The sequence below is a fragment of the Triturus cristatus genome, chromosome 5_2 (assembly GCF_964204655.1).
Source record: "Triturus cristatus chromosome 5_2, aTriCri1.1, whole genome shotgun sequence".
NCBI lineage: Eukaryota > Metazoa > Chordata > Amphibia > Caudata > Salamandridae > Triturus > Triturus cristatus.
In genome coordinates this window covers 461,970,202-462,042,290 of record NC_140588.1, presented here as the reverse complement: position 1 = coordinate 462,042,290, position 72,089 = coordinate 461,970,202, and positions in this window count along the sequence as shown.

Below are 72,089 nucleotides of genomic sequence, written 5' to 3'. Positions count from 1 at the left end.
TAAGGACCTTCAAATCCCTAATAGCGAGGCCCTAGTTTTTTCCCTTCTCGTCACGCCTAAAATTACCCTTTCAGGGGCACTGATTTACTATCCCTCAGTGCCTCCTAGTAATTGGTGTTCAGTGTTACCAGACTATCTGGCTCTACATATCTTACAGGCAGTAAATTTTACTTTGCTTGGAGGCATCAATTTGCATCTTGAGGACCCCAAAAATAAGCTAGCCTTAACCCTTATAGATGATTTACACTCACTTAATCTTTCCCTTCTTAACTTTGCCGCCACCCATATTGCGGGTCATCTCTTGGACCCCATCTTTTCTAATCTTTCCACCCTCTCTGTGGACCCTCCGCTCCAAGTCTGTTGGACTGATCATTATGTAGTACCTTTTAATATCACTGTCCCTTTTTCTCCCTTTACTCGGTCTGCACGGCAACTCATTGACAGGCATTGGTCTAAATTGGACATGATTTAACTAAACAAGCTACTTTTACACACTATCCAAACCCCCGTTTCCACACTTGACACTGATCAAATCACTTTACATCAATGGCTTAGAGCAGTGGTTCCCAAACTTTTGACTCCTGAGGACACCCATTGAGTCACCACTGGAAGCCGGGGACCCCCAAGCAATTTGTATGATTTAAATTCCAAACATTAAAACAGTAATTCTGAAACAATGAACACACATGTGCACACAAAACAAATACTCAAATTACTAGGGATTTTAGTGTTTTATATTGAAAGAATTTGCAAAAAATGGGAAGGTTAGTGCTGTATCTCCGTGACTAACTTTTAAATGGTTTGTTTTATTTCGCAGTACAAGGCTCCTGCCACGGCCAGACTGGAAACCCAAATCAGCCCTGGCAAATGTTTTCACACCAGTCCCCATACAGTGCACACCATCTGACCACTACAAAGGGGGCTTTGGGAGGCTCTCCTCCCAAGAAAAGCTAGGAAACAATGGTGCATTCTACAACAAATTTATCATTATTGTATCAGCTTTTAAAGAATAGTAAATGATGACCTTACTATGCACCAGTATACGACAATCTTTGTTGGGATTCTTCAATGATTCCCTTATTATCACCCTTCAACAGTGCCTCTCATCTCTCCATAGCCCCTCTGTCACATGTATTTCATTTGTTTTATAGCATCTATCATACCATTGTAGGATGTCAGAGCACTTAACATCACACACATATAGGGGCAGATTTACAAGCCCCTTGTGCCACGGGTGTGTCACAAAAAGTGACGCACCGGTGGCGTATTTTAGTTCCCCATATTTTCAAGGGCAGGAAAAGCCACCCTGCGTGACTTTTCCTGGTCTTGAAAATATGGCCCATTTGCACACAGCACTTTGCGTGAAAGGTGCGTTCCATGGGTGTTGCTGTGGGTGTTCCCACGCAACACCCATGAAACCATACACATTTCCAGATTCACTAGAAATCGTAAATCTGGAAATGTGTCTGAATGCTACGCCTCCCCAGCGGAGGCATAGCGAGGCGCAACAAGGAGAAATGTATTTATTTCTCCTCGTTTTTTTCCTCTTTCTATGCGTGTTGCGTTCTGCAACACACATAGAAAGAGGAAATCACCTTTGGTGATTGTTTATGTACAGGAAGGTGTCCCTTTCCTGCACATAAAAAATCAGTAAAACAATGACGTTTTGCAAGTTCTATGTGTGCTAATGCAGCACACTTAGAAGTTGAATAACGCCATTTCTGATTGTTTAGGGTTCCCTTCCTGCACATAAACAATCTCCCCACGAAGCAGGCATCCTTGCACCATGGTGCAAGGGTGCCTGTGCAGGCGCATGGCAGCAGCTTGTGCCCCAGCGCAGGGGGAAGCACAGAGATGCGACATATTGTTGTAAATATGTCGCATCCCTGTGCTTTGAAAGTGGCTCAGTGCGGTGCAGCCAAATGGCTTGCGGCACACACTGAGTCACTTTCCTTGTAAATCTGCCCCATAGAGACAATGATTCATACGTGTAAATCAGTGTATAGAAAATGTTACATAAGGCAAATGCGACTACAAGGTGTAGGATTCACATGTCATTCATACTGGTAGGCATTTTTAAGGAGTGCTTGGTCTGGAGAAGCACAAACTCAGGATTCAGAACATAACACAGTGGTTAGCATTGACTTTAACAATAAAAATGTATTTCCATCCAAATAAACCTTTTTAGCAGCATCAGGATAATGAAAGACTTAGAAAAAACATATGTTTCTAACTTGTATCATGCAGTTTGCAAGCAGCTCTGTGATGACAGTTAATAGGTCACTGTGCTAGATTACGATTGTCACTTATGGACTGCACAGTAACAAAATATTCTCTGACAAAAGCAATAACCAACTAACCTATGCACATGAAACACTTTTTTTAAATGCATGGTACACGTTCTTTGCAGTAGGCATATTAACCCTCTGTGCTACATTAGATGAGTCATAGCTTCCACTGAACAAAACGCTCATCTCTCTCCAGCAGGTACATCAATCACTGAGGTTATCTTGGCACTTTTATTGTTGCTGGAAAACTGCTAATTCTACAAGGAACTTTGTTGTGCTTTTAAAATTGCGGCCTGAGGACCCCCTGGGAATGTGTCACGGACCCCTGGGGGTCCGCGGACCACAGTTTGGGAAACCCTGGCTTAGAGTGTTTAAAGATTCAATTCTGCCTCAAAAATATAAGGCAGAATGCATCCCCTGCTCCCTGATGTAAAGAAACCCTCTGCTCTGAAATAAAGGCGGTAAACCCCTTGTTAGGGGTTGGAGGAAGCCCTATGCACCTGAGGCCAAGGCAGAATATGTAGCTACCTTGAAAAAATATCATGCCTCTTGCAAATCTGCTCTGGCAGGCTAATATATGGAGTTGAACACCAACGCCCAACACTGCCAAAAGACTCTGTTTAAAGTAGTGAATGATCTTTCTGCAGCTAGCACGTTCACACCGCCCCCCTCTCTCTCGCAACAACAGTGTGACGAGCTAGCCTCTTTTTTGTCTAAGCAAAGTAGAGCTAATTCATCAGCAATTAGAAGCAGATACTCTCATTTTAGTTTGTCTGCCAAATGCTGCCACCCAAACGCTCGGGCAATTGGACTATCAGCCCAAAGTTAAGTCAGATAATCCCTTTGAAATCAGGGTTTGCCACCCCCCTTGGACTTAGCATTACTGCAAACTTTACTGGTCACCATTAAGTCTGGCCCTCCGCTTGATCCCCTTACACCATCAAAACTTATATTGATGAATGAGGCCGCCCACAAAGTAATTCTTGATCTCCTTAACTCCTCCTTGAGCACGGGTGATATACCCCAGAACTGGAAGCATGCCTTGGTATTCCGTCTGCTCAAGAAGGATGACCTTGACCCTCATTGTTGGTCAAACATTAGGCCAATTTCCCTCCTCTCAGTTTTATCCAAAATTCTGGAAAAGCATGTAAACACTCAACTCTCTTTCTTCGCCACTACTCATAATCTGCTTCATCCATCTCAATCTGGGTTTAGGGCAGGCCACAGTACCGAATCCGCCCTACTAGGAGTCACAAACTCCTTAGGCAAGAACTCGATTCTGGTGCGATCTCCCCCTTGTACTTCTGGATTTAAGTGCAGCTTTTGACACGGTCTCACACTCTATCCTCCTGAACAGATTGGAGACATTAGGCATTGTTGACCTTGCCTTGAGTTGGTATGCGAGTGTTTTTAAACTGTGTTTTAATCTCATTTTGCTGCTAAATCCGTGATATTATATGTGCTTTTAATACTTTGGTGCTCATACTACTTACCGCATATTCAGAAGCTCCGCAGTGTGAACCGCTACTCTTGGGTTCCCGGGGCTGACCGGACTCCTCCTGGGGACATCCGCCATCTTAGGGCTACAAGGAGGAGGCGGTCTAGTGGTCAGAAAAATCGGTATAAAATGCCGAGCCAACAGCGCACGCGAAGGCGCCCCAAGGCAAGCCCGTCTGCGCCCGTCCGTGCCCTGTCCAGCCCCAGGCCCATAACCCCTGTCCAAATTGACACCCCCCCCCTTATGCCGCTACGCCGGAGCTACTCCTCTAAGGTTCTAAAGGAATATAGATTAGCTTATTCGGCACAGACTCCTTACAAAGCGGGCTGTCGGGAATCCTTCCCACACTACCTGGAAGGACCAGTCTCATGTAAAGAGTGTACCTATAGCAGTATTATTAACACCATAACCAGCCAAAAATCGGAGGTTACGCCACCTACAAGCTGCCAAAACCCAATGTTTATACTATGTAATACCAGGTCCTTAGCAAAACACCCCATTGAAATTTGGGATATGATTAATTCATACTCTCCCAATCTGTGTTTTCTCACGGAAACCAGGCTGAATCCATCTAATCATCCTCAGATTAGTCTAGCGATCCCAGACGGATATAAGTTCATCCATCCAGACAGGCAGGGGAAAACGGGGTGAGGAATCGCAATTGGGTTTAAAGAACACTTAAAAGTCCAGTGGACAGCCACACATCTTTCACCCACACTTGAAGCCGGCTTCTTCAAATTGAGCCTATCTCCTACGGAGACCTGGAATGGAGCCCTGATCTATCGCCCTCCAGGCCCTAGGACCAATTTTGTTAATGAACTAATTGAATTGATCGCGCTTCACACACTAGCAGCTAGTAATTTTATCCTGCTCGGAGATTTTAACTTTCATGGAGAGGCCTCAGATAACCCAGATACCGACAACCTCTTAACTAGTCTTAAACAAATTGGCCTCTCCCTCCTCTCAAACGCCCCCACACATAGAGAAGGACACGCTCTGGATCTGATCTTCTCTTCGGTGGAGGGCCTCTCTGCCTTTCGCCCCCTTCCCCTAACATGGTCTGACCCTTTTTTGGTCCCTTTTACCCTTGGACAACAGGGTCCCACTAACTCAATGAAACCGGAACCCCGCTCTTCTCAATGTCGAAGACCATGGAACAACCTATCGCTAGAAGCCTTTACAGCCGCTTATAACACCCTACCCTTGGTCTCCTCCACGCCAGAAGCAGACACGTCAGAGCTGTTGGAATCCTTTCTAACCAAACTTACCACAGTATTTGACACTTTAATCCCTATAAAAAAGTTCGGCCCGACCAAACAACGAAAATCTGCCCCATGGTACACCGAAGACCTTAGGCTAGAAAAGTCGAGGTGCAAAGGTTTGGAGAGTTCCTGGCGAATAAGTCACTCTTCTGCAGACCGCAGGGGGTATAAACTCTCGCTGGCAAATTATCACCAGAAGATAAAAGCAGCTAGAAAAGCATTTATTCTAAAACAAATTGACCTTGCGTCCAATTCCGCAAAAACCCTGTTTACAATTGTTAAAGACTTCGTTAATCCCCAGGCGTGTATATTGCCTCAAATAGAGTCACAATCCTTATGCGACTCGTTAGCAACTTATTTTGAGGAAAAAATTAACTTGATTTACACCAATTTTGTCCCTACACAATCTCACACCAACTCTTTTCGCACAAGCCATACTGAATCAGAACCTCAGCCTACGAGTAGACTCAGACAATTCACACCATTAACAGATTCAGAAGTCCACTCCCTTCTCGCATCGGCGAAGTCTGGTTCACCAGCTTATATTTGTCCTCCTAGGGTAATGGCCCTTATTGCACCTGGCTGTGCCTCGGAAGTCAGAGCGATTTTCAATAGCTCCATAGAATCAGGCACTATTCCTCCGAGTTGGAAGGAAGCCTTCGTCCGCCCTCTATTGAAGAAACCCACAGCAGACCCTCTTACGTTCGCTAATTACCGACCTGTATCCCTACTCCCACTGCTGGCAAAATCTCTAGAAGCAGCCATAAACAAACAGCTGAGCCATTACCTGGAAGTGAATGAACAACTGGACCCTTCGCAATCCGGTTTCAGACCAGGCTTCAGCACTGAAACCGCAATTCTTGCGGTTACAGATTCCTTGAGGCTAGAAATGGACGCGGGGAGATCAGCCATTCTGGTGCTCCTAGATCTCTCCGCGGCATTTGACATGGTGTCACATTCCAAGATGATAGAAAGACTGAGACACTGTGGCATTCAAGAACAAGCTTTGAAATGGCTTCAAAACTTCCTGGTAGAAAGAAACCAAACAACCATGCTTGTTCCTTTCAGATCAAGCAAACATGGGCTTGATAAGGGGGTTCCTCAGGGGTCTTGCTTAAGTCCAACGCTGTTTAATCTCTATATGTCTCCACTAGCCAAAATCGCCGAAACCTGTGGATTTGAGATTATTTCATACGCGGACGATACGCAACCTATTTTCAAAACCAATCCTAACGCCCCGGCCGAAAACCTATGCTTCACAGCAGGAATGTCGGCCATTTCTAAATGGATGACAGAGAACCTCCTTCAGCTAAACCCTAGTAAGATGGAGATACTGCTAGTAGGAAAAGCCTCACTCTCCTGGTCTACAGAATGGTGGCCTAAGGACCTGGGCACGGCCCCAACCCCGAGGGAAAGCGTGAAGAATTTGGGGTTCACACATGACAAAACACTTTCTATGAAAGACCATATAGCCACAATCGCCAGCTCCTGCTTTTACAGTCTGCGGCTGTTGAGAAAGATGCTTCCGTATATGCCCACCAAGCACCGAAAAACGTTAGTACAGGCCATGGTGATAAGCCGCCTCGATTATGGCAACGCAATGCTGGCTGAACTCGGCCCCTCCCTGTTAAGGAAGTTGCAAGTTATTCAGAACACGGCGGCTCGAATGATCCTTCATCGCCCGGCCGGCTCTTCTTCAGTCCCCATTTTAGCTGAACTACATTGGCTTCCTATTAGGAAGCGGTCCCAATTTAAGACCTGTTGCCTCACGTACAAAGCCCTAAACGGCCTGGGTCCCAAATACTTGGCAATAAATTAATCAATAAAACCTCGATCTTAAATCTACGCTCCAACGCCATGCAATTGTTGAAAACGCCTAGAATTCGGCGGGCCCGTACCGGGGCTAAGTCGTTCTCCTGCCTCGCGCCGCGGTATTGGAATTTGCTTCCAATCGACATCCGGAAATGCCCAACCTTTGCTACATTTAAGAAAAAACTGAAAACCTTTCTATTCCTTGCTCCATAATGATAAAGAGGATCCTCCTCCTTCTCCTGTTCTTTTCCGTCCTCAGAAACAATCAAAGCAAGCGCTGAGATGCCCCCGGGTGATTCACGCGCTATAGAAAATCTCATAACATAACATAACATAACAGAACTCCTTCGGCAAGAACTCGATTCTGGTGGGATCTCTTCTTGTACTTCTGGATTTAAGTGCAGCTTTTGACACAGTCTCACACTCTATCCTCCTGATCAGATTGGAGACATTAGGCATTGTTGACCTTGCCTTGAGTTGGCTATCTTCCTTTCTGAAAGATCGAACGTTTCAGGTCTCATCAGCAAACAATAAATCCATGACCCTAACACTGACCTCTGGGGTTTCGCAGGGATCTATTTCGAGTCCCCTGCTTTTCAATTTCCAGATTATGTTCGCACTTTCTGATGCTCATAATCAAGATCCTTCCCCACTCAGGCAAGGCCTGTCTAATGTCGCCCTTTGAATGAACAGATATGTTCTAAAGCTTAATGGAAAAAAAAAACTGAAGTCCTGATTCTGGGAAATAATCCCAAACTTTGGGTAGTTAACCACTGGCCCGTTAAACTGGGACCCTTACTCTTGACAGTTGATAATGTTAAGAATCTCAGCTTCATCATTGATAAGAAACTTTCCCTTACCCCTCTTGTTTTTCCATTCTTAAATGACTCATGAAAATCCTCTGGCTTATTCCTCTGAGTGCCCAGAGAATAGTGCTACAGGCCCTGGTAGCATCCAGATTGGACTATGGGAATGTACTGTATCTGGGCGCTGATAAATTCTTGATCCATTTCTTGCAGATCATTCAGAACGCGGCCATTTGCCTTCTCTCCCGGCTGCCTAGATATGCTTCTATCTCTCCTTCGCTCCACAAACTACATTGGATTAAGTTCCATCAATTATCATGAAAAATGTTCATCATTTCCATTTCTTCAAAAATTTCTTGATAACTCCAAATATTTGTTTACAGTCATCAATTCTTAACAGCCACAGCCTACGCGTTTCGTCCTTACAAAGGACTTCATCAGGGCTGTGAAAAAACAAAATAAAAATACACTTATCCATATGTTTTTCAAATAAACTTTTCGCAACAATGACACTTTGCCATAACTCTCTAATTGGCCTGCCTATCTCCATTCTACCACATGATTCATTTATTTTGACATACCAGGATGGCAACACTGCTACTAGAAAAACTGATCATTGTATCTATTAGTACCAATACATTCCTGAGGTTAAGCCCCTCCATAAGCTGAACTAAAATCACAAACTCAAATCTTAAGGAACCTCCCTGTATGTCAAATAATAATTTAAATAACCATATTTTAATCATGTCTGATTATACAAATGTCCTATGGAATTTCCTTGCAAATCTATTAATGCATATGTATATATAGTATATTATTATTACCTCTATTCTTCTCGCTGACTTCGATGTTATCAAGCCTCTGATTACCGCTATTTAATGATATGTTTGACTTTCTGTATTGTGCTTCCCAATCCTAATTCCAAGAAAAGGGGTAATTCCAAATCCAATGGATACTCTTCCCTTACTTGCTCAATTAGCTAAAGTAGAGTCAATCTACATACCGATTATTTATCCTGTTCAATATCTGTAGCCTGGTAGTCGAGCCTTTTTCATGATTTGATGGCAGGTGTAGTTTTTTGATCACTGAAATTAGACATTTTATCCCCTTAGTATGTTTCTAAACAATCCTATAATTACTCATAATCTCAGCAAACACTCAAAACTTTCCACTTAGAGGACTATTTCATATGTCAATTGGTATTCAACCCCTAGTTTCATCTATAATGACGATCATCTTATTTGCTATCTGTTGCTTCTGTCATCAGAAAAAACTTTTTATACCTATTAATTGAGTCGCTTTGGTTTATCTTATTTACCGACCTGATTAATTCAAACATTATATTTATAAAAAAAACATGTTTCAAGACTTTTGCTTCTGTTATCCCGACACAACTTTTGAACCCATTAAAAAAATATAGTTTAGGATTATGTCCTATTTATGTCTAACTAAGACTGTCCGGAGACACCCACATACCTTTTTACTTGTTGTCGTTGATTTCACCTTATTTTCACAATCTAACCACTGACTCGTTCATAGGTGATTATTTAACATCAATACATCCTCTAATTTCCGCTGTATACCCTAATTTAATACGATATAATATATATTAGGGACACCATGGATGTGTTAAATAAATTACAGGGTCTAGTGTGGGAAGAAAATATGAGCTTTGTAACATTAGACGTTGTAGGGCTATACACGTGCATTGACAATGACAAAGGAGAGATAGCTTTGTATCAGTTTTTGGGAACTAGAAGTGCTAGTCTTTTAGACCACTCAATAATGATTGCTGAAATGATTACTTTGATTTAAAAAAATATTTTTTTCTTATTTGAGGGAGAGTGGTACCATCAAATTAGGGGCACAGCGATTGGTTCCAGGTTTGCTCCCTCTTACGCCAATCTTTTTATGGGTTGGTTTGAGAGGGAGCATGCCTGGGGCAGGGGCTCGGCGAAATGGATTGACTCAATTTTGTTCTGGGGACGATTCATTGATGAAGTCCTAATGATTTGGAGGGGTTCGAATAGTGATTTATTAGAGTACTTTGAATACTTAAATGAAAATGACTGTAATGTGAAATTCTCTATGTGCCACAACAAAGAGATAATTGAATTTTTAGATGTTGAATTGTTTAGAATGGGTAATAAAATTCACAGTAGATTGTTTCGGAAACAGACAGCACTATCTCAATTTTGAGAGCAGACAGTTCGCATCCACCAGCAGTAATTAAGGGCATACCTTTTCGTGAAATGATTAGGATCAGAAGGAATTGTAGTTTGGATACTCATTTTGATGAAGAGCTACAACATTTAACACAGAAATTGATTGGAAGGGGCTTTTCACAGGATAGTTAGAAAAAGGCAACAAGCAGGGCACAGGCAGTTAAGAGGGAAACAACCCTAATTCAGAAAAAAATAAATCTTACCAGAGAGAGAGAGTGGCTTTTATCTCAACATATAATACACAGCATAATCATATATATAACATTCTGCAATAAAATTGGAGCTTATTGAAAGGTGTACCAGGACTCTTAGATTCTATCTCTGATAAACCTATGGTTACTTTTAGGAGATGTCCTACTATAGGAAATTTGATAACAAGGAACTATCTTGAATCCAGGACGGAAACTGGCTACCGTCAGCTCCTAAAGTATTTTTTACATGTGGTTTGTGTAACATGTGTGCATTAGGAATGAACCGAATGAAGGGATTCAGTTACAATTCTAAGAAAACATATGAGATCAAGGAATTCATAAACTGTAATAGCATTGGAGTAGTGTACATTATCCTGTGTGAATGTCACAAGATTTATATTGGGAGTACCAAAAGAACTTTAAAATTGAGAATTCAGGAACACAAGAAAGCAATAGTAAATAGGGATGTAAAATCTCCTATTTACCAACACATTAGAGAAAACCATGAAGAACAAACAGCGATTAAGTTTCATGGTATTCAAAGGATAATACCGAGCAGCAGGGGTGGAGACTGGGAACTCCATGTGCGGCAGCAAGAAGCAAGATGGATTGGCAAATGTAGAGCTGTAACTAACGGGTTAAACAGTGATAATGAGCTGCATTATTTTCTGTAAACTATGTTGAGGTAAGTCAGGGAAGCCAATGGATGTTACCTATGCTTAGTAAATATTATATGTGGTATATTGTCTGAACTAATCAATGAGATAAGGCCACTCGAGGATAACCATAGTGATTTTCTTGCAGTGAATAGTGTCATATAATAATACTTCAGTAGTATTGTTCAAATAAAGGGAAAATGAACGTAGTACTAACAGATATTGACGTAGTTCTAATAGAGTGCAAATGTTTTTTTATGGAAGAAGAGTGAGAAATATCTAAGTTGTGGCGCTGAGGAAATAGTTTAAAACAATCATGCAGAAGTACGGAAGAATTTTCAATAATCTGGAATATATTTGATCATTGGTCACAAGCATGGTCGCGTCGTATTGAACTAAGGGATTTATGCAGTTGAGAAAAATTGAGAGCGTAGTTTTGGTGATTTATTAACAACGGGAATAGCATAATGACAGGAATTATATCAGTAAGATAGCATTGCATTGGGCAATGAATTGATATCGCAGTTACTCCTTGTATTGTATATATATATATATATATCATAAATTGCGGCCATACAGCAGTTGACTGCGTAGAGTTGAGCGTTGAGGAGGGATTGAATTAAGTGATGAACACTGTACCTGTGCACGCATAGCTTTCAAGTCTTCACCGTTTGTAGGAAAGTGGCTCTGTATATACTGTTCCCAAATAGGTACAGTGTGTACAGAGTCCACAGTCCCCAGAGGTTTGGCAGAGGCAAAAGTTAGATATAACCTGACTCTCGAAAGTGGTAGCTTGGTCGAGCAGTAAGGCAGTATCAGAGGACAGTGTAAAGCATTTGTTGTACACACTAAGTCAGCAAATGGTCTGACACACTCAAGAACTGAACTCTAGGCCAATGGTTTGTATATAAAAAATATATGGTTGTTTTATTTTAGAACCAACAATAGGTATCAAAATATACTTTCTCAGAATGAGATACTTTAGTTAAATACTTTGCAAGAGGCAATTGACTTGAAATGCAATAGTTACAGTTTGTTGCAATAGGCAACACAATTTCAAACACAATAATACATTGAGCTCAATGGGTTTTTTAAAGTCATATGCAATTGATTAGTTTCAGGATTGCTTTTCTAACTACAGGACTGGATCCTAGTTTAAGTCCTGGGACAGTTCTTGGAAACAAGTGAGTAAATATGTTTTAGTTACTGTTGTGATTTTTAAGCAATATTTTGCTATTTTAAAAGTTGACACTTAGAAACTTTTTCTGATCAAATTACCAATGTTATCCTATGGAAGGAAATTCACTTAGCAGGTAAGTGGGGCTATGGTTACTTTTTCTAGGTCAGTGTTGGATCCTGGATCCAGCACTAGTGTTCCACCTGTAAACAGTTGAGAAACTGCGTTTAAGTTATAAAGGCGATTTTTAAGGAATATTTATAAGTTTGCAAAATCGACACAGAAGAAATTTCACAGAAAAACAGTCAATGGTTTCCTATGGAAGAAAATTTGAGTTACGGGTAAAGTATGTTCTTGTTACTTTTGTAATCCAGTGCTGGGCTCCTAGGCTCAGTACTGGGACATCTATATAAAACAGGTAAGTAACTATGTTTTCACAGTTGGTACGATTTCTAAAGAATATTTGTAGTTTGCAAAAATCGACACAGAAGAAATTTCACAGAAAAACAGTCAATTGTTTCCTATGGGAGAAAATTGAGTTAGTGGTAAGTACGGTCGTAAGTACTTTTCAGGGTCAGTGCTTTGCACCAAGATCCAGCACTGGGATCTCTCCTAATAGCAGGCGAGTATTTCTGGTATCGTTACTCAGTTGATTTTAGGTGAATATTTTAAAGTTTAGAAACTCCACACTTAGAAGAAATTTCAAGAGAAACCAGTCAATGTTACCCTAAGGAAGAAAAGTGAGTTATCGGCTTTTGTGTAAGTACTCGACTGGCAGAGTTAAGGTTCTGGGCATAGACTCAGGGGTCACCCAGGGTCAGGTAAGTACAGTTGGTACACCCTCAGCAGCACAGGGGCAGCCAGGTGCAGGGTGAGTTAGGCCCAATGTTATTCTCTGGGAGGCCGGGCGGCCCTTGGTTGGTGGCTGCTGACTAGCAGGCCACGCGGCTGTGGGAGCTGGGCTCCTGGTCACTTGCTCAGGGCAAATGGGGAAGTAGGTAGGAGTAGAGTTGCACTGCCAGGGCCACTCGGGCAGCTGGGTGCAGGGTGCTTTTGAGCCTTCGGGCGCTTAATGGATTGCGATGGAAAAGCTCAAGGACGAACAAAGGCTGCAAGCTCGGGGACGAAGATTCTTCAGGTGTGCCCACCACTTCGAGAGGTAAGATGGGTAGTTGGAGGATAGGTAGGTACCCAGGAGTCAGACACAGGGGGCTGCAGGGCGCCGGGTGCTGGGGTGCCTTTTGGTGTCGGGAAATCTTACCCTCTGTTGATCGTGGTGGGGGGTTCCCTGGCTCTGAGGCTGCAGGCGACATCAGGAGCGTCAAGGTGAGTCCTTGGGTGCCGGATTCGGGGTCACAGTTGCCGGGGGGACTTCCTCTGGGTCTTTGTCCACTCCAGGACAGGCCAGGCTTGGCGGGTGCAGAGTGTGCAGGGTTCGCGGTTCTGGGCTGGTGCCAGGGGTTTAGGTACTTGCTTTGAGCAGAGCCACTGCTCGTGGGAGTCCCAGGTGCTCAGAGTCACAAGGTAGCCAGGTCCTCCAGGGTTTGTGAGGTTGCTGGCCACAGGAGGTGCCGGAAATTAGTAGGAGCAGGTTAGAGGGTGGATAGGCCGGTAGGGCTGGAGCCACATCAGTTGGTGTCTTCCTCTTCTTAGCAGCTGCACGGCAGGTCTTCTTTCTTCTTGATCTTCTTTGCTGTTTGAGAATCTGGAATCTCAGGAAGGAAGGTTCAGGGTGCCCCTAAATACTAAATTTAGGGGCGTTACAGGTAGGTAAAGGGCAGGGACCACTGGATCCCTGTCCTGGGGTGGGTATGCCCCGTATCCTGCCACTCTCCTGTGGGAGGGGGGCAGTGGCCTAGTCCTGATTGCGTAGGGCTCCCCATCTTCAAGATGGCGAGGACCGGGAGATGTGCTTCACTTTGCCTCCCCCACCTGAGGGGTGGGGTTGGCAGGGCTGGCACATCCCCTGTCCTTACTTGGAGTTTCCGGCCAGTCTTCCCGCCAGAGTGGAGGTTTAGAACCGGTAGGGGCAGTTGCTGAGTATAGCAAGTGGCCTGGAGAAGCTCACAAAGGCGGCATGCCTTTGAAGCTTCCCCTACTCATCCTGGGGGAGGAGACCTAGCACCTCGCCCAGGATTTGCATTGTTGCAAGCCCAGGAGAGTGGATGGCTCTCTACCCAGGGATCCAGCAACATGTCTGTTGTGTGGCAGCCTAGGCAGCCCCTTAGACAAGACGTGGATTGTAGGTGAGGTTCAGGGGGCATCTCTAAGATGCCCTCTGTTGTGCATTGTACATTAAATCCCACACTGGCATCAGTGCGGGTTTAATGTGCTGAGAAGTTTGATACTAAACTTCTCAGTCTTCAGCCTACATTGGATTAAGGTTGACAAGCGTATTAAATTCAAGGCCTTATGCTACATGTTTAGAGCCAGACACGGACTCGCCCCTTCATACATCGAAGGTCTGGTGTAGACGTATGTCCCCACCCGATCGCTGAGATCAGCCAACCTCACACTGTTTACCACGCCTAGGTTTCGTTGGCCTTCCTTCACCTATTTAGGCTTGAAACTTTGGAACTCTCTTCCAGTAGCTCTCAGAGGCTGCAAACTCGTTACTTACTTTCTGCAAGAACCTGAAGACTCTGCTCATCAATTGCCCTGACTGAGTTCTTGTCATCTGGCATGTTGCTATGTCTCCTTTTTTGTTTTGGCATCTCTGTTTTACTGTCTGCCTTAGCACCAGGAGACCCTTTCTGGGTAGCTGTGCACTCTACAAGCTTCTTAAATAAAATAATAAATAAATAAAATAATTCTGAATCGGTTCCAACCGGCTCTCAGAGGATTTGTGTCTGTCGGAACTGCATCATACACCCCTATGGACAATATTTCCAACCTAGGGATTACGATGTTGATTTTAAACAGCCTTTTTGTGTCAGTCAGGCCACCTGTGACTTTGGGGGCCCCGGGCAGCGCCCTCTTCATCCTGCAGCTTTTAGTTGGGGGCCGAGGGGGTACCTAAGGGACCCCCCTGTAAAACCCTGAGGTGCCTGTGACAGGGTGCAGGGTTTTACACACACACCCCATTTCCCCATAGGAGTCCGTGTTACGGCCGGTTGTTGGGCGGAACACAGGCTCCCATAGGAAACAATGGGAATCCAACTGAAAAGTGTTCAGTCCCATCATAATTGGGTGGCCGGGACCGCCGACCGCGAGTCTGTCGGTCCCGCTTCAGAGTTGGTGTCAGGCAGAAAGTTTCTTCTGTTTCGTATTTTTTTTCATTATCTTTTTTATATTAATGATCGTGTAGTTTTATATTTAATTGTTAATTGTTTTGTTCAGAGTCTTATCCTGGAATGTGAAAGGTTTTATTAATCCTATCAAAAGGCAGAGAAAACTTCTAGCTACTTTCCAGATTTAGTCGTTTTACAAGAGACCCATCTGATGGAGTCGGAAGCTTTAAAATTAAAGCGGGTTTGGATGGGTTTTGGTTTTTGTATCTTCTACCTCTAGTAGGAAGAATGGGGTTATTATTAAGCCTGGGCGAAGCACTACGCTACGCGCGCGTAGTTTGCGAAGTTCGCGCTACTTCGCACTACGCGAACTGCACGTAGCACAGTGCGAACACGCGTAGCGTAGTGTTGCGTAGTGCTGCGGTCATTTTTTGCTTGCTCGCGGTCCTCAACGTCAAGTTGGCGACCGCGAGCAAGCAAAATGACATCCCGGCGAGACTTTTTCCTTGTTCGCGATCAGCAACATCAAGTTGGCGATCGCGAGCATGGAAAATAAACCTCCAGGCGAGATTCCCAACGCGAGGAGGTCAGGTTTCTCATTGCGAGGGGTCGCGTATGCTCGCGACCGCTCGCGATGAGAAACTACCAGTTCGCGTTGAGAAAGCTGCCGCTCGAGTAAAAATCTACTCGAGCAGCAGAAAACTACAGCTCGCACTGTGCAAGATGCCATTTTCAATGATTGCACAGTGCCGGTTGCTTGTCCGCACTGTGCAATCATTGAAAACAACATCTTGCACAGTGCGAACATGTTACTACGCAGTTCGCGAAGTGCTACGCGTAGCTCGCGTAGTGCGAACTTCACTTTGCGTAGCTTTGCGAAGTGCTACTTCGCGAACTACGCCCACCCTTAGTTATTATGTTGTATCATAAAAAGTGAAGTTGTTCTCTGGTTGCTCATGAATCTGATTCTGAAGGTTGGTGGCTAATTTTTAAATTGTTGAATAATAATGTTTCCTTAACAATGTTTAATGTTTATGGACCCACATTGTAGCACCAAAGGAGTATGCAGTTCCTGTAGGGTGGGGAAAGAAGAGAAGGAGGCTAGGTTGGTCAACACCCTTACTCAGTAGTGGAGTGTGGGTGTCTCCCAATTTGGGAAGTGGGGCCCTCACACACCCATTTGGGTGTCATGATTCATCATAGGGCTTGCTCCTTGTCAGGCCGGCGCTCAAATGCTTGACGGGCACCCTATGAGGAGCTCTTTGTCGGAGGTCTTTTTCACAAGGGGCCTAGTGGTGTAGATGTGCGTTGATGTGAGGAGAAATAAAATTAGGAAAGGTAGTGCTCCAAATTGAATTTTAATCTGCGAGCCCACTCATCTCAATTAAAACCAGAATAGGGATACCGACGATTTTAATGGTCGGAGGTGTCTATATGTGTGTAGTCATGGTCAACATGTTTCTTGCCCTATGTGTGTAAATCACTATGCAATTCTTCAGGACCTATCTTGATGCACTATCTACATGGGTGGTTGGTTATGGAAAATAAACCAATCACTTTAATGAACTTTCAATGAGGTACCTTAATAATACAAATCATTGGACCAACCCAATTCGGGGTCAAGTCACGTCTCATCAATAGTTAGACATGGCAACAATTGTTACAAAAGTTAACGTCATGGGGTTTCCAGGAAAACAGGTGCTGGGAACCTACCCCTTGCTCTGGCTTGTTGGGAGGAAATGGACCCACTTTGCCTGATTCTCAATTTTGGCCTACCATCACTAAGAAATGTCTTCAATACAAGGATTAATTTTTCCTTTTGGGGGGGTGGTAAACAGATTATGGACCTCTTTATAGATCTTCAGTCCCAAATTCATTTTATTCCTCATTAAACACATACACAATTTAATTCTATTATTTCCCAGAATCATCTAGTAGATGCTTTGCATCTATGTAATACTACTGCAAAGGAGTTCTCTTTCTATTCTGCTCCACAAGGCTACCATTCACATTTAGATTATATTTTCCTGAGTCATCCTTTGGTACAAAATCTCATTTCAGTTTCTATTGAACCTATTGTTATTTCTGAACATGCTTGGGTTGGGTTGTTGTAGATTTGCATTCACGCCAGGCACATACAAAATCAAATTGTTGGCGGTTCAATTATTCTCTTTTATTAAAGCCCTCTTTTTCTACATCTTTTAAAGTTTTTGCTAATGAATTTTTTACGCTTAATACTGATCCTGATATTTCTCCCAAATTATAATGGGATGCGTTTAAGGCCTCTGCCAGTGGGTTAGTTATTGACTTTGTTGCTAAAAAAAGAAATAATTTCTTAATCAACATAAATCATTATTAGCTGCTATAAAATGACTTGGAACACCAATTCAATGATTCCAATCCTAAATTTAATTTACAGGATTTAGTTTGTGCTAAACTAAACTTTAATAAACTAACTACAGATAATGCTGCATCTCATTTACTTCGTAGTAATGGCTGTTATTATGGGGGACATAATAAAGCTGGGAAATGTCTTGCTAATTATTTAAAGAATAGGAAGCAATGTTCTTATATTAAATCTGTCAAGATATTTTTGAGGAATTTGTAAAGGTATATAAATCCCTATATACTCCTTAATCACATATTGAGTCTTCTCTTATTGAGACTTTTCTTAATGCCACTCCACATCCTTCCATCTGGGACTTAATTTTGCATCTTTGGGAAAATATTTTTCTATTTCTGAGTTACTTAAAGCTCTCTTTTCCCTTATGAAAGGTAAACCTCCAGGTCCTGATGGCTTTCCAATAGAATTTGCTGCTGCCTAAGTTATTCCAACTTTTTCATTTTCTACAACTTTGGGGCATGACTGGGGGTACTTTTGAAGAAGCTATCATATGTCTCATACCTAAAGATGTTTGTTATCCAATGCAATGTAAAAATTATCATCCCTTTTCTGATAAATGTTGATTACAAATTGTTTTGGTAATTACTTGCTTTGCACCTTGAATCATTTCTTCCCAAATTGTTAGTAAAGGAACAATCTGGATTCATTAAGGGCCAGTTGACTGATGATAATTCTAGACTATTTTTTAATGTTTAAATAAATAAAGACTCCTTCCTTTCCTATTCTTAAACGGCTGTTGCTATGGATGCGGAGAAAGCATTTGTTGGAGTAGATTGGACTTTTCTTCTTAAGTCTTTGACTTGGCATGGATTTGGTCCCAAGTTTACATTGCTCATTTCTCTACTTTATACAGCCACAAAATGACTTGTATTGGTTAATGGCTACATATCCCAATATTTTCCACTCTTGAGAGGTGTGCGTCAAGGCTGTCCACTGTCTCCCCTATTATTTGTCCTTGCGTTGGAACCCTTTTTGATGCATATTCGTGGTAATGATCTTATATCTGATTTTCAATATGGAGATAATCATTTAAAACTCTCCGCTTATGCAGATATAGTACTTTTTAGGTCGAGCCCTGAGAGAGCACGCATGCGCTGCTCTGGGAAGCTTCTTGTAAGCACTTTAAACTTCTCTCTCTGAGTGGGTCTGACTTCCCCCACACATTGGGTTGGCTGTTGGCTGTGTCATTTTGTTATTGTAGCCTGCAAATGGGTAAAGGCGGGCACATGGCAAACCTCTTTTGCAAATGGTCACGCCCACAGCGTTTTGCTCTCAGGAGCGAGCAGAGGCACGCAGGGTGGCAGTTGCCTTCCTCCTTGGTCAGGTTGCACAAAACGCGCCGTGCTTTCGCTTTTGCTTGTTATCTGAGCAGTGACCTCCGCGTGCTTGTCATTTAATTGGGGAGTATTCAGGCGTGGTCTTCTTTCCCTAGTGACACTTGTTTGCGAATGCTCTTTAATGAGTACTTTCAGACCTCATTTATTTGAGGAGTATTTTTTAGGAGTCAGTTCATCTGACTGTGCCTTTTTTTTCAGACCCGCCCCTTTCATTTCCTCCTTGATTTAGGCGGAGATCTTGACCTCTCGCCTCATTTATTTTTATGTGAGGAGGGGTCTGTGTTCCTGTTGCTCATTTGCTTCCGCGTGGCCTCTGTGGGTTGTTCCATATTTCATTTCAGTGTGGTTTCTGTTCCTTTTTCTGGTTTGTCTGAGGAGCGTTCCCCGCCGACTCCTCATTTACTTGTAGAGATTCTCCTGTGCTCTCTCCTCCTCGATTTGAGGTCCCACCTCTGCTGTCCCCTCCTTTATTTCAGGAGTGTCCCCAATCTCAACTTTAATTTATTTGAAAAGAGGATTATTTTCAAATAAACAGATTTTTACTCATTTATTTATTTTGGTCCCTTCCTTGTGTTCCTATGCCCATGTCCCTCTGCTCACTGCTCTTTCGCACCACACTGAGGTGTTTCCTCTTTTTTCTTGCCCTCGCCCCCCTCTAACCCTGGCTCTGCTTTGAGAGGCGTCCCAGCTCTGCCATTCCCTTTTGCCTGCACCCATTTAAATAGTTGGTCATGTTCCATTGACCCCCACTTCATTTCCTCCCCTCCTCATTTGCCCTTCCTTTCTGCCTTCTCCACTCTCCCCTTCCCAGCTTTACCACCCCGATTGTTTGCCCCCACCCCCTCCTCCGCTGCGCTCTGGCTCCTGTTTGAGAAGTTATTCCTCCTGCCCTGTTCTACCGTACATGCCAATCCCTACAAATAAACATGTGCCTGTCTCTTCACTTCTTGTAATGTGGGCAGGCACACTGGCTTCACCATTACGTCTATTACTATTACAAGGGCACTCGCAGCTTGTTCACTCTTTTGTGGCCCGTACAAGCCCCTTCTAGCTTAATTCGCAAATCTAGCTACCCCCGTCTACCAGTGGCACGTAAAGTATCAGTAGATGTCGTAGCACCTAGGATAATGTGCTGCATGGCTAAATACTTACAAGGTCCCAAAGGTGAGACCTATTGGCTATGCCAATGCTTGTTTATTTATCTAACCCAGACGTCATGTTTCCCACTTTACTCCATGAAATTTTGAGTTCTCTTCAGTCTCAGGTTATAAAATGTACTTGAACCAAACAGAGGCAAATCCCATTACTGTATTCTATTTAAAACATTTCTATGAGTACACTGGTTTTCGCTGGAATAATTCTAACATTAAGTATTTAGGTATATGGTTTACAAACTCTATTCAAGCGTCTGTTATTCTTAGTATGAAAAAGGTCTTGACAGAATTACTAAACTTCTTTCTTCTTTGAACCCATTATTTCTATCTTGTTTGGGTTGGCTTGGTTCCATTAAAAAGATGGTCTCTCCTATTCTTCTATATACTCTGTCTATGACTAGAATAATGAAAAGGGTGGATTAGCTTTATCTCATCTTAAGAAATCTAAATCTGATGGAGGTGTTAATTTTCCTGATTTTCGTACTTACCACAAAGCTTTCTGTTTACGTAAGGCTTCTAAATGGTTTCTCCCAGTGTCTTCCCCTTTTATACATTCATGGTTAGATATTGAACGTTCCTTACTCGAACTGTTTTCGATTCAGAAAGTCATTTCTTTTTCCTCGAGAAACATCTTGACATTCTCCCCGTATTTAATCATACCGGTCGTCTTTTACAATCTTCAATCTTCCTAGGAATCTAACTCAAGAATCTTTCTTGGCGTCTTCTGTTTGGTACAATCATTTAATCGCTTTAAACATCAGACCTATTTATTGGAAATCCTGGAGACCACGTTGTATTATTTGGGTCCAGGATTTATTTGATGGTGTGAATCCTCATTCTTTCCCTCAATTCCAAACACTCTTCAAGTGCCCACACTCCTTTTTATCTACGATTATTTTAAAAATTGTTGTAGATATCTTGTATTCTCTTCCATCTTGTGCTCCTCCTCCTGTTCCTGCTGATTCACTTTTACAGTTGCTTAGACTTACTCCTAAAGCCTCTTTTATTTACAAATATATTTTCACCCCAGATCTTTCTAGGGCTAAAACTAGGAGTGAGCTTAGTTAAGAATACGATTTTGGATGTGGCTGGCTTACATCAATCTGGAACAAAATTTGGTCAAGGACATTACAAATTTCCAGAACAGCCTCCACTACTCAGTCTTTGTGTTTCCTCTATCATAGATTATATTTCACTCCAGTATCCATAGCCAAATTCTCATGCACCCACAGTCAATCCTGTAGGTCTTGTGGCCATTCCCAAGGTGACCTCATGCAGATTTTTCAATTATGCCCTCCTACTGTGCCTTTTTGGATGAATGTTTAGTCCCAATTTACATTCACTTTTAATCTGCACTGTCCTATGCACCCGCCCTTGGTATTTTTGGCAGCTTAGCTGACGTTCTTCTGTTACATTCTCATAAGACAGGATTGTTTGAACTTATGCTGGGTACTTATTTATTTTTTCTACTACTTACATATACTATATTTTCTATATTTTATTAAGAAATGCATAGCATTATGCGCTCTTCTATTGTTATCAATATCTCTTCCTTGTTCCCCTCCTTCCTTTTTCCTTCCCCTCCCATTCTCCCTTTCCTATAATTTTATTTAAAACTGTAAACAGCTTTATCTTTTTTGTCATTTAGTTTTTATATTCATGACTTTACATTCATATCTGATATGTTTAATACTCATGTTTATATTTCTTGGCTTTTATTAAAACTGCTTAAACTAAAAAAAAAACGTAGGTCTCAACATTGGACATGTAAACGGTTAGTAACTGACCACGTTTCGCTTGCGCTGAAATGTGAGAGCACTGAGTGGATGGGCGGCTGAGTTGATTTTCCTGCCAAAGAAACTGCTTTGCAAATTAATCTGAGTCATTGAGAGACTGTATATTTATAAACATTGGTGAATGCTATTTATGTGAAACCTCCTTGTTTGTTTCCTAGGTACCAAGACACCCTAATCCCTCATTCAGTTTATTGAATGTAACATCTGTCTTTGAAGGCTTGCAAGGGTGGTGAATAGGTGATATACAGAGTGGACAGAGTGAAATGGAGTCCAGCCATTATGTGCAATTCAGCAGGGCTAATCAGTGGAGAACCTTTTACACAGATGCCTTTATCAAATTTGATTTTGAAACCTACCCACTGGAATTAAAAATGTTTTGATTGAAATGCTTGGCACAATCTACAAAAGCAAATATGGAGATGATACACACTGAGGGGCTCAGAGTCAGTGAGCTATCCAAAAGCATGGCTTTTTGGTCTGGTGTTGGCCAAGGTCTTTTGATTTTACTAAATGTATATGTAAAATACACTTATTTATAGTGGCTTTCAACCTACTCTCAACATCCATTGGTCTCTTATTGTGTCATTCACGTTTTTCTTCCACCCACAACAGCATTCAACATGAGGATTGTTAGATCTGGGGGTCTCTAGTTGGCAGAGGTATACACCTTAGACCAAATAGGGACCCTTGCTTCTAGTCAGGGTACAGGGACACACACGGTAGATAAACCCGGCTCACCCTCTAGGTAGCTTGGCTCGAGCAGACAGGCTTATCCCCAAGGCAATGTGTAAGGTATTTGCACGTAGACACCACAATGATCCCCCTTCCGTACACCACAAACTTAGACCACACAGGTGAGTTACATCAAAATTAATATATCTTTATCTAGTTTCCGCAGGTGAAATCAAGCATCACAGGTTTACACAATATTCGCTTTCTTGGTTGGTCGGGATCGTAAGACGATAGTCTCTAGTCTCTTGTGTGATACGATACTCACTGAGAATGAATCAGTTTGTAGGCTCTTGATGTTTGGGCAGCTACGTTGCTCCGACGGTGTCGCTGCACTCGTTGTAAAAGCGCTCCTCGGGCTGTTCGGTGCCAGGTTTCCACAACCCCCTCGACGAGCCCCCAGTGACGATGTCGACGTCACCGGAGTCAGCCACTCACAGCGCGGCTTCGTAGAGCAGGGAAGTACGACTCTCGATCTGCTTCAGGCCTCCGGGTCGCGGCAAGGCACGTGCCGATGACCACGTCGGTCTTCTTGATGCGGCAACCGGTGTCAGGCCTGGATCAGCGCGGCACTCTCCAGCAAGACAGAGAGCAGCCAGCCCACTTCACAGGCAGATGTTGAGAAGCGTGGTAGAACAGTCCACGGTCCCTGCAGCACACAGCAGCGCAGGGGGGACACAGCAGAGTCTCGGGTTCTGGGCAACCTTTCTATCCCTGGGTTGCGAAACAGGAGGCCAGCTCTTCTCAGGCCCTTGGAGATTCGGTTTAAGACACAGCACACAGCAAAGTCTTGTTTGGTCAAGTGGGTAGGGTCAGCACACAGCAAGACCCCTTCTCCTCCTCAGCTTCAGTTGTACAGCAGAACAGGTCAGCCCCTAGAGCACACAGCAAGGCAATCTTCCTTTAGTTCTTCAGCGGTCCGTCTTTCAGCAGAGGTTCCTCTTGATGGTAGAATCTAAAAATCTGTTGTCAGGGGTCTTGTACTTATACCCCTAAAAGTCTTTGAAGTCTTTGTGGAAGTGGGTCCTGAGCCCGGTCTGATCCAGTTCTGGGTGTTGCTGGAGCACTTTGTTTTCCTGGCTTCTGCTTTCTTTTCAGAGTGAGGGGCAGAGTCGTCAGCCGCCCAGCAGGAGGTGGAGCCAGCAGTGTGGCAGGCAGGCACAGCCCTATTCACTCCCAGGTGCTATCTCCTCCCTCCACTCTCCTTGCAAATGTCACCATTCAGCAGAGGGCTGACTCAGCCAACCTCCTGGGGGATCCCCAGCCCCTGTCACTCTCAAGCCAGACAGTCAATCCACAAGCATGCCCAGGCACACAGAAGGGTCAGACAAGAGAACAGCTACTCTCTAAAAAGTACTATTCTCCAACTCAGGATTTAAAAACAACCTCTCCTAAAAGATGTGTTATTAAATGCTGAGCTCAGGGATATCAAACACTCATGTCTTATCTTGTTCCTATGAGAAGATAGGCGGATGGCCATTGGCACCAGCCTCCCCCATGTTAGCCTACGGAGCAAGATAACCTTGCAGCAGTGAACACACAAAATGGCCGTTGTTCACTACCAGAACATGTTACCTGCACTAGTACATGCTCTACCTTTTACATACCCCGCACCCTGCCCAGGGGGGTACCTTGGGCCTTCCATAGGGATGACTGACGTGTATAAAAAGGGAAGGGTTAGGCCCGGTCAGTGTGGACACTGGCCAGGAGGACATGGCAGTCCGGGGACTGCAGGCAGGCCTGCAGTGGCAGGCCTGAGACACCATTTTAGGGCTACACAGGTGGGTGGCGCAATCAGCGCTGCAGACCCACTAGTAGCATCTGTCATCACCAGCCCTGGCACACACAGTGCACTTTACTAGGGACTTCATGGTGATTCAGATATGCCAATCAGGTATATCCAATCAATATGATATTTTACACAGGGAACACTTACACTCTGGCACTGATTAGCAGTGGCAGAGTGTCCAAAGCATCTAAACCAGCAAAAACGAAATCCAGCACAGCATCAAAAATCCAGGTAGCAGAGGCAAAAGATAGGGGAAAAACCCACGCCAAGGATGTCAGGTCTAACACGTGTCCCCTCCAGCTGAAAATGGGGAGAACTACCCACCCTCTTGGGAGTTCTCATCACTAAGGCGGAAAAACCTGGACAGACCATCAGCATTGGCGTGTTCTGCACCGGGACGGTGTTGCACCGTAAAGTCCATTCCCTGTAGGGAGATGGACCACCTCAGCAGTTTTGGATTCTCACCCCTCATCTGCATTAACCATCTGAGGGGCCTGTGGTTGGTCTGAACACGGAAGTGAGTCCCAAACAGGTAGGGCCTCAGCTTCTTCAGGGCCCAGACCACAGCAAATGCTTCCCTTTCAATAGCGCTCCACCTCTGTTCCCTGGGAAGTAGCCTCCTATTAATGAAAGCTACGGGTTGGTCCCCGCCCTCGTCGTCCATCTGTGAGAGTACTGCTCCCACGCCTTGCTCTGAAGCGTCTGTCTGCACTACAAACTCACTCAAAAAGTCAGGCGCCTTAAGCACCGGTGCTGTGCACATTGCAGTTTTCAGGGCATCGAAAGCAGTTTGACAGGCCTCGGTCCAATTCACTTTCCTGGGCTGATTTCTAGAGGTTAGTTCTGTCAAGGGGGCAACAATGGTGCCGTATCCCTTGATGAACCGTCTGTAATACCCGGTGAGTCCTAGAAAGGCTCTCACCTCCGTCTGCATCTTGGGGGGTTCCCAAGCCAGAATGGTATCAATCTTAGCCTGTAGGGGCGCCACCTGGCCGCTCCCCAACTGGTGTCCCAAATACACCACTGATCCCTGCCCTATCTGGCACTTGCTGGCCTTGATAGTGAGGCCTGCCTTTTGCAGAGCCTTCAATGCTTCACAGAGGTGTTGCAAGTGTTCCTCCCAAGTGGAGCTGAAAACAGCAATGTCATCCAAGTACGCGGCGCTGAATTGCTCCAGCCCGGTCAGTACCCGGTTGACCAGTCTCTGGAAGGTGGCAGGGGCATTTTTCAATCCAAAGGGCTTGAAACTGGAAGTGCCCCTCCGGAGTTGAAAATGCCGACCTCTCCTTAGCCCCCTCAGTTAAGGCAATCTGCTAGTACCCCGAAGTCAAATCAAAGGTGCTGAGATACCTGGCAGCTCCCAACCGATCCACGAGCTCATCAGCTCTGGGGATGGGGTGCGCGTCAGTCTTGGTGACCGCCTTGAGCCCACGGTAGTCCACGCAAAACCGAAGTTCTGGCGGGCCACTGGGTGTAGCAGCTTTCTTGGGAACGAGGACCACTGGGCTAGCCCAGGGACTGCTAGAGGGCTCAATTACCCCTAACGCTAACATCTTGGAAACTTCTTCCTTGATGCTGGCCCTGACCTTGTCAGCTACTCTGTAAAACTTCTGTTTCACCGGTAGACTATCTCCAGTGTCCACATCATGGACGCACCAATTGGTGACACCTGGGGTCAGGGAGAACAGGGAGGCAAACTGACCCAACACCTGGCGACAGTCTCTCTGCTGTTCTGGGGTCAGGGTGGGCGAGAGGACCACACCCTCCACTGACCCGTCTTGCTCCTTGGTTGCCAGGAGGTCAGGGAGAGGATCACTATCCTCTTCCCCACCATCATCTGTAGCCATGAGCATTGTCACTTCAGACCTCTCGAAGTGGGGTTTGAGGCGGTTCACATGCAAGACTCTCAAGGGCTGCCTAGGAGTCTTCATGTTGATCAGGTAGGTCACCTCACTCTTGCGCTCTACCACCTCGTATGGCCCGGTCCACTTGTCACGGAGCGCGCAGGGCGCCACCGGTGCCATCACCCACACTTTCTGCCCAGGATGAACTTCAACCAGAGTGGTATTCTGGTCGTACCATCTTTTCATTTCTTCCTGGCTGGCTTCCAGGTTCTCTTGAGCGAGCTTCCTGAAGCGCTGCGTTTGGTTGCGGATGGCCAGCACATAGCTGAACACATCCTGGGGGGTTTTCCCACAGGACTTTTCCCACCCCTCCTTCACCAGTGTGAGAGGTCCTCTAACAGGGTGGCCATACAGCAGTTCAAAGGGGCTGAACCCTAAGGACTTCTGAGGCACCTCCCTGTAGGCAAACAACAGGCATGGTAACAAGACGTCCCACTTCCGTCTCATGGGCTCCGCTAGGCCCATAATCATACCTTTCAGGGTGCGGTTGAACCTTTCAACCAACCCGTTTCCTTGAGGGTGGTAAGGAGTGGTGAACTTATACGTTACCCCACACTCCTCCCACAGTGACTTCATGTACCTAGAGATGAAGTTGGTACCTCGGTCGGAGACCACCTCTCTGGGGAACCCCACACGGGAAAAGATCCCCATCAATGCACGGCCCACCACGGGGGCTGTGATTGTCCTGAGGGGGACGGCTTCCGGGTACCGAGTGGCGTGATCCACCAGGACCAGGATAAACCTGTTTCCTAAGGCGGTCTTGGGATCCAGGGGCCCTACGATATCAATGCCCACCCGCTCGAAAGGGGTGCTCACTACAGGAAACGGCTGGAGGGGCGCCACGCACTTCCCTCCACTCTTACCACTGGCTTGACATGTTTGGCAAGACTTACAAAAGGTACCGACGTGCTTCTTCATCTGGGGCCAGTAGAAGTGGGTGACAAGCCTGTGATAGGTCTTGTCTTGCCCCAGATGTCCTGCGAGAGGCACGTCGTGAGCCAGACCCAGTAAGAAGTTCCTGAAGCGCTCGGGTACAACCAGCACACGGGCTGCACCGGGCTCAGCGAACTTAGGCTCACTATAAAGTAAGTCATCCTCCCAGTAAATCAAATGTTCCTTGGACCCTAGGCCTGCTGCCTGGTCTGCAGCCTGCTGCCGCACACCGACGAGAGAAGGGCACTCCTTCTGAGCCTGGCAGAATTCCTCCCTAGAGGGGCCACCCTCTTGCTGCCAATGGGTCAGCTCAGGCAACTCCCCCAGTTCGGCCACCTGCTCCCCTGTAGGTTCCAGGGCATCCCCCTCAGGTTCTGCTTCCTCCTGGACCGTGGGAACAGTGGGGGCCGGTTTCCCGCGCCCTCTGTCCCTTCCTCTCCTGGCAGGTTCCTGGGCCATTGTTCCAGGCTCTAGTTCCACTGATTCACCCTTACTTGCCGTCATGGCACGTGTGGATACACAGATCCACGCTGGCAGACCTAACATCTCCAAGTGAGTTCGATGCTCTACGTCCTTCCATGGAGAACTCTCCAGGTCATTACCCAACAGACAATCTACCGGCAAGGCATCACTGACACAGACTTCCAAGGTACCAGAGACTCCCCCCCATGTAAAGGGAACACGCGCCATCTTGCAGAGGCGCACTGAAGTGTCAGCGGCCACTACTGGGCGGAGCACATTGGGAATGACTTGCTCTTCAGACACCCACTGACACCTGACAGATGTCACACTAGCCCCGGTGTCTCTCAGAGCCTCTATCTCCCTCCCATTGATGGTCACCTTTTGCCCGTATTTCTTAGTGTTAGCGGGTATCAAGGTATCCTGGACCATCTCTTGGTCTCCTAAAGAGACAAGGGTCATCATAGCTAATCCCTCTTCCCCACTGGAAATCAAATCCCCTCCCAAAGCTACACTAGTTAACCCTGGGACTGGAGCAGCAGCTGGTGCTGGGGGTTTCTTGGGACAGTTAGGGGCTATGTGGCCCACTTCCCTACAAGCATAGCAAGTAGGCGGTGGTCTGTTCCCCTTAGGGGGCCAAGACCTCTTAGGCTTGGGGGCTTGGGACTCCTTATCCTGGGAACTGTTTTGGGGCCCTTTAGAGAACTCCTTACTGTTACCCTTGTCCTCCCCACCTTTCTGCTGGGGACCCTGTCCACCCTTGGCTGGCATACTTACCACCCCTTTGTTGACCCTGGTGCTAGTCCAGCGGTCTGCCTCTTTAGCAAGCTCACTGGGATCAGTTAACTTGCTGTCTAAAAGATGCTGGCGCAGCTCTGGAACACATAGACTACTCAAGTGCTCCCAACTAATCAAGTGACACAACCCCACATAATCAGTTACTTTGCTGCCCTTTATCCAACCTTCCAGTGCACACATGTACATACTCACACACTCCACCCAAGTACTCGAATCAAGCTTCTTGAAGTTCCTAAACTTCTGGCGGTACTGTTCTGGTGTAAGCCCATACCTGAGGCATAAGGCCTCCTTCATAGTGGGGTAGGTTAAGGTCCCTGCTGCTTCTAAGGGTGCTAAGACATCCCTCCCAGAGGCCTCAAAATGCTTCCACAAACCCGCTCCCCAACTCTTTTCAGGCACTTCATTCATCTTCAAGGCAAGCTCATAGGATCTAAACCATGCATAGATATCCTCACCCCTCGGATAATTCTGCACCAAATCTTTCGGTATGTATACTTTACCCGCCTGTACTGGTTGTGCGCTGCCACCATTCGGACTGGACTCCACCTGTTTAGCTTTAATGTCCAGCTCCCTCATGCTCAACTCATGAGCCAACTGGAGTTTTCTCTCTTCCAAAGCGAGAGCATTCCTCCTCTCCTCCGCCTCTTTCTCACTGTCAAAGCGCAGTTTCCTTTCTTCCGCTTGAGCTTTAAGCTTAAAAAGTTCAATCTCATGGGCCCTAATCCTCTGATTTTCCTCCAGCTCCTCTGGAGAAAGGCTCCTACTGGAATGGGTGCTGCCAGCCCTAGACGCTGGCCTATTCACTGGCAGATCCTCGGATCCAAATCCGTGCTCCGGTGTGCCATCCCCTCCAGTAGCTTCCTCTGTTGCGCCATTCTTGGCCTCCCACCAGGCCCTTAGAGATTTCTGTAGCTCCGTCTTGTTGGCGCCGCCCTTCACTGGGCATCCAAGCTGCTTGCAGAATTGCTTTAGTTGCTCCTTCTTATATTCGAGCAACTTTTTCACTTCGAATTGCAATTCCGACTCCTCACCTACTCCATTCAGAGACATGATGCTTCGTCGATCCTCCAAGAATAGTCTTCGCAAAAACTTCGTGCAATGCAACTGCTTACTAGATTAGTGATGTACGAAGAATCACTGCAGGTCAAGTGCAAATACTGGTTCTAATCCGCACCGCTGACCACCAATGTTAGATCTGGGGGTCTCTAGTTGGCAGAGGTATACACCTTAGACCAAATAGGGACCCTTGCTTCTAGTCAGGGTACAGGGACACACACGGTAGATAACCCCTGCTCACCCTCTAGGTAGCTTGGCTCGAGCAGACAGGCTTATCCCCAAGGCAATGTGTAAGGTATTTGCACATAGACACCACAATGATCCCCCTTCCGTACACCACAAACTTAGACCACACAGGTGAGTTATATCAAAATTAATATATCTTTATCTAGTTTCCGCAGGTGAAATCAAGCATCACAGGTTTACACAATATTCGCTTTCTTGGTTGGTCGGGATCGTAAGACGATAGTCTCTAGTCTCTTGTGTGATTCGATACTCACTGAGAATGAATCAGTTTGTAGGCTCTTGATGTTTGGGCAGCTACGTTGCTCCGACGGTGTCGCTGCACTCGTTGTAAAAGCGCTCCTCGGGCTGTTCGGTGCCAGGTTTCCACAACCCCCTCGACGAGCCCCCAGTGACGATATCGACGTCACCGGAGTCAGCCACTCACAGCGCGGCTTCGTAGAGCAGGGAAGTACGACTCTCGATCTGCTTCAGGCCTCCGGGTCGCGGCAAGGCACGTGCCGATGACCACGTCGGTCTTCTTGATGCGGCAACCGGTGTCAGGCCTGGATCAGCGCGGCACTCTCCAGCAAGACAGAGAGCAGCCAGCCCACTTCACAGGCAGATGTTGAGAAGCGTGGTAGAACAGTCCACGGTCCCTGCAGCACACAGCAGCGCAGGGGGGACACAGCAGAGTCTCGGGTTCTGGGCAACCTTTCTATCCCTGGGTTGCGAAACAGGAGGCCAGCTCTTCTCAGGCCCTTGGAGATTCGGTTTAAGACACAGCACACAGCAAAGTCTTGTTTGGTCAAGTGGGTAGGGTCAGCACACAGCAAGACCCCTTCTCCTCCTCAGCTTCAGTTGTACAGCAGAACAGGTCGGCCCTAGAGCACACAGCAAGGCAATCTTCCTTTAGTTCTTCAGCGGTCCGTCTTTCAGCTGAGGTTCCTCTTGATGGTAGAATCTAAAAATCTGTTGTCAGGGGTCTTGTACTTATACCCCTAAAAGTCTTTGAAGTCTTTGTGCAAGTGGGTCCTGAGCCCGGTCTGATCCAGTTCTGGGTGTTGCTGGAGCACTTTGTTTTCCTGGCTTCAGCTTTCTTTTCAGAGTGAGGGTCAGAGTCGTCAGCCGCCCAGCAGGAGGTGGAGCCAGCAGTGTGGCAGGCAGGCACAGCCCTATTCACTCCCAGGTGCTATCTCCTCCCTCCACTCTCCTTGCAAATGTCGCCATTCAGCAGAGGGCTGACTCAGCCAACCTCCTGGGGTATCCCCAGCCCCTGTCACTCTCAAGCCAGACAGTCAATCCACAAGCATGCCCAGGCACACAGAAGGGTCAGACAAGAGAACAGCTACTCTCTAAAAAGTACTATTCTCCAACTCAGGATTTAAAAACAACCTCTCCTAAAAGATGTGTTATTAAATGCTGAGCTCAGGGATATCAAACACTCATGTCTTATCTTGTTCCTATGAGAAGATAGGCGGATGGCCATTGGCACCAGCCTCCCCCATGTTAGCCTATGGAGCAAGATAACCTTGCAGCAGTGAACAAACAAAATGGCCGTTGTTCACTACCAGAACATGTTACCTGCACTAGTACATGCTCTACCTTTTACATACACTGCACCCTGCCCAGGGGGGTACCTTGGGCCTTCCATAGGGATGACTGACGTGTATAAAAAGGGAAGGGTTAGGCCCGGTCAGTGTGGACACTGGCCAGGAGGACATGGCAGTCCGGGGACTGCAGGCAGGCCTGCGGTGGCAGGCCTGAGACACCATTTTAGGGCTACACAGGTGGGTGGCGCAATCAGCGCTGCAGACCCACTAGTAGCATCTGTCATCACCAGCCCTGGCACACACAGTGCACTTTACTAGGGACTTCATGGTGATTCAGATATGCCAATCAGGTATATCCAATCAATATGATATTTTACACAGGGAGCACTTACACTCTGGCACTGATTAGCAGTGGCAGAGTGTCCAAAGCATCTAAACCAGCAAAAACGAAATCCAGCACAGCATCAAAAATCCAGGTAGCAGAGGCAAAAGATAGGGGAAAAACCCACGCCAAGGATGTCAGGTCTAACAAGGATATATGTTGTATCCTTCTTCAGTCATTGGCAATCTTCTCTGTAAGTGATGGTACTCTGCTTTTTCACAGGGGGCACATCTACACATAAAGTACTTCCCTTCAGGGCCATGGACTACTGTGGCAATGTACGTTTGAGACCAAACAAGTGCTTTTGCTTTTATCCAATGTTTTTTTTTCAATTGACAAGGGCTGGCAACTTCCCCAGCAAGAACTTTGATAAAAACATGACAGTGCAAAGCAAGCATTGAAAAAGCAAAAAAGGTGGCCATCGCTAGACCATCTGGCTTTGCCACTGCTTGTTTTAAATGAAAAGAAGAAGAGAGATGGTTCTTCATCAGCAATAGAAGAAATGAGGCAGGTCCTTAGTAATATTTTCTGATCTTGACCTGGTAAAAGCACTTGAAAATGTGTGTGAATAGAAACAAAATTCCACTTTGTGAGAGTTTCCAGCATTGACAATCATCATCTCCTAAACCTGCCTCTGTTGCACGTGAATATTTATATTTCAACATCTTTACTGAACCTAAAGCAGCAATGAATCCACTTAAATTATGAATTTTGCTTTGATGCATATTCGATTTATACTTAAAAAATTGTAAATAATTATGTGAATGAGGATTTACCGAAACTGCAACTTTATACTGCACTTTCCACAGCAGGGAAACGCATTGTCAATTGGCCCAGTGACGTTAACTCTTCACAAATGTAAAACAGAAAGGGGAGGCGTGGCTCGTTCTGTGGGACCTTTAATCCACTCGTTTATTACTAAGTGCTCTTTTTAAGCTGCCATGGAACAGGGAGCTTTTTCCACCTTGGTGCTCGATTCATCTGTTTTTGTCTTCCTAAATGTCTTTGCTGGACACAAACAGTGAATCATTTCGGAAAGTGGATGGAAACGGTACAGGGAAAGCATAAAACAAAATAGATGGAACTTTTTTATTTCTTTATTTGAAAAGGAGAGCCAAAAACACTATAATGGATTAAATGCTTTATACATGTGTGACAGAAAACTGCAGACTGTTAAGTCAAAAAGCAGCTTCCGAAGCACTAAATGTGGCTGGGAAGTCACAGGTGCACGACCCCTTTGCCCTCTGGTACAGCGGCACACATGCTTGGACCTCTCTCACTAGTACATCTGGCATTAGGGGGGATCATGTTCTCTACAAACAGAAACTTCCAGAACTGCTTAATGTCTCCTAGCCAGAGAAGATTCGCTCCTTCTCGCCCTTTTATCCTTACACAGGAGCATTAAGGAACTAAACAGCCCTTGTTTCAATTTCCTCACAACCTCACATATTTGGCATAAAGATCCCATCCTTTCGCAGCAGCTGTTTTTCAGCAGACTTGTTGCTACCGTAGCTTCTAACCTTGAGGTTAATTTCGGAGGTTTTCCATCGAGTGTATGGCCAACTGGAGCGTGCCGCCTTATATTGCATGACGCGGAATCCTGCACTTTTAAGTCTGTCAGACTACTGTGACAGGTCGAAGGGACGCGCGAGGCAGTGGCTGAAGATAAGCGTTTTCAGTTCCCTTCAAGAGCAAGTCAGACGTTGCCTTGACATGTTCATGCTTGACAGAAAAAACACAGGAACAGGGCTTTCAATGCGTGCAGTGCTTTTTGTTATTAAATTATTGCCTCCGTGAACAGTGGGATACGCTGTAATCCAGGGAACAAGTTTTCCCACACATCCGAGGTATGCGAAAATACCCATTTCTATCTGAAATTACCCATTCCCTGTGAAAATGCCTATTCCCTGTAAGCAGGAACCGTTACACATGCATCCATTTGCGCCACTTACACTGCTTCGGAATACGCTTTGATTGCCAGGGATCCTATTTATAAGCACCTGGGACGGGATTACTATATAATCTAATGCGTTTTAACCTGTGAGCTGGCAGCCCACCGCTCTGCCCCTCGCTAAGATTTCCCTCTCTACAGAACCAGTCTTGTTTTACAGAGTAAATTAAGAGGCAACGATTCCCTGTGATTTCCTTCTCGTAAGTCTTCCTCGCCACCTGAGTTACACAGTGAGCTTCAGCTCCACAACAGAACCCTCCAGGCAATTTTACGCTCTAGTCCTCCCATCCCTCCCCAACATGGCCGACCTCCTTCACCCATGACCCAGTACAAGAGGAGGCATGACCCACTCACTACCCGTTTTTTTGTTCTGTGCTGCAGACTCTCTGAGTGCGTTTTTCAGATCAGTGGGGCAAGGTCCTACCGTAGCCAGCCCTGGTGCCCGGGGAGTGGCAGGAGGTTGACAAATAGTCTTTTCCGTGCTATCTCTCTAAACGCTAGGTTAGTCAGGATTTTGCTAAAGACTTTCTCGCTGCTGTGAAGGTTGTTTCTCTTATGGCTGGGTTGTCCTCTCATAGATCCATTATTTTGGAGGATGCCTCTCCTTCAGAGACAGTAGGTAAAAGGATGGAGGCGGCAGTTAAGAGGTCTTATGCTGCAGCCAACTTCTCCATTAGGGCATCTGCCTACCTCTCCTACACCGTTCAGTCTCTTTTGAAGAACTTCAGTCTCTTGCCGAGCTTATGGAGCAGGGGGCTGATGTCTTGCCTACCTTGGCGGTCATGGAGCAGCAGATGAGACTGTTGTCTGACCTTTCCTTTGATACTTTGGGAGCCGTGGCTGCTTCTGGGGGCGCTGCTATTCAGGCACTGTGCCGATTCTGACTGCGCCATTGGAAGGCCGAAGCGGCACAGAAGTCCCTTCTGATGAAGATTCCTTTATCCAGAGCTAAACTGTTTAGCACTCTCCTGGAGCAGATTGTAAAGAAATCAGCAGATGATAGGAAGCTATTGGCTCCCATCCGTCCTTCAAGGGAAGGTTCTTTGGCGCCAAGAGGGCCTTCAGTCCTTCTTCTGCTCCTAGGGGAAGCTTGCCCTTTTAGGCGAGGGGTTGCAGCCAGGGAGCCCCTTTCTATCACAAAGCCCAGTCTCAGCTGTTGGATGGTGGTTCCTTCCCATTGTCAAAGTCTTGACTACCTTTGAGGCCCTGTGGGTGGTCGATGGTTGACTTTCGTGGAGACTTGGGAAAGGTCAGTCTCCGACCAGTGGGTTCTGAATATTGTCAGGAAGGGATACTCGATTATCTTCAACTCTCCACCCCCAGAATCTTTTGTTCACACTTCCTTGCCATCAGCTGTGCCAAAGAGGGAGATGCTTTTGGCAAGTGTTCAGCATCGTCTTAAAAAAGGGGCCATTCATTCTGTTCTGGCCTGTCAAAGGGGTCAAAGGATCTACTTCCATTCTTTTCCTGGTAAGGTAGGTTTCTGGGGACTTCCGTCCTCTGCTGGATTTGAAAAGGGTGAACTCATTTGTCTCTCATGTTAAGTTTAAGATTCTGCCTCTGCAGGAGATCCTTCCTTTACTGGTTCAGGGGGACGTGGCAGCTTGCTTGAATCTGCTCTATGCCTACCTTCACTTGCCCAATCACCCTGCGTCCCAGCGGTTCCTCAGGTTTTGTGTGGGGTCCGAGCAATTGCAGTCCAGGTATTACCATTTGGTTTGTCTTCTGCCAGGGGGCCTTCACTAAAGTCTTGGCTCCCTTGGTCGGGCTCATCCATAGGGAGGGAATTTGGGTATTCCCATACATTAATGACTGGCTGATTTACGCCTCTTCTTTTTCCAAGGGGACTCTTCACGCCCAGAGTGTCTGCGAGATTCTGGAGAGGGACGGCTTCTTGATCAACCACAAAAAGTCACATCTGGTTCCCACCCAGGAGTTGGTGTTAATCAGGGGTCACCTGGACATGGTAAAGGGGCTGGTGTTTTTGCCCGCTGTGAGGAGGGCAACCTTGAGGAGGGGTCTGAGTTGTCTGCTGGCTTTGGATTCTGCCCCGGTGCATCGGTGGTTGAGGTTGTAGGGTTTGATATCCGCGACGATAAATGTAGTACCGTGGTGTAACAGTTAAGTTTGTAGTCCTCGGGGTCGGTCTGATGCTCAATAGGTCCACCTCTTGATAGCCTTAATTCTGCTTGCTGTAACAGCCCAGAATTCAAGCGAGGGAAGGAAGGGAGGGAACAGCAAGGAAGAAAACTTGTAATACAAATAGCAAACTTTGTTACTCTGTGTATATCCTCTTGTTATGACATCTATTTTGGAAATAACTTATTATAACTGTAAAGAATAAAAACCCATGAATCAATCTATGAAAACTAAAGTCATCTCAAGACATATATCTGAAGATATGTTATTTGACAAAGATCTCTCATCACTAGCGATTGAAGGGTTATTTTGATTGGATACCAATTGTAACTGAAATAAAAAGGTGGCAGGACTTTTAATATATATAAGTCTCTCTGTAACTCTCTTTACTCCCCACATAGAAATCTCTACTCATAAATGTAGATACCCACCTAGCTCTTAATATTCCTTGTGTCACAGGGTGTGAACGAATTAATTTTTAGAACTCACAATGACCCCTGTAAAAAACGGCAGAAGATAACAGAAAAACAACTTAGCTTAGTACCACCTTGTAAGTTTGAAGCATTTGTTTGTACGGAAGCATGGACAGTATTTACTTCGTACCACCCAGAGGAAGGTTAGTTTTGGAATCTTGTAATTCGGTTATGACTCTTTAATAAATTATATCCAGTCAATAATCAATGATAGATATGTTGCTTGACTTGGAGGCTATCAAGCTACTGAGAAATGCCTCAATTTACTCCTCATACAAGGATTCATCTTGGTACTTATCACCCCACACATCAGTTATTTAAAGAAAAAACAGTGTCACCAACGAACCAGAATGAGCACGCAGGAAGCTCAGAATATTTCCCCAATCGAATTTAGCATTAAAGATCCACATAGTGGGTAAATGCGGACCCGCGCATTGATCAAAATCACTCCCAAGCATGCACACTGAAAACAGTCAGTGCAAGCACCCTTACTTCACCAAAATACTCTCACAGGAAGCAGTGGCCATGGGACGAACTGCAATCCAGAATAATCTGCACTGCAATGACCGCGGAAGCAGTTTATATTCCTTCTGGGTTGAACTCCGACCCTCTAAGCCATTAAAAATGACTCTTCTACCCCACATCCTATATATGATGCAGACCCTCCCACTGCAACCCCGCCACAGATGTTGACCAAGCTTCAACATCTCCTTTAGGACTTTATCTGGAGTGGGAAGAGAGCTTGCATGGCAAGACACCAAACATACCTGAAACAGGAGGATGGAGGGTTGGGTGTCCCACATCTCACACACTACTTCCAAGCCGCCCAACTGTGTTTTATGATCGAATGATGTAGCCCTGAATCGGAGAAACACTGGTGCTTTATGGACCGCGCAATTGTGGGCATACATGTCTGGAAGGTGTTGTTGCTCCCTAAAGGATACCGATCAACTGGGGTCTATGTCTCCCCAATCATGGGGGCTACCCTCAATGCCTGGGATAAAGTACAGGAGGCCCACCGCCTCTCATCCCCCACCTCACCACTAACACCCATCATGGGACAACCAGGAGTTCCACCCGGCTAGAGATGGGAGCAGTTACATTAAATTGAAGAAGGCCATTTGCAATGAGAAGGGGATAATGGAGTTTCCCCAACTTGTCTCTGCCTTCCGAATTCATAGAGCTGCACATTGGCAATAGCTTGCCTTGCGTCACTGGGTTACTCAAGCGCGTATATGCCCTCATGCCAGCCACCCATTACCTAGGTTTGAAAAATGGTACATAACCCGAAGTTCAGACAAATACCTGCTCTTTGACATATATACTTTTCTGCTTGCACCAACACAAAAATATAATTCCCCTGCACAGCGTTGATGGGAATCCAAACTTGAGCGTGAATTTTTCCCTAGAGAATGGCATGAAATTATACATAGGGCCAGAGCTTTCTCCTGTAGCACCTCTGGGAAGGAGATGTTCCTCAAAATGGCGCACTACTGGTACTACACTAGGGTAGCACAGTGAAAGCAGGGAGGGGACAACCTCTGCTGGTGACACTGCAGACAGATTTGCACTCTCTTGCACGTGTTGTGGCAATGCCCCAAGATACAAGCCTTTTGGGACTCAATACTGCCGGACATCAACACCATTTATCACACAGAAATCCTCAGATTATTTGGCTATATCATACTAGGTCTCCCTAACCCATTGACCTTCACCTTCAGGTCGGCTCGGGGGGGAGCGATCACCCTGGCAGTGGGTGCCGCCAAGCAAGTGCTGATTTCTAAATGGGGAACGGATGGGATCCCATCCAGTTTAGAGTGGCTGCATAGGATGAGGGAAGTGGTGGGCATGGAGAAGATTACGGCAGGTCTCTCACACAACCTCCCCCACTTTGACAAAACCTTAGGCACCACTATAGAATTTCTATCCACAGAATTCACAAAACTCACTTGCCCGAGATATCTTCGGGTCCTTTGACTCACCAAACCAAGTCCCACCACAGGGGACCAGACACAAACAAGATCACCTCACCCCCCTGAGAGGTCTGCGTCACATCCCCGGAACATAAAATGCCCCAACTAACCAGTCTCCCTTCTCCTTTCTCCTCTCCCCTTTGTTTTCCTCTTCTCTCTCCACCTACAAATGATTCTCACCGTATTGTCTCCTTACTGGCCAGTGGATGTAGGTGGTAGCTATTGTTAGTACTGTAAACTAAAATTTACAATAAAAACATTTAAACCTCAAATGCAAAAGGTCCCTGAGGCAGATTGGGGGATAGTCTTTGAAGACATATTCCTAGTGAGGGGAGCGACACTCTACTGGCCCTAGCGGGAAGTGATAGGATGAGGTATGCACCCATGAAGGAGGCCCAAATCAGGAAGTTCAGTTTGACCCGAGAAACATATAGACAAAAATTCAGGGATAGCCAGAAGCTTTCCCAACAGACCTGGGTGGATTGTGTGGCTTCCTTTTGCAAAGCACTAGGTGGTTGAGTGAAGGGCAGTGAGGTAAAAGATTATAAGGGGTAGTATGATTTGTTTGCAAAATATCATATGTTCAGTCCTTGCTTTTCAGATCTGCACCAAGACCTTGTTGGTATTAAACCCACTATCCCCAGAGAGCTTGCTAAAGAGGCAGACTGCGTGGTCAGAACCAGAGACCACAGCAAGGTATCTGGGGGGTGGTCAACACAAGGGTAGCCAGGGTCCTCACCAAAAGAAGGGGGGGCACAAAAAGAGCAAAGAGTTCTAAAAAGGGCCCCAAACTAGTTATGTGTGTCAGGGTTCCCTTACTCCTACTGAGAAGACGAAGAAATGGTTCCCTGAGAGTAAGTCTGAAGGGAAGGTTCCCGTGAAGTGTTATGAGTTTCAGCCCCAGTTAGTTTTGGGGGGTGTGTAGAATTGACCCTAGTTTCCCTGGGTGATGGAGAGATGGTACAGAGAACCCACATGCCTGACAATACTAAGAAAAACAGTCAGTGGGTATCCATCAATGAGCAGAGGGTGGTGGCTTGGAGAAACATAGGAGCCAGCACAACCACCGTCAGGTGCCATCAGGTGTCTTTAGAGCAGGTAATCCCATATGCACCCCACCAAGTTGTTACTGCTGACAACCGTAAGAGCCACTACCCAGTGGCACTGGTTCCCTTTGAATGGGGGGTGGTCTCAGTTTGCTGAAGGTAGCTGTGAGTCCGTCTATGCCTGTGGACTGTCTGCTGGGCAATGACCTAGAGGACACCATCTGGAAAGATGTGGAACTCAGGACACACTTGGAGATGATGGGGTTGACTGAGTGGGTGTGTCTGGCCACATGGTTCACAGCAGCTAAAGAGGGTGGCAGAATGGCAAAAAGAGGAAGAGCAAGGGACATAGGAAACCTTCTCCTCAAATTCCCACGATACGCAAGGCTGCGGAACCAGAGGGGGGCACCCCTGGACATTCAGGGACAGATGTGGCTGAACTGAGGAGCCTGCCTGAGCTGACCAACTGGCAGCAGGAAGAGGGCTCCTCCAGGGAAGTGTTCTGCAAGGATGAGAAGGAATTCCCTACTCTTCTGGGTTTTCATCAGATGGCAGAGGCCCAGGCAGCTGGTGATGCCTCTGGCAAGCACCTGATCTATTGGAAAAATTATCTCCTGAATAGTGAGTCTAAGGCTCCTGAGTCTGGTGCACCAAATGTGTTGCTGGTACCCCAGCACTTCAGGGCCTTCCTACTAGGTCTGGCTCATGATGTGTCACTGGCAGGTCATTTGGGGCAAGACGACCTTTGATCGGCTCGTCATCCAATTCTATTGGCCTCAAATGGGGAAGGCCTCAGATGCGTTCTGTAGGTCCTTTCTTACATGCCAGGTGAGTGACAAGTCACATGGGAATTGCAAGGCTCCTGCAACCTTTTCCTTTTGTTGGCATCCCTTATGGGCGGGTTGGCATTGACATTGTGGGGCCTTTGGACCTGAAGACAGCCATGGGCAACATGTTTGTTCTGGTCTTGGTGGACCATGCCATCCAGAATCTATCCCTTTGAGGACAGTGACAGGGCCCTGATGGGGATCTTTACCCGTATGGGTTACCCCAAGGTGGTGGCATCTGACCAGGGTTCCAACTTCATGAAGCCATGTGAAAGGAGTATGGAGTGACCTATAATTTCACCACCACTTACTTCCCCCAAGCCACTGAGTTTGTTGAAAGTTTCCACAGTAAACTTAAAGGCATGATTATGGGTCCACCCGACCCCCTGAGGCGTTAGTGGGGCATCCTCCTGCCATGCGTTTTGTTAACCTACAAGGAGATGCCACAGAATGTGGTTAGCTTTAGCTCTTTTGAACTTACATACAGACACCCTGTGAGAGGACCTCTCAGTTTGGTTAAGGAAGGCTGGAAGCAAGCTCCTAAGAAGCCACCCCAGGGTACAGTTAGCTACATGCTGGTGTTCCGCAACCAGACAGCCCACTTCTGGAATCTCGCACAAAAGACTCAGGAAACTAGCCAGGAAGATATTAAACCATGGTAAAACCTATATACAACTCGGATTTAGTTTCATACTGGTCAAAAATTGTGGATTATGGAGCCAGTGGAGCCCTGGGCCCTGCAAGACTGTTGGTGTGGACCTTATGAGGTGAAGGAGGGCAAGAGTGATGTCACCTACTTGGTGGACCTCAAGAATCCTAACAACCCTTTGAGGGTCCTGCTTGTGAACTGCCTCAAGCCCCACTTTGAGAGGTCTGAGATTACCATGCTTCTGGTTACTGATGATGGGGTGGAAGAGTAGAATGAAACTCTCCCCGATCTCCTATCTTCCAAGGAGCATGATAGATCAATGGCGGGTGTCAGCCTCTTCCCTACATTGACCCTAGATCATTAAAGAGATTGGTGTTAGTTGCTGGGGCAGTTGGGCTCTTTGTTCTCCCTTATCCCCAAACTCGCTACATGGTGTACCCATGATATTGATATTGGGGACAGCACACCTGTTAAGAACAACATTTACAGGCTGCCTGCTGTGGTGAGGACTAGCATCAAGGATGAGGTCTCCAAGATGCTCGATTGTAGGGGTTATTGAGCCCTCAAACAGCCCATGCCCAGCCCAGTGGTGTTGGTTCCTATGCCCGCCTGGGTGTAACACTTGAACTCATGTTCTGTGTGGACTACTGTGGGCTTAATGCAGTCACGAGAACTGACGCACACACCCCATCCCAAGAGCTGATAAGCTCATCAATCAGCTTGGAGCTGGCAAATTCCTCAGGACGTTTGACTTAACGTCTGGGTACTAGCAGGTTGCTTTGACCCAGTGGGCTAAAGAGAGGTCAGCATTCTCAACACCAGAAGTGCACTCCCAATTCTGGGTCATGCCTTTTGGGTTGAAGAATGCCCCTGCCACGTTCCCCAGGCTGGTCAATCAGGTTGTGGCTGGGTTGGAGAACTTCAGTGCCACCTACCTGGATGACATTGCGGTCCTCAGCTCTAGTTGGGAGGACCACTTGAACAACCTCCAGGAAGTGCTTCGGCGTCTGCAGAGTTCAGCCCTGACTACCAAGGTCAGTAAGTGCCCAATAGGGCAGGTTTCGGTAGTCTACTGGGACACCAAGTAGGTGGTGGTAAGGTGCAGCCCAAATAACTCCGTTCTGACTTGGGAGGCCCCCAAGACCCAGACAAAAGTGAGAGCCTTCTTAGGCCTCACTGGACATTACAGGAGATTCATCATGGGATATGGCACCATTGCTCCCCCTTGACAGAGCTGACTTCCTAGAAGTAGCCACGTTATGTGATCTTCACAGAGGAGTGCCCGAAATCTTTTGAGTTCCTGAGGAAAGCCATGTGCACAGCACCCATGCTGAGGGCCCCCGATTTATCCCAAGAGTTTGTTGTGCAGACGGACGCCTCAGAACAACAAGGTGTGGGAGCACATGTTAGACTTGGCATCCTTGGTGTGATTTCCCCTGACGCTTGCCTTCTGACCTCATATTTTACTGACTTCATTTTTGCTGGCTTTGGGATTCTGGGCACTATACCACTGCTAACCAGTGCTAAAGTGCATATGCTCTGTACTCAAAACATGGTAACATTAGCTTATACACAAGGGGCATATTTAATTTTTGTATATATGTCCCTAGTAAAGTGCACTGTATGTGACCAGGGCCTGTAAACTAAATGCTGCTAGTGGGCCTGCAGCACTGATTGTGCCATCCTCTTCAGTAGCCCTATAAGCATGGCTCAGGCCTGCCACTGAAGAGCCTGCGTGTGCAGCTTAAACTGTCATATCATCATAGCAAGTTAACCTACTTGCCAGATACAAACCTTTCCTTTTTTCAATATGTCACCCCTAAGTTAGGCCCTAGGCAGTCCACTGGGCATGGTGCACTGTATTTAAAAGGTTGGATGTGTACTTTTGAGTTTTACATGTCCTGGTAGTGAAGAACTGCCAATTTGTTTTTCACTACTGCAAGGCCCATCTCTCCCATAGGTTATCATCAGGATTGTCATAAAACATTTTTTATAGTTTCCAATTGGGAAAAGAAAGGGATTTAGAATATGGTGCCTTTGGACTCACAATTTAAATTTACAACTTATGGTGAAGTCAGATTTTAAATTGTAAGTCTGAAAATGCCACTTTTAGAAAGTTGGCATTTTCTTACTTTAACCATTCTGTGCCGCTGCCTGTCTCTGAATACACAGCTGGGTTGGGTTTCACCCCGGCTTTGTGCACTACCTCTAGACAGTCACACAAAGGGAACTGGGGTGTGTAACATTTGCATCCTTGTGACCCATCACCAGGCTGATGGGCATTTCTGAGGTAGATTAGAAGGGAAGAGTTTCCACTTGCACCTGAATAGGGATAGTGATGTGCCTGTCCCCACACAAAGAGCTGCATACACCCTGAAGTCAATCTGAAGCCAGGGTATGAAAGGCAGAGACCTTGTTTTCTGCAAAGGCCTCCTTGAAGTCTGCCCCACTTCAAGGGAACCTTTGGGTATAAGCATTGGACCCCTGACACCACCAAATCAGATCTTTGCTGGAACCAAGTACATTTTAGGAGGAACTGCCACTTTGCTAACTGCCTCTCGGTAGCTGGACCAGGTCGGCGGTCCAGTGTGGAGGCGGACGAGGCCTATTTAGGTGCATGAGTGGGAGGACACGCAGCGAACGCGTGCAGCGGGCGCGCCGGCGGCACCGGAGGGCAGGAAGTAGGCAACTTTAATTCCTGTCTCCCGGTAGCTGGACCAGGTCGGTGGTCCAGTGTGGAGGCGGGCGGGGCCTATTTAGGTGCATGAGTGGGAGGACGCGCAGCGGCTCGAGTGCAGACGGTGGCAGAGTCTGCAGGTACCGCTTCTCCCCTGTAGTGTGGCTTAGAATTTTAGAGCATTGCTCGCTGTTTTAACAAAGATCGTGTGCATGAATCACTCGGTGATTATTTTTAAGAATACTTTGTGAATAACTTTATTAATTGAAAAACGAAGGAAAACGCCCATTACCTGTGCATGATTTGTTCTTCCTGCCCCGGTCCGTCACGGCTTGCTAGTGCCGATTGTACGGAGGGCAGGAAGTAGGCAACTTTACTTCCTGTCTCCCGGTAACTGGACCAGGTTGGCGGTCCAGTGTGGAGGTGGGCGGGGCCTATTTAGGTGCATGAGTGGGAGGACGTGCAGCGGTTCGAGTGCAGACGGTGGCAGAGTCTGCAGGTACCACTTCTTCCCTGTAGTGTGGCTTAGAATTTTAGAGCATTGCTCACTGTTTCAACAAAGATCGTGTGCGTGAATCACTCAGTGATTATTTTTAAGAATACTTTGTGAATAACTTTATTAATTGAAAAACGAAGGAAAACGCCCATTACCTGTGCATGATTTGTTCTTCCTGCCCCGGTCCGTCACGGCTTGCTAATGCCGATTGTACGGAGGGCAGGAGGTAGGCAACTTTACTTCCTGTCTCCCGGTAACTGGACCAGGTCGGCAGTCCAGTGTGGAGGCGGGCGGGGCCTATTTAGGTGCATGAGTGGGAGGACGCGCAGCGGTTCGGGTGCAGACGGTGGCAGAGTCTTCAGATACCGCTTCTCCCCTGTAGTGTGGCTTAGAATTTTAGAGCATTGCTCACTGTTTTAACAAAGATCGTGTGCGTGAATCACTCGGTGATTATTTTTAAGAATACTTTGTGAATAACTTTATTAATTGAAAAACGAAGGAAAACGCCCATTACCTGTGCATGATTTGTTATTCCTGCCCCGGTCCGTCACGGCTTGCTAGTGCCGATTGTACGGAGGGCAGGAAGTAGGCAACTTTACTTCCTGTCTCCCGGTAGCTGGACCAGGTCGGCGGTCCAGTGTGGAGGCGGGCGGGGCCTATTTAGGTGCATGAGTGGGAGGACGCGCAGCGGTTCGAGTGCAGACGGTGGCAGAGTCTGCAGGTACCGCTTCTCCCCTGTAGTGTGGCTTAGAATTTTAGAAGCATTGCTCACTGTTTTAACAAAGATCGTGTGCATGAATCACTCGGTGATTATTTTTAAGAATACTTTGTGAATAACTTTATTAATTGAAAAACGAAGGAAAACGCCCATTACCTGCGCATGATTTGTTCTTCCTGCCCCGGTCCGTCACGGCTTGCTAGTGTGATTGTACGGAGGGCAGGAAGTAGGCAACTTTACTTCCTGTCTCCAGGTAGCTGGACCAGGTCGGCGGTCCAGTGGGGAGGCGGGCGGGGCCTATTTAGGTGCATGAGTGGGAGAACACGCAGCGGTTCGAGTGCAGACGGTGGCAGAGTCTGCAGGTACCGCTTCTCCCCTGGAGTGTGGCTTAGAATTTTAAAACATTGCTCACTGTTTTAACAAAGATCGTGTGCGTGAATCACTCAGTGATTATTTTTAAGAATACTTTGTGAATAACTTTATTAATTGAAAAACGAAGGAAAATGCCCATTACCTGTACATGATTTGTTCTTCCTGCCCGGTCCGTCACGGCTTGCTAGTGTCGATTGTACGGAGGGCAGGAAGTAGGCAACTTTACTTCCTGTCTCCCGGTAGCTGGACCGGGTCGGCGGTCCAGTGTGGAGGCGGGCGGGGCCTATTTAGGTGCATGAGTGTGAGGACGCGCAGCGGAGGCGCGCCGAAGACGCGCCTAAGGCAAGCCCATCTGCGCCTGTCCGCGCCCTGACGGGGCCTGGGGCCAGAACCCCTGCCCGCCCCCCATCCTCTAATAAGTTTTCCTATGATGAACTATATAAGCTGTGCCCCCCTGTAATGGCGGCTTGTGCACACAGCATTTGGGTTGACGCTAAGGCACAGAAATGTAATCACTGCCCCTTCTCTTTAGCTAATAAACAGGGTGGTAACATAAAGGATCAAAACTTTCTTGTAATACTGCTCAACTGTAGATCCCTTACCAAACATAAAATTGAGTTATTTGATCTCCTCTTAGACAGTAAGCCGGATATCATGCTGTTAACAGAGACCTGGTTGTCTGAGGACTCTGCCCCTGATATCCTTGTGGCACTCCCCCCTAATTATGGGATTCTTAGATTGGACCCCCCTACCTCTAGAGGGTGCGGGATTGCAATGATCCATAAACTCACTATTGAATGTGCCCTGGAAAGGGTGTCCATAGAGGCCTGTGAGGCAGGTCTCTTTACGAATAAGGCTGACAACCTCCATGTCATTAAAGGCCTGCTTATATATCGCCCTCCTGGTCCTATCCTACAATTCACTAATAATCTTAGAGAACAGGTCATTCAATTAGCATTACGGTATGCAAAGTTAATGGTGCTGGGTGACCTTAATCTTCATTTCGATGATAGGGATAATGCCCCCACTCAAGAATTCTGTCAGGAAATGGCCTTGCTTACTTTAAGGCTTCAATCCACTCTCCCTACCCATCAGTTGGGTCATTTGTTAGACCCCATTTTTGCCAATTGGGAGGGAATCAGGGTGGATGCCCCGATTCCGGTCCCATGGTCTGACCACTATCTGGTTCCCTTTAGTTTCATGCTTCGCAAACCTCCGATTGTGCTCAAAACAGGCAAACCACAGAGAAAGTGGGCCAGTTTCTCGGCCTCCAAATTTAATCAGGCCCTACTGTCAGGAGGGCCTCCAGGGTGGAGTGATGTGGAAACGGCCTGTAGCGCCTTGACCCACCGCATCAATGAGGCACTCGATAAGGTAGTTCCTTGGGCCTCTAATGCCCCGAGGAGGCAGAGTAAATCTGCTCCCTGGTTCAATGAAGAACTGAAGGTCGCTAAATCCTCTTGCAAACGTCTTGAACGTAGCTGGAGAGTAGACTTCTCCGAAGAAAGAAAGTTATCCTATAAAGCCAGTCTTAAGAATTACTATTCTCTTATAAGGAAAATACGAGCGGCCTATTACAACACCAAAATTGAACTAGCTGAGAACTCCTCTAGAGAACTGTTCACAATTTTTAAAGAACTATCATCGTTGGACAGAATATCTCCCCCTAATAGGGACTCTGCTGAGGCTTTTGATAGGATAGCTGAGTTCTTCTCCGAGAAGGTGGAGAAAATTTACTCTACCTTTCCGGAGGCAGCTCGTAGTGGGAAAGCTGCTTTGCCGAAAGTTGGGACCACAAATGAGGTCTCCTGTCTCTCGGGTTTCAGTCTTACTTCTGTGACTGACTTTCTTGCTCTTGCCTTGAGCATTAAGTCCGGCTCCCCGAAGGATCCTATGAAACCGAGAATCATGAAGGACAGTATGGACACTCTGGTACCGTACTTTAGACACCTCATTCAACTCTCATTTAACACAGGCATAGTCCCACGGAAGTGGAAACAGGCGGTGGTTGTGCCCATCAAAAAGAAAACAGGGGTGACTTTTAGTCAGTTGGAAAATCTGAGGCCAATCTCGCTCTTACCTTTCATCACCAAAATTGCGGAAAAGGTGGTCAATGAGCAACTGGTGAAACACATTAATCAGAACAACTTGTTGCACCCCACACAGTCTGGCTTCCGGGCAACATACTCCACAGAGTCGGCTCTGCTCTTCTCCACTGAAACCATCCGCAGTCTTGTCGACACAGGTCAGTGGGTTGCACTGATCCTGCTCGACCTTAGTGCTGCATTTGATACTGTGGCCCATTCCATTATGCTGCAGCGCCTTAAGGAAGGTGGAGTAGCAAATCTGGCTCTGGAATGGCTTAGCTCCTTCTTACAGGATAGGAGTTTCCAAGTAGCCCAAGGACCATTCTATTCCAAGAATATCAGGCTGGAGCAGGAGGTCCCCCAGGGATCCATCCTGAGCCCCACGCTCTTCAATCTTTATATGGCTCCCATGTCTAACAGTATCAAAAAATATGGTGTCAATGTCGTGTCATATGCAGATGACACACAGATTGTGGTATCTCTGTCCCAATCTCGTGATGAGGATGCATCCAACTTTTCTCTGTGCCTCCAAGAACTTGCCGGCTGGATGGCGAACAACTGCCTCAAATTGAACGGTGATAAAACCGAGGTTCTGATTGTAGGTAGAGACACCAAATTATGCTCTCCCAAATGGTGGCCTCAGTCCCTGGGCCCTATCCCTGCCCCAAGGGAGCAAGTGAAGAACCTGGGAATGTGGTTAGATTCCAAACTCTCATTTGACCACCACTCCAGAACGGTTGCCGGTAAGTGCTTTGGTATAATGAAAGGCCTCTGGAAAGTTCTGGACGTACTCCCAGTAACAGCTAGGAAAACCTTAGTCCACGCTCTGGTCACCTCTCGCTTGGACTATGGGAAAGCCCTCTATCTGGGCGCCAGCATGAAAAGCTTGCAGAGGCTTCAATATATCCAGAATGCGGCCGCCTGACTGGTCCTGATGCTTCCTAGGAGAGCCTCATCGAAACTTGCGCGTTCTACTCTACACTGGCTTCCAGTTAAAGAACAAATCTCCTTTAAGACCCTCTGTATCAGTCACTGAATTCTGCAAGGAAAGGCTCGACCTACCTTAATAATCTTCTATCCCCCTATGCACCCTCCAGGGCCTTGCGGTCCTTAGGTTCTGGTCAAGTTCAAGGTCCGGTCATAAAAAGAGCTAGAATGGGCGGTCGATCCTTCCGTTACCTTGCAGCTAAGCAATGGAACAATCTCCCCAAAGAATTAAGACTGAAGCAGTCCAAAATAATTTTTCGAAAAAGACTGAAGACCTGGCTTTTTCAGCCAGACTAGTTATCTCTGCCTCTCCTTTTCTAGATCATTATCGGTGAGCTGAGGACGGCCCACTCGTACCGCAGCGCGGGCACATACTAGTTAGTATCACCAGGCGCTTTATAAACCTCTTTATTATTATTATTATTATTGCTGTATTGGCCTGCTGCCTGCTGACTACTGCGCTGACTGCCACTTTGCTACCTGCTTTGCTGTGTTGGCCTGCTGGTCCTTGCTTGGAAAAGTGAGTAGGACTGGATGTGATCTCTAAATCCTTGAGCACAAGTTCCCCCAAGGACTTGCTGGCTTGCCCCTTGTTCTTGAAGTCTCAGGGCCATACAAGATTTCCTCCAACTCTGCTTCAGCTGCTGGACTCTGCCAACTGTAAGCCCTGCCCTGCCACGGGTACCCAGTCCAGTTCTGGAGCTTGAAAGTTGACACTCCAGCTGTTTTTTCATGTAAGAATTGATGCAGTGATGACTTTGTGCCAATTGGAACTGACACAGTGCCCTTTGACCCTGATGCAGAGCCAAGCTTCTAATATCCCTGCACGGCTTGACAATGACGTGAGACCCTACTGCGAGGTTCGATGATGACACAGCACCAATTCAAAGTTCCAACTGCGAGGTTCGACAATGATACCGCGCCGATCTGACGACACCGCTGTGGGGCTCGATGACGACGCAGCACCTGCATCATAAGAGGTTGGATGAAGATATGGGACCTGACTCCCTGAATTGGAACTGATGCATCAAGTCTTCAACGTCAATGCTGGCCCCTCCCAAGTTACTTTTTCAGTGGGCCCTGCATGGGTCCTGTGGCCTGCCTGCCCTCCATCATGGTCAGTCTGAGCTTTGGACTGTAGTGCAACCTCAAATAACCTGTTAGCGCTATTGACTTCTAAACACTGTTTTGGGATTTAATCTTTAAAATTTCATATCTCTGTGGTGTTTTAACTGCAATTTAAGTGTTACACAAATAGTCTTAAGTTAAGGCTGACTGTTCTGTGCCGAGCTAGCAGAGGGTGAGCACAGGTTAATTTAAGGTGTGTATCTAACTTAGCCTGACAAGGATTGCAGTCCCTGCTTAGATGGAGTGCATACCTCTGCCAAATAGAGATCCAACTTCTAACAGTATGTATTAGCTAAAGCAGTAAAAATGTCAAGGACAAAAACAGCAATTGGGATAATGATTAATGTAAATCATCTTTAATATAGGAATCTATTTAAGTTGTAAATTCTTCAATAACATTCTATGTGGTACTCTGATGTATTTTTACACGGGACTAGAATCAATTACCAGTCTGGGCTTTTAGTTGGTCATGTCATCATTTAGTGGAGGATGTGCCAATAAAGTTTTGTTACCTCTTTATGTAAAGCACTATTACTCGCTATCACTGTTATGATTGTGGAGGTTCAGCAAGGGAGCTTAATGTCCTAGGGGCATATGTATCAACATCTCCATTTGCGATTCTCAAATAGCGATTTTTTGAGAATCGCTATTTGAGAATTGCAAAACGGGATGTATTTAAAAAATCACACAAATTTTGCGATTTCTTAAAATTCCTTAATTGCGATTAGCAAATTGCGAAATCGCAATTAAGGAATACCTTCCCATTCATTCCTATGGGCCAGGAGGCCCATAGCAATGAATGGGAAGTCCTTCTCAATTTGCAAATCGCTATTTGCTAATCGCAAATTGAGAATATTTTCAAAGGTGCAAGGGTGTCATGATGACACCCTGATGCACCCCTGAAATCAGCATGTGTGCACATATGGCACACATACATTCCTTAAGGGCATGTATGTGCACCACATGGCACTTTGAAATATGCAAAAAAGTGCATGTTTCAAAGAAATCGCAATTTACCACCAACTTGAAGTTGGTGGTAATTTGCGATTTCTTAAGGAGAAATCGCACAACTTTGGTGCGTGTTACATTGCATTTAAGAAATCGCAATTTGTGATTTCTTAAATGCTTACGCAAACTTAAGAAATCGCAAATTTAGCGATTCCTTAAGATTGCGAGGCTGAAATGCCTCATACATCTCCTTTTGCGATTTTGTATTCGCAAACGCTGTTTTTTGCGATTCGCAGCGTTTGCGAATACAAAATCGTTTGATACTTATGCCCCCTAGTCTTTATATCCCAGTCTGCTTGATGTCCCAGTATGGTTGAGTTTAGCATTGCATGGCCGCTCTCTACTGGTTGAAGAGGCTGATCTTATAATCTTTGCCTCCAGGACCAGCCAGGAGCTCCACTGCTACAAGAGCGGCAGGCTGCAGTGTCCACCTGATGCTGGACAATTTACAAGTGGCACAACCCCTGCCAGCAGGTCTATATACATGTGTACAGAGCTTCTGGGGCACCAGATAGAGTGGGAGCATTTCTGGTTTTGGTGTAACTCAGGGAGAATAAGATTAGAATGGTGAGAAGGAAACTCCTGGATGGTGCGAGGTGCTGATCGCTTCACAAGAAGCATGTGTGCTAGTGACCGGAGGGCTTGAGTACTGACTGCTGATGGGTGTTTTGCCCACATTCTCTTTCACCGGCAAAACTTTTTTGTTGTTCCTGGCAACTTCTCTGTGTTGTTCTGATAACCCTGACAACTAGAGCACTAACCCTTTGCATCCCTTACCATTCTATCCTGGTACTATCATGCTGGATGTATAAATGACGCCTGCTTGTCTATATAGCTTTGTGATTTACTGTCTGGAAATGATTACAGAAGTAAATGAGTAAAGACTGTAATTTTTGGAATGCATTATTTGACGCCTGTTTAAAAGTATACAATTTTGATAACTGTTCTTCATTAACAAGACATCTGCAGCTTCATATATGAACTTCTTGTATGCAGCAGTACCTGTTCTTATGTATTGCACTCCTACACCCTTTCGGATCTTGCTCATGCTATATAAAATCACAAACATTTTTTTTTAAACCATTACACTTCTGAAAGAAATTCACATTTTTGTTCTTTGACTAGGTAGTGTATAAAGGAAATGACAAGAGACCCACTGTGGTGGTGAGCGCTACATAAATGTTGGTAATCAATCGACCATCAACACTTTTTAGCAATCAACCCTAGATATTTAAAGCTACAAAGGCTATTGAAGATTGAAAAAATGTTTGGATTCATTGGTAAAATGTTATGAAGAATTTAGGCATTTTGTTTGTGATCAATGCCAGATTTTTTCAACAGTTCTAGTACTTGTTGTAAATTAAAAACTATTAACTCATTTACTGTATTTTGGCAAAAGGCAGCAGAGCAAGCCTTCCTGCTGCTGTGCGTCAAAATAAAAGGCCAGGACTGCACCGTATCTACAAGATACGGCGCATTCCTGCCCTTTTCCCCTGCACACAAACAGTAAGGTGCCTGCATTGCAAGAATGATTATTGTTGTGCAGGAAGGAATACCTTCCTGCACAAAAATAATAATTAATGGGGTTTTGCTTCCTCAATGTGCGCTGCAGCGTGCAGCACACATAGAAAGATAAAAAAGCACGGAGATATAAAAGTATTTCTCCTCGTTGCGCCTCCTTACGCCTCCCCTGGGGAGGGGTAGTAATCAGACGTATTCCCAGGTTTACAAAACCTTCTGGACTGCGTCATGTTCCATGGATGTTAAGTGGGAACAGCCACAGCAACACCCATGGTACGCCCCTTTCACGCAGAGTAATGTGTGAAAGTGACCCATATTTACAAGGCCATGAAAAGTTACACAGGGTGTCTTCACATGGCCTTGTAAATATGGGTGGGCACAGTGCCCCTGGTGCATCTAAAAAAGTGACTCACTGGTGGTTCAATGGGCTTGTAAATGAGGCCCTTGGAGTTAAAGAATCCAACCACATTTAAAGCTTATGAATCAACAATTACTGTTTAACGTGAAAATATGTATTTGTAGCATGAGATATCTTTCTGAACTTTTTTTAATTCTGAAAATAACATTTATAACTTGTGTACATGATTATTTTATGTAATAGTTATATGTTATACATCTTTACCTTTCAAATCTATTTTTGGCGATTTTTAACCAGCAGTGCTTAGAAGAAACATTTGTAAATAAACTGGATATTTGTGCATAATTTCATGAAAATGAATTGAAACTAAATTGCCCAGTCGCACATATCTTTTCTGTACCTCTCCTTTTCATTTTCGCTGTTGTTTTCTGTCATACTATCTCTAATATTTAATCCCATGACTTTATTAGTAAGCTATCAATAACTCACTTGTATGGTAAGCTTATAGCACTTTTTAATTGTCTGTTGTCTAATATCCAAGTTAGAGAAGACCCGTTGTTTTATTTCATATTTATTCAAAGAAAGTAGCAGCCTGCGAAACTCATAGCCTCCTTCCAGGAACAAAGGTCTAAAAATGGATTTAAAAACAATAATATATATATTTTTTAAGAAAAACGTATTTCTCTGCAAAAATGCTTATCGATATCATGTAGAAGTGAGGTTTCCGTTCACATTTGTGTATAATTACTCTGAAAAATGTTGTAACATTTGGTAAGCAGGAGATTCCTGAATTTCACAATTCGCACAGTCTTTCCCCTCGAATAGAATCACCCATAGGCTCCAACATAAGGCGGTACAGGGCCTAAGGATGAAGAGGGGTGACAAAGGAAAGTTCACTGTAAAGGCAGCCAAGAACTTGGCTGGCATGCCTCAAGCAATCCAGCAGCTCCTAGTCACAATCTTCCTAATTTTGTATTGATCTGCGCCCAACCTACGTTTCACCCCCCCATATTAACACCCGCAGCTAATGTCCGTATGGTGCAAGTTTTAAATCGCATTGCATTTTTAGATTTTTATGCAATGTATGATCCTTTATAGTGCTGCTTAGTGCGAGTGCGTATATACTAAAAAGATGAGTGTTACTAAAAATAATTATGAAGGAAGCCATATTTAAAGCATTGTATATTGCCTTTTTCAGTTAGTCTAATTTGTGGGGAAATTGGTTATTAAATATATAATTTACGATAAGAGCTAACAATGCAAACATATTTAACATTTAGTTAGTTTGCAGTTTGAACTGCAGAGAAAAAAAAAGAGCCCAATTTAATTCTTGGCAGTAAGGATACTCCGTCGCAACAGAATATGGTCCGCCTGCCGCATTTAAACGATGGCGGGCTTTTGGGTTAATCAAGGAGGAATCAACTCTGTCTCTCCTGTAATTAACCCCCTCCAACATCTCTGGGGAACAAGGGACATCGGAGAAATGACTAAATGTCCGCCCACCCAATCAGGGCCGGACTGGGAACCAAAACCGGCCCTGGCAAAGTGCTCAGCCGCCCCTCCAGGAGCCGCTACTGCCTCTGGCCCTTAATCAGGTGAAATATTGCTTCAAGTCAGATATGCAGGTAGCCATTCCATTTACTATCTCTGAAGGCAAATAAACATTTTGAAAGCTAAGCAAAGACTGGATAGAAGGAGTCATCGGGATAACCCTTGAGTCGCTAAAGTCATGTGTTTGTGGAGCATGCATTATTATGTATTAGCAGCATAAATGGAACAAGCATTAGCAATGATAATAGGTCTTGCTTTAAATAAATGCTTTATGGTAATCTGAAGCATTACAAGTAAATAGCATGGGTATACATACCTATTTGTGTGGAATCAAAGAGCTGTAGAATCATATGTGTAGGTTAAAAGGTCTAGTGACAGTTGCGCTGTCCAGCCAGACCTAGAAATCCATTTAGGTTAATGATGGCCTCCTCCAATCTGTGCTACTGCAAGAGAAAAACAACATAAATTATCTTGTAATCTAAGACTCTTTTATAGCATTCTAATGTCGTGTGAGCCCCTGTAAGTTGAAGCTTAGGCAGCTGGATAAATTTACAGAATTATCACAGCTGCGTGGAGGGAAAGCACTTTTTGGTGGAAGCACACAAATTGAGCCCAATCAAAATATGTGCTCCTGTCTCTCAGCAGGTGGGTGGAGCCAAAGTATCTTTCTATTGATGCTTGCATACTTGTCTTGCTACAGCTGCACTGCCTAGTCAGACCATAAAAACAGGAGGTTGATATTCCCCTTTGTAGTGATGGAGCGGGTAGTACAACATTTTGTATACCCCCTGTTCTGCATGAATATACTAATTAAATAATCTATTAAACATAATATTAATAAATGAGCTTTGCATGTTTTCTAATCAACATTATTAATTTACAAAATTATACGTGGGATTTGCATTTTGCATGGCTAAATGATCTTTATGACTAAAATCCGTACACATATTAACAGTAGTATATGTAGTATATGTAGTAAATAGAATACCGCATGATATATGTTGCTTTTGTGATGTCTCTGTATTGTTGCCTGAGACGACAACAAATGGGTGAATATGAACGCTTTAAATGTCGCTATATGCTAGATAAATACATACACATAGAGGGACTAGTAAGGGGTTAACATTAGATTCATTATTTCTATGTATTAATTACTCTTTTGTGTTTGTTTTGCTTAAGTGATCCTTTGGGCCTAAAAACCAATATCGCTGCTGACGCAACACGAGGTGATGGTCACTGCTCCACGAGGTTTGGAGTGAAGTGCGCAACTGCGACAAAACATCCCTGTGGCCTCATCTTGACCTGTGCCTTAGTGTTCCCAAGCAAGGCCACGATGGGATCACAGCCAAACGGAATAACAATGGACTCTTAACAAAAAACTAGAACGGACTGACTTTGTGATGTCATTTTTTAACTGTACCAAGTTCCGAAAAGACTCTGCCGGACGATCTAAACCGACCAATCACGATTGTCCAAATTTTATAATTTGTATCTTCTTTACCACATTTTCATTATAAATAACATGGTAGAATAGAGAAAAAAACACTGCTCTCTTCCTTTTCCTTTTTGCGAGACGAAGACGACGGTGACGCTACGTGACGCTACTGCCTAGGGTGACTGATGCGTTCCTGAATCTTTGACGAATTGAATGCTGCCCAATAACCGATGAACTACGAACTTTCTTAAATTTATGGGCACTGACTGGTGCTTGCACGTCTTTGGTTCTGTCCAGTCTTTGGGTCTGTAGCGTGCTGCACGAAAAACTTTGCTGCTATTGACCGAATGACAGTCAATTTGATTTTGACAAGTTAACGACTTAGAGGACGCCCGATAGCCACATTAGGTAAATATGGTGTTCTGTGATTTATGTGAAATTTAATATAAACTTTCTAAATGCAAATTTAATTTTTACAATAAAATAGATAAACAAAGTATTGATTAACAAGCAATGCGTTTGTGATTTATTGAGGAAGGTGAGGTCGAAATCCTGAAATGTGTTTTAGCTGGTTCTAAAATCATCGTCAAGCAATCCCACTAATTTGATCCATCGATCACATGGGAGGAGTGCCTTGATGTTTAAGATTGAGATCTGCAGGAGAAAGGGTGTTAATGTATAGATATGTAAATAACTTTTCTTTCTATAGGTCATAAGGTATTTCCTTTCATGTCAAGCGCTGGAACCACTCATCTCTCCTGTATGTGCAGACCAGTGTTAAGTGACGTGTGAATGTTGGTGTGATGGGCCCCACCAATGACTGCATGTGTGAAAGCGTTAGTGTGATATTTGGACTGTGACGAAGGGAGGATATCGGTACGGGTCTCGTCTATCTCCCCATTACATAGGTTTTATACGCGCCATCAGTAGCAAAGCACAAAGCAACCTAATCATGCTAAAGTAGCACAACTACAAACGTATGCAAACTTGGGCCAAATGTTTTGGGTTCCTTTGCTGGACTATAGACTTTGCTACGCAAAATGGCACATTTTACACAAATAGAACCTCCAATAAGAAACATCTACATAAATAAAGTGTACATTTAGATGTGTATTGTGTGTCTCCGTACAAGCAACATGCCCTCTTGTGCCACAAAAGTACAAAGAGCCTTTGCCTTCCTGCTGACTAATTTCAGTGGTAATTCTTCTGTTGGCACACAATTCATGGCTAACCGTACACAATCTGCAAGTAATCCTTAGTGGGTGGCTTTCTAAAGTGGGCCCCATGCCCCGCAGACCTGTTTCTAGCCCTCCCTGTGCCCCACAGCATCAGACAACACCATGGATTACAAAGCAACAGCAGTATATTAACTCCTGTTAATCAAATTAGTCTACTGCAGAATCACATAACATGCTTCATGACTATTAAATATTAATGAGCTGGCACCTTGTGAACGTTACCAGATTGACACATCTTCTGTTCAGCAAATATGTTTTAGTTATTCTGCACAAAGTAAAATAAATCTGCACAGCTATCAACATCCGTGTTTAACCTGGCCCTTAATATGTGTTGGTGTAGCAGGACAACAGGACAGTAGTGTTGTAGAAAGTACAGTCTAATAATGCCAACAAGTAAATCAGGCAGTCTTCAAAATGCATTTTACATTGCAGATGGGAGATTTCAACTCCAATTTTAATGTTTTAGTAAGAAAGTGCATTAATTAAAGTGTATCAATATATTGCTAATAACATACGTATCATTTGGAGATTCTAATTCGTGTTCTAGCACGACCAGCTTTTATAAGTTTGGTACATGCAAAAGAATTCTCGAAATCTTGAGAGCAGAAATTAACCAATGCAATTTCGATTAGCTATGTGTTTTCAGCATGGTCTTTTTTTTATTAAAAGAGCTTAATTAATGTTTACAAATTCAAAAAACGCTGAGAAAATGCTGTTTTCCGCAAGACTATCATTCATTATTATTACAGAATGGGCTACTGGTTATGTTCTGCATGTGCCAAGGCACAGGCAGAGTTTCTCTGTCAAGCCACGGTTTGCATTTGGCAGCCCCAATGCTACAGGGGCTGTCTTACTCATCATCCCTGTTACCACAATCACTGTGACACAAATTCATGATATTGTCATTTACATTTTATATATGCTATATGTACGCAGTTTAGTGACAATTCCAAAAACATATAGGTGATATTGGTGATGGCACAGTGTAAATGAAGAAGGAGTGAGTTGACAAAACAAAGACAGTACAGTGCGCGTAACATATAAATGCCTCAACTATCAGGACATACATTCAATTGGAATCTAAAGCAATCAAGCTTTCATAATTTCCCAGCATCCAGAAACATATGTTAAAATGGTTAGGACTGACAAGTCGATGTTTCGATCCCTTGTAATGATTTGGAAGGAAAATTCCTTAGGACAAAATTGTAGCAACCTATGAAAAATAAAGGAACTGCCAGAACCTATGAATAACATGTTATGGTTGTAGATGGATAACATCAATGTTCTGCTCACCTGACCAAAAAGATCAAACAAACACAAAGGTGCCGATTACGGTCCTGGAAAAAAATTCCCCGTACGACTCGTATCCGGTCTTTTTACCGTACGAATCGTACAAGTGCCGTACAAACTGCCAATCACGATTCGCATGGTAAAAAGTCCATACGAATTGCATTGGGAATTATTCCCCACACGTCCTCGGGTCGGAAAATGTGTCCGACACTTCCCCGGACGATTTACCGTACAAATGTGAAAAGTGAAGTCCGACCGCGGAATCACGATCCATCCCGTGCGTCCGATGTTACAACCGGATGGAAAAAACACCGTCCGCACCGAACTCCCATAGCAACCATGGAGACATGTGCCCGCATACGCGCCCAACACCCCCCAGCCCTCCTATGTACGAGTCGAATCCCCACCCGTGTATGTACACCCGTGTATGTACGAGACGTACCCCCACCCGTGAATGTATGGAGCGTACCCCCACCCCAACCATGAATGTACGACCCGTACCCTCACCCGCGTATGCATGGAGCGTACCCCGACCCCAACCGTGTATGTACGACCTGTACCCTCACCCGCGTATGCATGGAGCGTACCCCCACCCCAACCGTGTATGTACAGACTGTACCCCGACCCCAACCGTGTATGTACGACCCGTACCCTCACCCGTGTACGTATGGAGCGTACCCCCACCCCAACAGTGCATGTATGACCTGTACCCCCACCCCAACCGTGTATGTACGACCCGTACCCTCACCCACGTACGTATGGAGCGTACCCCCACCCCAACAGTGCATGTATGACCTGTACCCTCACCCCAACCGTGTATGTACGACATGTACCCCCACCCGCGTATGCATGGAGAGTACCCCAACCGTGTATGTACGACCTGTACCCCCACCCCAACCGTGTATGTACGACCCGTACCCTCACCCGCGTACGTATGGAGCGTACCCCCACCCCAACAGTGTATGTACGACCCGTACCCCACCCCAACCGTGTATGTATGACCCGTACCCTCACCCGCGTACGTATGGAGCGTACCCCCACCCCAACAGTGTATGTATGACCCGTACCCCCACCCCAACCGTGTATGTACGACCCATACCCTCACCCGCGTACGTATGGAGCGTACCCCCACCCCAACAGTGTATGTACGACCCGTACCCTCACCCGCGTATGCATGGAGCGTACCCCCACCCCAACCGTGTATGTACGACCCGTACCCCCACCCCAACCGTGTATGTACAACCCGTACCCTCACCTGCGTACGTATGGAGCGTACCCCCACCCCAACAGTGTATGTATGACCCGTACCCTCAGCCGCGTATGCATGGAGCGTACCCCCACCCCAACATTCTAAGTACGGAGCGCACCCCAGGCCCCAACACCAGCACCTTCACACAACATCGCGCATGTACGAGTCGTACCAAGCCAGACACAAGGACAGCACTGTACAACTAAATTCCCGAAGTACCCCCAGCCCTCCTATGTACGAGTCGAATCCCCACCCGTGTATGTACACCCGTGTATGTACGAGACGTACCCCCACCCGTGAATGTATGGAGCGTACCCCCACCCCAACCATGAATGTACGACCCGTACCCTCACCCGCGTATGCATTGAGCGTACCCCGACCCCAACCGTGTATGTACGACCTGTACCCTCACCCGCGTATGCATGGAGCGTACCCCCACCCCAACCGTGTATGTACAGACTGTACCCCGACCCCAACCGTGTATGTACGACCCGTACCCTCACCCGTGTACGTATGGAGCATACCCCCACCCCAACAGTGCATGTATGACCCGTACCCCCACCCCAACCGTGTATGTACGACCCGTACCCTCACCCACGTACGTATGGAGCGTACCCCCACCCCAACAGTGTATGTACGACTCGTACCCTCACCCGCGTATGCATGGAGCGTACCCTCACCCCAACCGTTTATGTACGGACCGTACCCCCACCCCAACCGTGTATGTATGACATGTACCCCCACCCGCGTATGCATGGAGAGTACCCCAACCGTGTATGTACGACCTGTACCCCCACCCCAACCGTGTATGTACGACCCGTACCCTCACCCGCGTACGTATGGAGCATACCCCCACCCCAACAGTGTATGTACGACCCGTACCCCACCCCAACCGTGTATGTATGACCCGTACCCTCACCCGCGTACGTATGGAGCGTACCCCCACCCCAACAGTGTATGTATGACCCGTACCCCCACCCCAACCGTGTATGTACGACCCATACCCTCACCCGCGTACGTATGGAGCGTACCCCCACCCCAACAGTGTATGTACGACCCGTACCCTCACCCGCGTATGCATGGAGCGTACCCCCACCCCAACCGTGTATGTACGACCCGTACCCCCACCCCAACCGTGTATGTACAACCCGTACCCTCACCTGCGTACGTATGGAGCGTACCCCCACCCCAACAGTGTATGTACGACCCGTACCCTCAGCCGCGTATGCATGGAGCGTACCCCCACCCCAACATTCTAAGTACGGAGCGCACCCCAGGCCCCAACACCAGCACCTTCACACAACATCGCGCATGTACGAGTCGTACCAAGCCAGACACAAGGACAGCACTGTACAACTAAATTCCCGAAGTACACACCTTACACACGCTAAAAACGCACGTACACAGCCAGGACAAAGCAAAACAACACAAGAATACACCATTCGAATGGCACAAAGCCACAAAACATGTCCAACAAGCACAAAAACAACACATTCACTGACCTGCAACTGCCAAAATCCCAAACAGAGGCCCAAAACACAACCACTCCTTATAACACACCCACCCAAACTTCAAACACAGCCACACCCACCAATGGACCAATAAAAAGGGCCCACACACACAAACCATGAGCCTTTGCAACAGACTCACTGCTGCCAGACCCCACAGACAACCTACAGCACCATACTAGAGACTTTACTACACCTTACACTTGCACACCTTCACTCACCCACCTTCACAAACACCCCCTCATCACATTCACACACACACCTGCACAACCACACCCACACACCCACAACCATCCATACACCCCCCCCACCATCCACACCCACACCCCTCGCCATGCCCACTAACAAGAATCCAAAGTTCACTAGCCGAGAGTTGGAGGTCCTTGTCGACGAAATCCTCAGAGTCGAGCCACACCTCTTTGGAACATTGGTCAGACAGACCTGCATGTCCGAAAAAACAGCCATGTGGCAGAGGATTGTTGATGCTGTGAATGCTGTTGCGGCCACCAGAAGGACCAGGCATGAATGCCAAGCCAGGTGGTACGATCTGCGGAGGACGGTCCGCCGCAAAATGACCGACGACCACAACCAGGCCAACATCACTGGAGGAGGGCCGCCCCGCAGACCCGTACAATACCATCCCTGGGAGGAGAGGGTGATGGCCATACTGCCGGTGGTGTCAGTGGATGGATTAGAAGGACTCCGAGACCCGGGTGAGTACACAAACAACTCACCTCACATGGGGGGAACGTCATCCACAACCAAACTCACAATCAGGCACGCAACCACCCCAAGCTATCGCATGACTCAACCACATTCCATGAACACGCACATGCCACTAGTGCCACCATGCCCCATGCACCCAGCTGGACAATGCCAAGTCACAGGCCACAGAAAACACCAACACAAGACACGGTAAGCCGGATGGCGGGAGTGTGGGCCCCAAAAATCACATAGTGCAACTCAGAAGCAGACAACAATGCCCCCTGCCCATATGGCCTAGGTCACAGCCAGACAAACAATGTGTCCCCACACAGGAAAGACTTGCCAGCAAATGGCGGACGCCTTGCATTAACACATGGGCGTGACGGCACGTTTTTGCACATGACAGCAGCTAATGAACAGCAAACACTGTGAAAGAGTGGCAGCACACACCACCACAGCAGCAGCGCAGACACAGACACTACACCCAATGGGTGCCTGGAGATCAGAAACAAACTCACATCAACAAGCCAAGGGCCATTCAAAGATCTGCTAAAAGTGTGTGCCCAGGAAGCTGGGCTGAGGTGACAGAGGGTGACACACAGAGGGAGGGAGAGGGGGACAGAGAGGGAGGGAGACACAGGGAGGGATGGAGAGAGGGACAGAGAGGAAGTGGGAAAGGGACACACAGGGAGCCCAATTCAGCCTTGGGGGGTGTGGGAATGTCTGCTCGTCAGCAGGTGGACTGCGTGCATGTAGACAAGGGTGGCCAGTGCCAGAACCCCCCCTCTTCTCCATGGCAAAACACAGGGCCATGTCTCAACCTGTGCACGAGCACAACGGCAGCTACCTGCATTATCTAAGTGTGTGGAACCACTCCATGTGCCCACGTACAGTGCAACATGGAAGGCGCCAATGCATGGCTCGCCACGCCTGCTCACTCCACTGCTGACTGCAGTCACAATTGACGCAGCAAGTAAGATTGTGCCACACATAGGTAAAGTCGCAAAAGCTGTGACCAAGGGACATACCCATTCACAAGTGCACTGTGAGTGGAATGCAAGACATATCCAAATTCCCAGAGGAAATGTGCCAACTTAGAAACCAATGAAACATGGATGTTGCATGGAATAAAATTAACATTGTCTCTCTCACACACAGGTCAACGTCGTGGATCACCCCCCAACACTGGGGGGGAAGACTCACAGGACCCGGCTCGGCGGGATGATGGAGCCACCGGCAGCGACGACTCTCACCACTCTGTGGACGAACCCGACCCCGACCAACCTGGCCCCTCTGGTGTCCAACGACCTGCAGCACCTGCGTCAGGTACAACTGGGCCAACCACCACCCCCACTCCTGCCACATCCCAGGAGACACCCAGGATCCGTGCCCCACCACCACAATGCAGCCAGGCTGGCCAGGAGGGACACGGTGTACCGGGCACCCAGGAGGCGACAACGCCAATGCCACCCCTCAGGGGTCCCGGAGAACCGATGTGCCCACAAGGGCAGGCCAGGTGCAAGTGGGCAGGGGTGGTGGGAGTGGAGGACGGCGGAGGCGCGAGCCTGACCGGTTGGCTGTGGAACCGGTATATTCCCATGTCCGAAACATCCTGGACACATACCGGCAGGACACCACGGGCATGGCCCAGGTTGTGTCCACCCTCAATGAGATGAAGGGGACCCTCGAGGAGATCAAGACCCAGCAGGCCCAGCAACATGCGGAGCAACATGCCTGTCTACTGCGACACCAAGGGCGGATGGAGGACAGACAGGCTGAGCTCGTGACGGTGTTCACAGGAATTCACAGTACACACTGTCGGATAGCCGACAACATGGGCAACCCTCCCTGTGCCACCAGGCGTAGAACATCACCACCCACAGGGAGGGATCAGGAGGAGGAGGAGTCATCCGACGGAGCATCCCAAACATCGTCACGGCCTGCTTCTGAGGGTCCCCGCAGGAGGGCGGGTCGTCCACGGAAAAGACCGTGAGGGTCAGCGCAACAGCACCATCTCCCAGGACACCTGGCCTGGCACCTGGCCCACTGGACCAACAGCAGCACAGCAGCAAAATACATTCTCTGCCACATGGACTTGCTGGTCTCTGTCTGACCAATGTTGACAAAGACTGTGGCATGGACTCTGAGGATTTCTAATGGCAAGGACACCAACTCCCCTAGTGAACTTTGGATTCCACACACCCGGAAAGCCCCTCATGTCATACCCCCCCCGTACCCCAACCAAAATAAAAAGTTACACCATAAAGAGAAGATGCCTACATATTGAATTGTTGGAGCCGGCCTCGTGGCGTGGTCCTGTTCCCCCTCGCTAAGCCGCACGAGGTCCCATGCACCTCGGGGCTCCTCCATTTTGGATTGTACGTGACTCTACGCACCCGCCTACGTGACCCCGCTCCACCCGGCCTCGGTCCCAGCGAGGCCCGACATCGAGGCGCCTGGCCAGGGGGATACCACGTGGACACTTCCCCACTCCCGGCGGAGGGCAGTATCGATGGGACCCCCAACCGTCCTTCCACACCTAGGTGCGATCGCCCCACAGCTCTCTTGGGCCTGGCGCCTCTCCTGCTGGGCGTCTGGCTGCTCCCAACCCGGCCTCTCCGCCCCCCCGGGCGCAAGGGTCCGGACATCAAAGGGCTCCAGACCGATATCTGGGGCGACCCGGCAACAAGACAGCAGTTGTATCCTGGAGTCAAGAGCCCTGCTGATCGGCTCGCGGCTGACCCTACGGAGAAAGACTCATCCTGAAACTACCCTCTGGGCCCTGCTGATGACGTCGCGGCTCCATCGTGCTTAAGAGACCTTCACGAACCTTTGGGGCCCTGCTGACGCTGTCGCGGCCCGACCTTGTGGAACTTACCATCAGAGCCCAGCTGACCTCGTCGCGGCTCGACCGAAGCGGACCTACCACCGGAGCCCTGCTGACTGTGTCGCGGCTCGACCCAAGCGGAACTACCACCCGAGCCCTGCAGACACCGTCACGGCTCCCCACGTCCGAGCTGCTTTGAGACCAGCACGCAAGGTCTGGCGCAGAGCCTCCCCGTACCAGGCTGGTACTAAGACTGTCCCGCTACCATACCCCCACAAAGACATTGAGACTCTTCTGGATCACTCGATCCCCCTGTAAATATATTGAATGTGCTACTATTGATAAAGTACCAAGATAAGCAACTGATACGGAGTCCTGTGTGGTGGTGTTATTGGGCCTAGTACGATCACAGGAGAAGGACCTCTCCTAGGAGGCTTCTCGGCGGCGCTCGGCTATAACTTTGCGGTGGGAAGGTGCCCCGGAGTAGTCCCCCCGACTCCCCGGTGGTCCTCCCTCCTACATTTGGTGGCCAGCGACGGGATCTGAGCCAGACGCAATCGTACAGGCAGGTAACGCACCCACTACCTAACCAGACGGAAAAAGAAAGGGAACCATGAACGGCCAAGAAGCAACCGTGGCCGCAACCTTCCAGCCGGAAAGGCTGGAAGAATACACCCACAAAGAATTGAAACAATTCTGCAAAGACAAAGGGATCCCAACCACAGGATTGGGCACCAAGGAAGAAATGCAGAAAGCCCTGAAAGCCTGGGCAGAATCCGAGGCCACTCCACCCCGAGCCGAAGGGACCTCGGCCCAGGACGGAAACCTGCCACCGATCATAACCCCGACAGATGAAGGGCCAAGCATCCCAGAAGCCGGCCTATCCCACGAAGAAATGCAAGAAAGGTAGAGGGTCCGGACTCATGAAATGGACCTCGCACAACTCCGGCTGGACGGTGAACTCCTGCTGGCGGAGAAGAAACTAGCCTTGGAGCAACTACGGCTGCAGGAGGAAATCGAAGAAAAGAAACGGCATCGGGAACTAGAAGAGAAACGGCTAACCCTCGAGCACGAGAGGGGCCTCAAGGAACTCGAACTGAAATCCAAAACGGGGGAGACCAGCACCCCCGGGGCCCGGGACGCTCTGCCACTGACCGAGCCAAAGGTTCATATCCCCAAGGATGTCGTCAAGGAATACTACAAAAACGATGACATCCAGCAGTGGTTCCGAGCCTACGAGGTAGCCATGACCTCCCATCGGGTACCCCGGAAGGATTGGGGTGCCGGCCTATGGGGGAGGTTCCTCAGCGAGGGCCGGGATACCCTGCTGCAACTCCCCGACGCGGTGATGACATCATACGACCACATGAAAGAAGCCCTACTCACACGCTACGGACTATCGGCCGAGATGTACCGGCAGCGCTTCCGGGACTGCAAGAAGCTCCCCGGTACCACATGGGTCGAATACGTGGACTTCTTCAGCCGGGCCTTTGAGGGGTGGATAAAAGGGAGCAAGGTCACCTCGTACAACGAACTGTTCGACCTCATTGTCTGGGAGCACCTCGCCAACAACTGCTTTGTTGAACTAAGGCAACACCTCCTGGACAGTAAGCTGACCGAGCCCCGGAAGCTCGCCGCCGAAGCCGACCGATGGGTCAACACCCGGGTCCCCCGGAACCCCGTGGGGGACTACCAACGGAGTACCACGGGACCTCCTCGCCAGCGGGGCGGAGGAGGGGGGTCCCACCGCAGTCGAGAATTCCCGGCCGGGCCGCCCAGAAGCCCGCCACGAGGCCAAGCCCCCAACCACACGTCCCCGACCCTGGTCCGAAGGGGGACCCCCATCGCCAGGCCTGGACCCCGACCAACAGTGACCTGCTTCGGCTGCCAACAGACAGGCCACTATGCGAGCGACCCGGCCTGCCCCGTGAACCGACGGAACGGGACCGCTGGGCCCCCTCCCCGACAAATAGCCGCCGCAGCCCTGGGGGAAGGAGAGGAAGAGGAGGAAAACCGCGACAACGGGTCCCCCGAGTAGGAACCAGCTGCCATGTCACTCGTATGCCTGGGCTCCCGAGAAATGGTGCCCCGAGCTGCCATCCCAAGCAACACCCAGAAGTACCAGCAGTGGGTCACCATCAATGGACAACGGGCCGAAGCCCTCCGGGACACTGGGGCCAGTGTGACCGCTGTCCGCTGCCACCTGGTGACCCCCGAACAAATCCTGCCGCATGTCCTATGCCCTGTCCGGACCGCGGACAACACCGAAAGCATGTGCCGGATGGCCAGGATCCCCTTCGAGTGGGGAGGAGTGTCAGGCACCCTAAAAGTAACTGTCCGCGACGACGCCCCAGTGGACTGCCTCCTGGGGAACGACCTAGAGAGCTCCCCCTGGGCCCAGGTAGAGCGCCGAGAGCATCTGGGGATGCTAGGGCTGCCCGAGTGGGCCTGCGCCACCACCCGGTCCATGGCCGCCCAACCAGCCGCTGCAGCGGCCCCCGACGAGCCTACGGGTCAAAGACTGCCCCCCTCCCCCGGCACGGAGGAGCCTGACGATGAGGCCGGGCCATCCGAACCGTCCCCCGACGAGGCCGCCTCCCTCAGCGAGATCCCCGAGCTGGCCCCGTGGCGCCACGACGGGGGCCCCACCCGCGAACAATTCTAGCAAGAGCAGTAGGCCTGCCCGTCCCTCGAGGGGGCCCGACAGCAAGCGGCCGCCCAGGCCTCGGGGGACCCCACGGGAACCCACTGGATCTATTGGGACAATGACTTGTTGTATAGCGAGCAGAAAGTTGCCGAACTGGGAGCCGGCCGGGTGTTGGTGGTTCCCCTCCGATTCCGAGAGTTCCTCCTGAAACTGACGCATGACGTGCCTCTCGCCGGACACCTCGGGCGAGACAAAACTTACAGCTGCCTAGTGACCCATTTCTATTGGCCCCGAATGCGGAGAGACGTGGACCACCACTGCCGGTCCTGCCAGACCTGCCAGGCTAGCGGAAAGACTGGGGGTCGAGTCAAGGCCCCCCTCCAACCGTTTCCAGCCGTTCACACCCCGTTCGAACGAGTAGGGATCGACATCGTGGGGCCCCTCGAACCCCGAACCGCCCTGGGACACCGCTTCATCCTGGTACTGGTCGACCACGCCACCCGATACCCCGAGGCCATCCTACTCCGCACTGTGACAGCTCCAGTGGTGGGCCAGGCCCTGATGGGCATCTTCTCCAGGGTGGGGTTCCCCCGAGAAGTGGTGAGCGACAGGGGTACGAACTTTATTTCGAAGTACATGAGATCCCTCTGGCAACAATGTGGGGTCACCTACAAATTCACCACCCTTACCACCCCCAGGGGAACGGACTGGTCGAGCGGTTCAACAGAGCCTTGAAGGGGATGATCAAGGGTCTGGAAGAGCCCCTGAGGAGGATATGGGACGTCCTGCTGCCCTGCCTCCTGTTCGCCTATCGAGAGGTACCACAGAAATCCCTGGGCTTCAGCCCCTTCGAACTGTTGTATGGGCACCCCGTCCGAGGGCCCCTCAGCCTGGTCAAGGAGGGCTGGGAGGCGAACGTCCAAGATGCCCCCCCGACATCTTTCGGTACCTCCTGGCCCTGCGGAACCAGACTCGGAAGTTCCGGGCCCTGGCAGAAGCCAACCTTGAAGCCAGCCAAGAAGACATGAAACGCTGGTATGACGAAAATGCCTCGACCATCGAGTTCGAGCCGGGCCAGCAAGTCTGGGTCATGTCGCCCGTGGACCCCTGCGCCCTGCAGGACAAATGGACCGAGCCCTTCAAGGTGGTTGAGAGGAAGAGCCCCGTCACCTACCTGGTCGACATGGAGTCCCCAAGGAACCCCCTCCGGGTCCTACACGCCAACCGGCTCAAGCCCCACTTTGCCCGGACCGAACTAAGCCTGCTGCTGGCTACCGACGATGGGGGCGAAAACGACTCCGAGCCCCTACCCGACCTCCTGGGGTCCTCGGGCCAAGACGGCTCCTTGGAGGGCGTCCACCTCTCCGCCACCCTGACCCCAGAACAGCGCCATGACTGCCGGAAGCTGCTGCAACCCTTCGCTGCCCTCTTCTCTCTCACGCCCGGGGTGACCCCCTGGTGCGTCCACGACTTGGACACCGGGGACAGCCCCCCTGTGCGACACCGCGCCTACAGAGTACCCGACCGAGTCCGAGCCTGCATACAGACCGAGGTCTCCAAAATGCTCGCCCTCGGAGTCATCGAGCCATCCGACAGCCCGTGGGCCAGCCCTGTGGTCTTGGTGCCGAAGGCCGCCGCCCCCGGCACCCCCCCGGAACTCCGATTTTGTGTAGACTACCGGGGCCTGAACGCAGTCACCAAGACCGATGCCCACCCCCTGCCACGGGCAGACGAGCTGATCGATCGCTTAGGGGCCGCCCGCTACCTAAGCACCCTTGATCTCACCGCTGGGTACTGGCAGATCAAGCTCACCCCCGGCGCCCAGGAACGATCCGCTTTTTCCACCCCCGATGGGCACTACCACTTTCGGGTGATGCCCTTCGGTATGAAGAACGCCCCAGCGACCTTCCAGAGGCTGGTGAACAAGGTCCTGGCCGGGCTAGAAGCTTTCAGCGCGGCCTACCTCGACAACATTGCAGTCTTCAGCAACCACTGGGCCGCGCACCTAGGACACCTCGGAGAAGTCCTGGCCGCTCTCCAAAGGGCCGGGCTCACGGTTAAGGCCAGCAAGTGCCAGATCGGTCAAGGATCTGTGACCTATTTAGGCCATCAGGTGGGGAGTGGCCAGGTGGCGCCCCTCCAGTTGAAGGTCGATGCCATCCAGGCGTGGGAGCCCCCCGCAACCCAAACCGCTGTCCGGGCCTTCTTAGGCCTCACAGGCTACTACCGGCGATTTATTAAGGATTATGGCAGTATTGTGGGGCCCCTCACGGAGCTCACTTCCAAGAAACAGCCCAAGGCGGTGCACTGGACGCCCCGCTGTCAGACTGCTTTTGAAGCCCTCAAGGCGGCCATGTGCGCTGCCCCTGTGCTACAGGCTCTTGACTACAGCAAGGAATTTGTGGTTCAGACCGATGCCTCGGAGTACGGGGTTGGGGCGGTCCTCTCCCAGATGGACACCGAGGGCCTCGACCGACCTGTGGCCTTCATCAGCCGCCGACTGGTGCCACGAGAACAGAGGTGGAGCACCATCGAGCGGGAAGCCTTCGCTGTGGTATGGGCTCTCAAGAAGTTCCGGCCCTACCTTTTCGGCACCCACTTCAGAGTCCAAACTGACCACCGGCCCTTGCGGTGGCTAATGCAAATGCGGGGCGAGAACCCCAAGTTGTTGCGATGGTCTATCTCGCTGCAAGGGATGGACTTCACCGTGGAGCATCGGCCCGGCAACGACCACGCCAATGCCGATGGCCTGCCCAGATTCTTCCGCCTCGGCGAGGAGAACCCCCAAGGAGATGGGTGACTCTCCCTGCCTTCAGCTGGGGGGGACGCGTGTTGGAGCCGGCCTCGTGGCGTGGTCCTGTTCCCCCTCGCTAAGCCGCACGAGGTCCCATGCACCTCGGGGCTGCTCCATTTTGGATTGTACGTGACTCTACGCACCCGCCTACGTGACCCCGCTCCACCCGGCCTCGGTCCCAGCGAGGCCCGACATCGAGGCGCCAACCCCTGGCCAGGGGGATACCACGTTGACACTTCCCCACTCCCGGCGGAGGGCAGTATCGATGGGACCCCCAACCGTCCTTCCACACCTAGGTGCGATCGCCCCACAGCTCTCTTGGGCCTGGCGCCTCTCCTGCTGGGCGTCTGGCTGCTCCCAACCCGGCCTCTCCGCCCCCCCGGGCGCAAGGGTCCGGACATCAAAGGGCTCCAGACCTATATCTGGGGCGACCCGGCAACAAGACAGCAGTTGTATCCTGGAGTCAAGAGCCCTGCTGATCGGATCGCGGCTGACCCTACGGAGAAAGTCTCATCCTGAAACTACCCTCTGGGCCCTGCTGACGACGTCGCGGCTCCATCGTGCTTAAGAGACCTTCACGAACCTTTGGGGCCCTGCTGACGCTGTTGCGGCCCGACCTTGTGGAACTTACCATCAGAGCCCAGCTGACCTCGTCGCGGCTCGACCGAAGCGGACCTACCACCGGAGCCCTACTGACTGTGTCGCGGCTCGACCCAAGCGGAACTACCACCCAAGCCCTGCAGACACCGTCGCGGCTCCTCACGTCCGAGCTGCTTTGAGACCAGCACGCAAGGTCTGGCGCAGAGCCTCCCCGTACCAGGCTGGTACTAAGACTGTCCCGCTACCATACCCCCACAAAGACATTGAGACTCTTCTGGATCACTCGATCCCCCTGTAAATATATTGAATGTGCTACCATTGATACAGTACCAAGATAAGCAACTGATACGGAGTCCTGTGTGGTGGTGTTACTGGGCCTAGTACGATCACAGGAGAAGGACCTCTCCTAGGAGGCTTCTCGGCGGCGCTCGGCTATAACTTTGCGGTAGGAAGGTACCCCGGAGTAGTCCCCCCGACTCCCCGGTGGTCCTCCCTCCAACATGCATTATTACCTTACATGTGTCTTGTAAAGTCTAACCATGCCTGAGTTCTCATTTGACTTCAACCATCCACACCCTGGGGCCTGAGTCTGGCACAGGACACACATGGGTCACATTGCATTAGGCAAGACAGACATGGAGCACCATACACACCCGTGATGGGCCCAACCAGCTGAGGGGGTGGCCGCACAACCGTGCCGACAGACATATTGAGCACAGCGACAGCCATGCGCAGAGGTCAGGGATCATGTGGAGTGTCCTGTGGGGCACCCAGGTATGTGTGGACAGGTGGCAGAACCATGTCCTGCAAGCTTGAGTCAGGTGGATGCAGAAAATGGTGGCCTGGCCAACGTTGGATGCATGGGGATGGCACATGTCACAATACCCACACAGTCATGGACATCATGCACAATACAGTCTAATCCCACACAAACAGCTTGCATCTTGCTACTCTACACATAGACACATAGCCACTATCACGGAAAACCATGCCAGACATGCCGTATGCACCGTGGCAACACACCAGCATTGACTGAGAGGAGGCACCTTTGAGGCATAGGGACACCTTTATTAGTCATGTATTCGGGATTGCAGAGGCAACTCGGAGTACACATGAACGGGTCATGTGGAGTAACATGTGGGTCCCACACTGGAACCCCCCTTCTGCAGCACAAATGCGTGATAGCCATGGAACTGGCACACAAGTGTCGGCTAACAGCTAAACACCCCCTGCTGCTCTCGGAGAGGCTGCCATACACCATTGATCCGCTGATGTGGAAGTCCCACACCATGTCAAGCCAATGCAAACCGTATGTGTCCGAGGGCAGTGTAACACACATTGATGCCATCATCACAATCCACAATCCCATCACTGATGACTGTCAACAAGTCTGACCATCTATTCAGGTGTACCCAGCTACATGTAATGTGTCCCATGGTGATGCGACATGTCTGCAGAGGAACAAAACATCGACAGGGGCAGTGTTCACACATCGTAAACAACTGCCACACCCAATACACCCCTGATGCATCCCTTACCCTAAGGAGACTTCCAAACTTGTCCGTGCGTGTAACGCTGAGTCAGCACACGATGACGTGTCCATGAGGAATAGCAGTGCCACAACAATGCAACCAGGAGACGGCATGCGCAAGTACCTGGGGATGAGAGACACACAAGAAGTCAGCCACAAAAAGCACAGCCACTTGCATGTGCATGTACTCGACACATTTAAGGATGACAACATGCTAGGTCACAATTATGACTGTGGAAATACACTCATCACTGGCACCATCACTCCAGTGACACATCCACACACACCTCTGACTCACGTGGCATACATGCAGATGGACACACACATCGCAACACATGCCACACGGGGACCAATGCGTGCACACACAGACACTGGTACTCACCACTAAGCAAAGAAGTCGCGTATGAGCCGACTCCGGATGTCCTCTTGCGGAACCACATCCTCCACATCACTAGCCCCATTGCCAAGACCTTGGTCCTCCACTGGTGGATGGTCCTGATCATCTTGATCCAGGATGAGTGGCACAGCTTTCTCAACTGCCATGTTGTGCAGCATGCAGCACACCATGAAGATTTTGCAGACCTTCACTGGACCATATGGGAGTGCGCCGCCGGTCTTGTGGAGGCATCTGAATCGGCTCTTC